The sequence below is a fragment of the Chlorocebus sabaeus genome, chromosome 9, assembly GCF_047675955.1.
Source record: "Chlorocebus sabaeus isolate Y175 chromosome 9, mChlSab1.0.hap1, whole genome shotgun sequence".
Taxonomy (NCBI): domain Eukaryota; kingdom Metazoa; phylum Chordata; class Mammalia; order Primates; family Cercopithecidae; genus Chlorocebus; species Chlorocebus sabaeus.
The window spans coordinates 70018926-70081738 of NC_132912.1; the positions used below are offsets into that span (position 1 = coordinate 70018926).

Below are 62813 nucleotides of genomic sequence, written 5' to 3' on the forward strand. Positions count from 1 at the left end.
AGAATCACTTGAACTGGGGAGGCAGAGTTTGCAGTGAGCCGAGGTTGTGCCATTGTACTCTAGCCTGGGCAACAAGAGCGAAACTATATCTCAAAAAAAAAAGGGGGGGGAATCAATAGTTTAACAAACACCAAGGTGATGCTTATCTTCAGGCAAGTCCAGACATAGTGCCATTCACTGAATTTTTTTTTTTTTTTTTTTTTTTTTTTGAGATGGAGTTTCGCTCTTGCCCAGGCTGGAGTGCAATGGCGCAATCTTGGCTCACTGCAACCTCCACCTCCTGGGTTCAAATGATATTCCTGCCTCAGCCTCCCAAGTAGCTGGGATTATAGGCATGTGCCACCATGCCCAGCTAATTTTGTATCTTTAGTAGAGACAGAGTTTCTCCATGTTGGTCAAGCTGGTCTCGAACTCCCGAACTCAGGTGATCTGCCCACCTCGGCCTCCCAAAGTGCTAGGATTACAGGTGTGAGCCACTGCGTCTGGCCTCACTGAATTATTTACTTGTTTTTAAATTTCTCTCTTTTTTTTTTTAAGAAGGTCTTGCTATGTTGACCAGACTGGTCTCAAACTCCTGGCCTCAAGCTATCCTCCAGCCTTGGCCTCCCAGTGTGTGTTGGGATTACAGGCATGAACCACCACACCTGACCTGAATGATTTACTTAACACAGATTTTTTGAGTTCCAACGACGATGATTCTATATACTGTGTGACAGCAGGATGAACAAGACAGTTCCAGCTTTAGGAAACTAACAGACTGTCCAGGGCTCGTGTGGTGGACAGCCCAGGTCTCCTGAATCTTAGGTGAGGCCCCCAGCTAGGTGGTACAGCCTCTTCCCCTAAGACAGAGGACGAAGGCTTGGAGCTCCTAGTTGAGCCTGCTGGACATTTCTCCATTTTCTAACACCTGCTCAGGTCGCAGCCTATGGTTCTTTTGTTGTTGTGTTGTTGTTGTTTTGTTTTTTGAGACAGGGTCTCACTCTGTCACCCAGGCTAGAGTCCAGTGGCCCGATCTTGGCTACTGCAACCTTCGCCTCCCAGGCTCAAACAGTCCTCCCACCTCAGCCTCCAGAGGCGCTGGGACTACAGGCGCACATCACCATGCCTGGCTAATTTTTATATTTTTGGGTAGAGACAGGGTTTTGCCATGTTGACCAGGATGGTCTTGAACTCCTGGGCTCAGGCAATCTGCCAGTCTCAGCTTCCCAAAGTGCTGAAATTACAGGTGTGAGCCACTGTCCCTGGCCAGCAGCCTACAGTTCTTTGGAGCTAGAGGCATCCTGTGAAAGAAGCCAGGTGTATAGAGCACTTAGCTCTGTGCCTGGCACTTAGTAAGTGTTCAGTAAGTGTTGGCCAGCAGCTAACGTGCTTGTCAAGGCTAGGTAGGTGGGGGGAGCTGGGAAGAGAAAGAGCCCTCAGGTGTAAAGGAAAATGGATGGGGCCTGACACTGGAGCGGGGATTTACATTTCTTTAAAGGTCATTCCAGCCCTGACTTGACTTTGCACCTGGAAGGGAGGAGGCCAGACAAGGATCACTCTTGTGCAAATAAGGAAAGCAGGGCCCAGAGATCAAAGTGAGTGGCCCTGAGCCGACACCCAGGTCTTCTGTGGCCCTGCCACACCAGGCAGGGACTGGGGGATGTGGGCAACAAGGGTAACACCTTTCCTCCTGAAATTACTGGGGTGATGTCTGCCTGTAGGGAAGAGCCTGATGAACCAGGATCATCCCGTTGGCTCCTTCGGGCTCCAGCTTCTGAACACTCCCTTTTCAGACGAAGAAGTCATCGTCCTAGTCCCTCCTGCCTCTGTCTTCCCCAGGAGAGCACTTCAGTATTTTGTAGGGCCAGGGTTGCTCCCGGAGGCCATCTAGACAGTGGCCAGGGAGGCTGCCCCTCCCAGATTGGACCAAAGTCTGCCTGAGGGCCGCGAGGATCCCTTGGCTTCCTCCTTCTTGCTTCCTGCTTCTTGAGGAGCCAGTGGTCCATTTGCAGCGTGAGTGGAGAGGATGGGGCAGGGATCCCAGGTGAGGCCGAGTAAGGAAGTTGCAGTTCTGACCTGGGAGTCTGCCGGGACAAGCCTGCTCTGTCTCAGCATCAAGGCCTTTGGTACCTAGAGGAGCAGGGTGCCAGGGTGTCCAGACCAGGCAAACCAGGAGCCCTAGATCCCGTCCCTGGAACTAGGTCCTCTGCCAGCTTTGCGGGCCTCCCCCGCACCAGGATCAGGTCTCGCCCATCCCCAGCAGGAGGTCTCTCTGCCCCCCACCCTCCGGACGGGGGTTATATGATCTTAAAAACTTTCCCGGAGGGAGGAAAGGTGGGGGCGGGGCAGCTGCTGAGGCCCAGGATATAAGGGCTGGAGGTGCTGCTTTCAGGCCTGGCCAGCCCACCATGCACGCCCACTGCCTGCCCTTCCTCCTGCACGCCTGGTGGGCCCTGCTCCAGGCGGGTGATGCGACAGTGGCCACTGCGCACCTGCGTACGCGGGGGCAGCCCTCGTCGCCGTCCCCTCTGGCGTACATGCTGAGCCTCTACCGCAACCCGCTGCCGCGGGCGGACATCATCCGCAGCCTGCAGGCACAAGGTAGGCTATGCCGCTTGCCGCGCTCCGCTGGGCAGCCCGGGGCGCCTCCGCCGCTTCCAGCCGGCGGACTCGGGAAGTGCTCTGGTTTGGGGGCTGCGGCTCCGAGCCGGGTATGCAGCCGCCTGGGCGTCCCGAGCCCAGGGCCTGGCTCTGCCTGTGTCTCCGCGTCAGCAGGCTCCGGGTGCAGCGTCGGTGGCCGGGGGCGTATCCACGGCCCAGTCGGGTAGGGATTCTAGCGTTCAGGGTGTGTCCTCGACGGGGACCATAGTCTCTGAGTTTTGATTTGGGATTGCGCGGAGTGCAGTGCAGAAGGGTGGGAGGCGCTGATCGCTGCCGTCTTCTGAAGCTGCTTATCCCGGCGCCTGGGTCTGCGCATCTGTAGGATAGGTGTAATAAATAGCACCTCGTCTATCAGACTGCGGAATGAGAGAGACGACAATGCGCGCGAAACGCTCAGCGCAGTACCCGGCACGGCACAGTAAATGGTCCTTGGTATTACTGAAATGGTTCTGTCTTGACGAATTTTTTTTCTTTCTGCGAGTGAGGGTGAAGGGGTCCCGGGGTGTGGCGTCGGGAGTATCGGCAGCTGAGCTGGTAACATCGGGGATTCGGGCTCACGGTCCGGAGATGGGCTGTCCCGAAGTCGCGAACTGTGGCAGCCTTGGGTCCTCCAGCCGCGCCGGGGAGGTGTCAAGTGTCTCAGTTAACCCCGGGTTCGGGGCCATGATTTGCAGGGGAGTGGGTGTCAAGGACGGCAGGGATCTGAGGGTATCGCCCTCGAGGACCTGGCAGCGCTTTCTGGGCACCTAGCGCGGCGAGCGGGTGGGTGCTGCGGGAAGGGAGCCCCTTCCCCGCCTCAATCCACATCCCGCCACCTGGGCAGTCGCGGCCGCCCGCGCCTCCCTCCGCCTGGGGGGGCCAGACGGCTCTCCCCGGGGCTGGGGCGCAATCCACATCGGCTAATCTGATCCGGCCTGCCGCCTGCCCGCCCCTTGTGACCTGGTGCCGGGGGCTCCTCGCTCCCGCGTCTGGGGTCAGCCAGCCAGTGACCCTCTCCGGAAGGGTCATCTGGGGACCAGCCAGACCAGGGGACACCCTCGGGGGCGGGGCAATGAGAAATTTGCTGGATTGCTCGGCCCCTCCACCGAAAAGCGGCCGGGGATGGGAGGGGTCGAAGAAGGGAGGGAGCGCTTTGCCAGTTCACTCCCTTCTGGAAAGTTCGAGATGTGTGCGGTGATGGACAGGCATCTGGAAAACTGGGTTCTAGGCCTCAAATCCTGCTTCCTGATTCTCTGTTGTCCCTGGCGCGTCTTGGGTTCTCTTTCTGCCTTCCCTTCTGTAAATTAGGAGACTGCTCTCTTTCAGCTAAACACTGTTTTTTGTTTTTTGTTTTTTCTTCGAGACGGAGTCTCCCTCTGTTGCCCAGGCTGGGGTGCAGTGACACGATTTCGGCTCACTGCAACCTCCGCCTCCCAGGTTCAAGCAATTCTCCTGCCTCAGCCTCCCGAGTAACTGAGACTACAGGCGCGCACCACCGCGCCCAGCTATTTTTTTAAAAATATTTTTAGTACAGACAGGGTTTCACCATACTGACCAGGTTGGTCTCGAATTCCTGGCCTCGTGATCCGCTTGCCTCGGCCTCTCAAAGTGTTGGAATGGCAAGAGTGAGCCACCGCACCGGGCCTGAACACTGCTTTTGAGTGTACAGCGGCATGCGGCACATTTACGTTGGGAATCGGCCTCATTTTCTAAGAGCAGTGGGAAGAGCCCTCCTGGAGGGAGACTGGAGGAGAAGGGATGTCCTAGCCCCACTTCTTCCATCTTGGGTTTATTTCGAATAAGCTGCACCGCAGTTGCATGAAAGGGATGTTGGAGTCCAATTGGGTTTACATCTGTATCTGTTGCTATTTAACCTTCACCTTGGACCTTCAGTTTTCTCATCTGCAAATGGTGAGATGAGAGGAACAGTGAGGAGATTTAGAGAATGCCTGTGAAACACTTGGCACACGGGAAGCCACTGGTGGTAACGACCCTTATAATTTATGAAAATGTAGAGTGGGCACTCAGTGTCAGGCCCTCACAGCCCTGCCTCACGGCCCGGTCTGGGGACGGTGGTGTCCCTAACAGGAAGATAACCCAAGGGTGTGAGCCCAGCCACTTTCTTCTTCAGAACGGGAGGTGGGGCCGGGTGCAGTGGCTCACTTTGGGAGGCCAAGGCGGTCGGATCATGAAGTCAAGAGATCAAGACCATCCCGCCCAACATGATGAAACCCCGTCTCTACTAAAAGTACAAAAATTAGCTGGGCATGGTGGTGCACACCTGTAGTCCCAGCTACTCGGGAGGGTGAGGCAGCAGAATCGCTTGTACCCAAGAGGTGGAGGCCGCAGTGTGCCGAGATTGCACCACTGCATTCCAGCCTGGCCACAGAGTGAGACTCCTCTCAAAAAAAAAAAAAAAAGAAAAAAGAAAAAAGAAAGAACTGGAGGTGGGCCAGGAGGACATCAGGGGCATCTGTGTGGCTAAGTCTGCATTCAGCATATGAATGGGTTTTTGGGTGTCCATGAACCCCTTCCTCATACCCACCTTAAAATCACATTTGTTGTATTTGGATGTGTTTGGTTTTTTCTGAGAACATTCCTACCTTGCGTCAGGCACCAGTGACACCCACAATGTTAGAACTCTTATTCTAAGATGAACCAGAGAACTTATCAGCCCTGTCCCAGGGCACCCTGGCAGCAGTGGGAGAAGGCAGGAAGGGTGGTGGAGTCACAGACTTCTTTCAGCAGGAAGGAGCGGTCTCTTCCCTACCCAGCCTTGCCCACTGTCCATCCTGTTCACAGGGGACTTTGCACTTCTGTCCAGGTCCCTTGTGGCCTGTCCAGACACCTTCGTTTCTAACTCTTGGACCTGGGAAATAATGAGGCAGCTGATGATGGCCAGTGTTTATTGAACTTTGGTTGTGCTGGGCAAAGCACATAACATGAATTATCTCAGTTAATCCTAATACCCCTGTGAGGTGGCTACTCTTACCATCTCCCTTTTAAGAGAGGGAAACTGAGGCTCAGAGAAGGAAAGTAGCCTGACCAATGTCAAACAGCAAGTGACAGAATTTGAGCCATCATGGGGGGACTCAGGGGCCCCTGCTCTTAACCATTAAGCAGGAGTGCCTTCTTCTAAAAGAGGTTTTTTTGTTTTTTTTTTTGAGACAGTTTTTGCTTTTTGTTGCCCAGGCTGGAGTGCAATGGCGCAATGTCAGTTCACTGCAATGTCCACTTCCTGGGTTCAAGGGATTCTCCTGCCTCAGCTTCTCAAGTAGCTGGGATTACAGGCATGCACCACCATGCCTGGCTAATTTTGTATTTTTTTTAGTAGAGACAGGGTTTCACCATGTTGATCAGGCTGGTCTCGAACTCCTGACCTCAAGTGATCTACTCGCCTCAGCCTCCCAAAGTGCTGATTATAGGCGTGAGCCGCCGCAACTGGCCAAGATAAAGTGTTTTTAAACTCACTGCCCCAAGCCTCCAGGTACAGGTGGCAGCAGTGGGTACTGAGTAATGTTAGCCTCCTCCCCACACTTCTGGGGAAAGCTGCTAGTCAGGGGTGGGTTATTGCCTCCTACAGGTGCTAATGAGGAGGGAAGTGGAAATTAAGTGAAAAAGAGCTGCTGGAGATGGGGTGGGAGAAGCTGCCATGAGGCTTGAGATTGGGAGTGGCCCCTTTACAATACAAGCTGGATTTCCCAGAGAAATTCACTTCCTGTCTGACCAAAGATCCTCTAGGAGACAGTCAATGAACAAACTGTTATGCAGCCAGGCTAGAACTACATTAGAGATCATAACTACCTCCAGAGTCTATTCACAAAGAGTTATAAACGCCCTGTCTTATTTCTAATGAATAACCCCTGACTTTTATTTAGCAATAAACCTTCAAACCTCTTTATTTCTCTGGGTCCTTGTGATAATCAGAGAGGGTGGTGCAGCATTTTTCCCATTGCAAAGAAGAGGAAACTGAGCCTGAAGAAAGTTCATCACTTTTTTTTTTTTTTTTGAGACAGAGTTTCCGTGATGTTGCCCAGGCTGGAGTTCAGTGGCGCGATCCCGGCTCACCGCAACCTCCACCTCCTGGGTTCAAGCAATTCTCCTGCCTCAGCCTTCCCGGGTAGCTGGGATTACAGGTGTGAGCCACCACACCTGGCTAATTTTGTATTTTTAGTAGAGACGGAGTTTCTCCATGTTGGTCAGTCTGGTTTCAAACTCCCGACCTCAGGTGATCCACCCGCCTTGGTCTCCCAAAGTGCTGGGATTACAGGCGTGAGCCACCGCGCCCGGCATCACTATTAAGTGACCTGAAAATCCACAAATCTGTGCTATTCCCAGACATCAGGGAAAATCAATCCAGGACCAGAATAAATGGAGTGTGCTCCCCTACTCCTTGTCATCCAGTTTGGGTTTGGTTGTTTTGGGTGAGTGGAACAGGGCTGGGTGTGTGTGTCTTCCGGGTGATGATCTCTGAGGTAGGTCCAGTCTGAGCATCTAACAGTTTATTCATCTATTGTCTCATAGAGCATCTTTGGTCAGAGAGAAAGTGAATTTCTTTGGGAAATAATCCACTTTGCATTGTAATGGGGCAACTCCCACTTTCAGCCTTCTGGAAGCTTCTGGGTGCATGCGATTGCTGTGTGCCCTAGGTGTGTGAATGACCTGGGAAAGGAATGGGCGAGCATCCTGTAGGTGAGTAGTCATGCCTAAAAAGCCTTTAGAAACCTATTTGTAAGGTTGCCAAAAACTCTTTGGAACCGGGGAGTGGGCAGAGGGTGACCAGTCTTTGGCTCCTTTTTTTTTGAGATGGAGTCTCGCTCTGTCGCCCAGGCTGCAGTGCAGTGGCGCAATTTCAGCTCACTGTAAGTTCCGCCTCCTGGGTTCACGCCATTCTCCCTCCTCAGCCTCCCAAGTAGCTGGGACTACAGGTGCCTGCCACCACACCCGGCTAATTTTTTGTATTTTCAGTAGAGACGGGGTTTCATCGTTCACAAAACAGTCTCGATCTCCTGACCTTGTGATCCGCCTGCCTCGGACTCCCAAAGTGCTGGGACTATAGGCGTGAGCCACTGAGCCCGGCCCAGTCTTTGGCTTCTGTTGCCTGTGCCTCCCTGAGAGCTCTGAGCTTTTCTATGATATTCACATTTAACTCAATGTGTCTGTAAAACAGGCCACTCTGTTTTGTCTTGTTTTTTTGTGTTTTGTTTTGTTTTTTTTGAGACAGAGTTTCACTCTTGTTGCTCGGGCTGGAGTGCAATGGCACTGTCTCGGCTCACTGCAACTTCTGCCTCCCGGGTTCAAATGATTCTCCTACCTCAGCCTCTCGAGTAGCTGGGATTACCGGTGCAAACCACCACACCGATCTAATTTTGGATTTTTAATAGAGATGGGGTTTCTCCATGTTGGTCAGACTTTATGTACCAGAGGAGAGAGGGGAGGGGGAGATGCAACTCATCACATTTTTACTGACTGTGCTCTGGCTTTGCAAGTTATCTTGGAAGGGGGACTGGAAGAACAGTGATTCGGAGTCCGGGCTTGGCAGTTGGGCAAATCCAGGTTTACTCTTGGCTCTGCCACTTTCCAAGAATGACACCTTGGTCAGGTCTTTTAACTACTGTGAGCCTCCGTTTTCCTCATCTGTAAAAGGGACTCAAAAATCTTACCAATTCACAGGGTTGGGGTGAGAATTCAAAGGTAATTCTATATAAGGTAAGGCCTCCAGCAAGAGCTATGGTGGTTGTGACACGGACTGAGGCTGGGGGAGGCCCTCACTCACCCTGCTTCCTTCCTGGTTTTCTTCTACCCAGATGTGGAGGTGAACGGGCAGAACTGGACCTTTGCTTTTGACTTCTCCTTCCTGAGCCAACAAGAGGATCTGGCATGGGCTGAGCTCCGGCTGCAGCTGTCCAGCCCTGTGGACCTCCCCACTGAGGGCTCACTTGCCATTGAGATTTTCCACCAGCCAAAGCCTGACACAGAGCAGGCTTCAGCCAGCTGCTTTGAGCGGTTTCAGATGGACCTGTTCACTGTCACTTTGTCCCAGGTCACCTTTTCCTTGGGCAACATGGTCTTGGAGGTGACCAGGCCACTCTCCAAGTGGCTGAAGCGCCCTGGGACCCTGGAGAAGCAGATGTCCAGGGTAGCTGGAGAGTGCTGGCAGCAGCCCCCCACACCGCCTGCCACCGATGTGCTCCTTATGCTCTACTCCAACCTCTCGCAGGAGCAGAGACGGCTGGGTGGGTCCACCTTGCTGTGGGAAGCTGAGAGCTCCTGGCGGGCCCAGGAGGGACAGCTGTCCTGGGAGTGGGGCAAGAGGCACCGTCGACATCACTTGCCAGACAGAAGTCAACTGTGTCGGAAAGTCAAGTTCCAGGTGGACTTCAACCTGATTGGATGGGGCTCCTGGATCATCTACCCCAAGCAGTACAACGCCTATCGCTGCGAGGGCGAGTGTCCTAATCCTGTCGGGGAGGAGTTTCATCCAACCAACCATGCATACATCCAGGTGGGATGCCAGGCATGAGGGGAAGAGAAGGCAGTAAGCCAGCCTTGGGGGACAGGGCTCTAGCTTAGCTATTAAATGACTGTGTTCCTGCATTCACAGCTATTCAAGCATCTCCAATATGCCAGGTCCTGTGCTAGGTGCCAGGGATGTAGAGATGACTGAGTGTAACATCCTTATAAAGCCTGTATGGGGTCATGCGTCATTAGGTAGCCTTGAACACATTGTTTCCCTGGGACTTTATCCTTGTCTTTCATAAAATTAGGGGGTGGGGGTAGACCAGAGGGTCTCAGCACTTCCCTAGCCCTGACATTCTAGGAAAGGAAGAATCTGGACTTTGGGGATAGGCAGGCCTGCATTTGACTCCTTATTAGCTGTGTGATACTGATTAGGTTGCTTATTCTCTCAAGCTTCAGTTTTTCCACCTGTAAGATGAGGAGGGCAATGCCATATTTCATAGGGATGCTGTAGGGTTAATGAGATGACATGCATATGACATGTAAAGTAGTTGGTAGGTAACAGGCATGTTTGGCTGCATTATGGGGCCATGGTTGGAATCACACTGTTTCAGCTACAGTATTTTGGTTGAGAATTGACTACTCATTCTACAGAAGTAGACAAGGCCGGCCAGGTGCGGTGGCACATGCCTGTAATCCCAGCACTTTGGGAGGCCGAGGTGGGTGGATCACCTGAGGTTAGGAGTTTGAGACCAGACTGACCAGCATGGTGACACAAAATACAAAAATCAGCCAGGTATTGTGGCACGTGCCTGTAATCCCAGCTACTCGGGAGGCTGAAGCAGGAGAATCGCTTGAACCTAGGAGGCGGAGGTTGCAGTGAGCCGAGATCATGCCATTGCACTCCAGCCTGGGCAACAAGAGCAAAATTCTGTCTCAAAAACAAGAAAAAGAAGTAGACAAGGCCAGAGGCTGCCACTTGGTGCCACTAGTCAGCCTAAGGTCTAGCAGGTGGTAGAGGAAGAACGCGGCTGGTGAGTTAGGAAAGAGAATAAGATGAAGAGAACAGAAAATAGAACCTAATATGGTAGATCTGATGTTATAGGTGGCCCTGCCCTGCTGTCAAAGGTCATATGGGACCAAAATGTTTTCATTTTACTCCATGAAGTCTGGAATGAGAATCTCCTGGACTTGCAGTATGTCCTCCATGCCAAGCCTCAGGCGGGGTTCAGGGTCTCTAGAGAGCGTGAGCACATGGGCTAAGGTCATGCAAGGAGTCACCGGGGGCGCTAGAGCTTCCAAGGACCTGTTCTGAGCCTCACCCAGGCCCGCTGATTTTCATCGCCCACCTGCAGCACCACAAAGACTCAGACAGTCCCAATTGCCAACTCTGACACTCTGATCTAAAAAGATGTTACTAGACCACAGGGACAGGGCCTGGTTCCAAAATGCCAAGGTCTTGTTACCTTTCCTCCTATTGACTCTCTCTGTCCTTCTCTGGCTGACAGCAAATCCCATAAGAATTTCCACATGACTAACTATTCTGCTTCATATTTCTATAACTAAACCATGAGTTTCTTGGAATATTTTAAAAATTGGTATTCACAGCTGGGCATGGCGGCTCACTCCTGTAATTCCAACATTTTGGGAGGCTGAGGTGGGTGGATCGCTTGAGCGCAGGAAGTCAAGACCAGCCTGGGCAACATGCCGAAACCCTATTTCTACAAAAAATACAAAAATTAGCCAGGCCTGGTGGCATGCACCTGTAGTCCCAGCTACTCAAGAGGCTGAGGTGGGAGGATCACCTGAGCCCAGGAGGTTGAGGATGCAGTGAGCTGTGATTACACCACTGCACTCCCAGCCTGGGCAACAGAGCAAGACCATCTCAAAAAAGAAAAAAAAAAAAAAGTATTTGCTTTAGATTAGAATAATAGGAGAACATAAAAATTAGCTACTACTAAAAAGAAAAATTAGCTACTACTCTACGCAGATACATGTGATTTCTTGAATCTGTTTAAAGGCTGTTTTCACAAAACAAGCACAGAGCTAAAGTTAGTTTAGATTTTAGAGTTGATGATATATTGGCAAGCTAATTCCTTCATGAAAATAATTTTCTTCTATTTTTGCACTCAGGAAATGACTTTAACTCCATAACTTTTTTACTCTTTACCCAGAAATACTACTATTCTGACCTGCCCATCAGGATGTGAATTGACATTCCTTTCCTTTCCTTTACAGAGTCTGCTGAAACGTTACCAGCCCCACCGAGTCCCTTCTACTTGCTGCGCCCCAGTGAAGACCAAGCCGCTGAGCATGCTGTATGTGGACAATGGCAGAGTGCTCCTAGATCACCATAAAGACATGATCGTGGAAGAATGTGGGTGCCTCTGATGACATCCTGGAGGGAGACTGGATTTACCTGCACTCTGGAAGACCGGGAAGCCCCTGGAAGACATGATAACCATCTAATCCAGTAAGGAGAAAGAGAGAGGGGCAAAGTTGCTCTGCCCACCGGAACTGAAGAGGAAGGGCTGCCTACTCTGTAAATGAAGGGGCTCAGTGGAGTCTGGCCAAGCACAGAGGCTGCTGTCAGGAAGAGGGAGGAAGAAGCCCGTGCAGGGGGCTTGCTGGATGTTCTCTTTACTGAAAACACAGTGGCGAGGAAAAGCACAAATGCGTTGAGTTCTCTACTGGATTTTTAAAAAACCTGTGAACCGCCTGAAACTGTATGTGAAAGTTGAGACATATGTGCATGTATTCTGGAGGTGGGATGAGGTCACCTATAGGTTTCATGTATTCTCCAAAGTAGTCTGTGTGTGACCTGTGCCCCTCCCCAAAGATTAAGGATCGCTGTACAGATTAAAAAGAGTCCGTCACTCTCATTGCCTCAGGCTGGGTTGGGGGAGCCCCACAGCTTTCTGGCTGGCCAGTGGCAATCTACTGGCCTTGTCCAGAGGCTCACTGGAGTGGGTTTCTGCTAATGAGCTGTACAACAATAAAGCCATTGTCTAGTTCTCCTGGGCCAGCTGGTGCCTGTGAAGGTAGAGGCAGGAACTCATCCAAGAGGACTGGCCATGTTGGGTTACAGAAGCTGGAGCTTTCAGACATCCCCATGTCAGTCTGCTTAGGCAGATACAACCTGAATCTATTAAAGTTGGTGACAATTCACCTCAGTCTCTCAACGTGTGCTATTAATGAGGCCTCTGAGCTTCCTATCCAGCAGTGGTGAAGGCCTTGCCCTGGGTGGCAAGATACTTGCTCTATGGTCACAGCTCAGCCACTGGAAGCTATGTGACCTCAGGTGAGCAATTCATTGTCCAGACTCCACTTGTAAAAGGAATGCTGGTGTGGGCCAGGCACGGTGGCTCACGCCTGCAATCCCAGCACTTTGTGAGGCTGAGGCGGGCGGATCACGAGGTAAGGAGATCGAGACCATCCCGGCTAACACGGTGAAACCCTGTCTCTACTAAAAATACAAAAAAATGAGCTGGGTGTGGTGGCGGAGAGGGTGCCTATAGTCCCAGCTATTCCGGAGACTGAGGCAGGAGAATGCCGTGAACCCGGGAGGCGGAGCTTGCAGTGAGCTGAGATCGCACCACCGCACTCCAGCCTGGGCGACAGAGCGAGACTCCGTCTCAAAAAAAAAAAGAAAAAAAAGAAAAAGGAACACTGGCGAATCCTAACGCATTCATATTAAATGTCTGTCGTCAGGCTCAGAAGAGCCATCAGCTTTAAGCTGTAGACTGAATAGGAAAGGCTGCCTTATCCCTATCTCCCTCTAAAGCTTATAAAGCCTGCTAAACCCAGTCCCTGCCATATGCCCTTAATATAACCTTTATCAGCTCTTTTGTTACTCAGGGTTCTAAGACGGACTTAATTTCAGGTTCCACATGGGCAGCACAGTAAAAGGAGCCTGAATGAGGCAGCTCTACCCACCAAAACCCCTGACCACAGTTATCTTCTGGGTAAAAAGACCTCAGAGGCAACAATTCTGGCTGGGTGCAGTGGCTCACGCCTATAATTCCAGCACTTTGGGAGGCAGAGGTGGAAAGACCGCTTGAGTCCAGTAGTTCAAGACCAGCCTGGGTAACATAGTGAGAACCTGTCTCTGTTTAAACAAAACAAACAAAAGAAGCAATTCTGCTCTTAACAGCTTGATCTCATTGAACATTGCCAAAACAGAGGCACTTTTTTTGTAGTTTCATGGAGCAAAGGGGCCACTTGATTGGGAATGTGAGCCCACAGTATATCTACCAGATCCTGCTTTCCCAAGAAGCCTACCCACTTACGCTATAGCCTTAAGAAAATGATTCCAATCATTTGTGAACCCTGTTGAGCTCAGACGAACTCAACTGAGGCTTTGGTTGAGTCAATACCATAGTCGTGGCCCAGAAAGGGGCTAGAGCCAGGCCTGGGCTTGAGAAACCTCAGTGCCTTGATTCCACAACAAAGCTGATCCAGCTGTTCACTGCCTGGACTAGAAATAGACTGCCCAGACCCAACAATTCAGAATCACAACAGGATTCTGCATCTGACCATGTACAGAACAGCCGAGCAGGGGCAAACTTGTGAGGTCAGCTTGTCTGATCCCCATTCCTAAACGAGACCCCAGTGAGACCTCAGGGCCTGACCACACAGCTAGGGGTGGCAGGGCCAAGAGCTGAGCTCTGGTCTCTTGAGCCCTAGGGGCACTTACTGCTTAACAGCAACTAGAGGTTTGTGCTCACCTATCTTGGGATCCAAGCCTTAGCCTTTAGAACCAAAAATTTGAACCCAATTATACTACTGAACTAGTTCTTAGAAGTGAAAATCACCCCAGGACTTTCTTACATGGCTGGTGCCAGAGAGCGAAAGGTCGAGCTATTTGTAGCTACAGCTTGTGGGAGTGTTTACAGTCAGCGGCTCTATTGACTCCAAGAACAAACCCTTGACGACAGGGCATTGCCTCATGTCAAACAAAAGTAGTGCACAAAGTAGTGAAACTCTGTGTTTTGCTGACCCCTGCTGAAAGCCCCGTGTTTGCTACGTCAGCAGCAGAGTCATTCTGTTGCCTGGACAAAGTAAATGGGGCAAAGCCTACCTACTGGAGCCTAGGGAATAGCTCCATGCTCTAGGCCATGTGCTTGCTGAAGGCTCTGTAAGTCACAGGAAATACTACTTAGGAGAATTGTGTCCTGTCTGAACCTGGGATGTTTTCTGTTGTTTTGAGATAGGATCTCACTGTCACCTAGACTGGAGTGCAGTGGCACAATCATGGCTCACTGCAGTCTTGCCATCCTGGACTCAAGCAATCCTCCTACCTCAGCCTCCCAAGTAGGTGGGACTGCAAGCATGCACCATCATACTCAACTAATTTTTTAGATTTTTTTTGTACAGACAGGGTCTCGCCATGTTGCCAAGGCTGGTCTCCAACTTCTGGGCTCAAGCTATGGTCCTGTCTTGGCCTCCCAACGTGTTGAGATTACAGATGTGAGCCACTGCACCTGGCCTGAACCTAGGGTTTTAAGAGTATTCAAGAGTTATTTTAACTTGCTCTCAAGCAGTGCCAAGTCAGTTGCGAGAAAAATTGGACACATTACACTCCTTGGCTGGGCAAGTGGGTGGGCCTGGCAGTATGTAAGCATGGAGAAACTAGAAACATTGTAAGAAACAGAAGCATGGGATCCATAGAGATGTGGGGAGTGGCTGTGACCTTGGGATAGCACCCCTAACCTGGGGTTTGTCTCCATCTTTAAAAGTCTTTTTGGGCCAGCGCAGTGGCTCACGCCTGTAATCCCAGCACTTTGGGAGGCTGAGGCGGGCGGATCATGAGGTCTGGAGTTTGAGACCAGCCTGACCAACATGGTGAAACCCCATCTCTACTAAAAATACAAAAATTAGCCGGGTGTGGTAGCACATGCCTGTAATCCCAGCTACTCAGGAGGTTGAGGCAGGAGAATCACTTGAAACCGGGAAGCAGGGGTTACAGTGAGCCGAGGTCACACCACTGCACTCCAGCCTGAGCGACACACACAGCAAGATTCAGTCTCAAAAAAAAAAAAAAAAAAAAAAAGTCTTCCCTTTCATTAGCAGTAAGATCCTTATCTATCCTAATTGCCTTTAGGGCACAGTAAAGGATGTAGGAAAGGGCTTTTAAGGTTTTGGTCCCATCTTCCCTTAGATTCTTTAGTTCTTCTACAGGTTCTATGAGTAGGTGGTAGCTGCAGTGCTCAAACCTGTTCCACTCCTAAACTTACACACTTGGAGGGAAGGGGAGAGGGGGCTGAATAATCTTTGGGTGTCCGTGTCAACCAGGTTGTGCTTGAGTCCCTTAACTGCTGTTTACTGAACTGAGTGTACTAGGCACTGGGCTCTTTATGACATCAACTGGGCCTCACAACCACCTGGAAAAGTTACTTTTTTTTTTTTTTTGAGACAGAGTCTTGCTCTTGTCGCCTGGGCTGGAATGCAGTGGCGCGATCTCAGCTCACTGCAAGCTCCACCTCCCAGGTTAACGCCATTCTCCTGCCTCAGCCTCCTGAGTAGCTGGGACTACAGGCACCCGCCACCATGCCCGGCTAATTTTTTTGTATTTTTAGTAGACACGGTGTTTCACTGTGTTAGCCAGGATGGTCTCGATCTCCTGACCTCGTGATCCGCCTGCCTTGGCCTCCCAAAGTGCTGAGATTACAGGCGTGAGCCATAGCGCCCGGCCAAACAGTTATTTCTTAACCTTAGTTTAGAGAAAACTGAGGCTTGCAGAGTAGGAATTCTGCTGGGTAATTCAGCTACTAAGCAGCACAGCTGGAACTGAAGCTGCCTGATTCCAAAGCCTGTGCCCCAAACCTCTACACAGTTCCAATGGGAAAGCTTCCTCCAGTCCAGTTTTATTCTGTGGACCTCTGTTCACATCAAAGAATTCTTGTTCTCCGGACTAATACATGAGACCTGCTAGATTAGTAACAGGAGGGAATCTGACGCTCATGCAGCACAGCTTGGTTTGAGATACCAGGCATGATGGACGTCTAACCAGTGCTCCCGGGGGCACAGGCAGCCCCTCTTCTGAGAAAGGAAGTTGTTTGGGCTTCCTCAGGGCTGGTACTTAAGAGAAGGACATGCTTGGGTGCCATCAGCCAGCATATACATGTTTGCCTCCAAGCTCCTGAGCACAGGACCCAGGTCATGCTCCCTGAGAGTCCCACCATCTCCTCTGCATACACAGGTCCACATGGACAAAGTGCATGCTCTGCAAGTGTGGAGAACTAACAGATAAACAGCCAACTACCTCTGCCCATATTCCCCCCCGCCGCCCCCGCTTAAACTCCTGAAATGTGAAATAACCTTAGCAGGATTTCACCTGATATTTTTTAAAAATTAAAACACCAAGTTGATATTCAAGATCTTTATTGATTTAACTATAACAGCAACCATTGATGAGAATTTAATTTTTTCCCTAATTTCCAAACATCTGCTGGTTTGGAAGGATAGTTAGAATACAAAAACAACTGATCATGGAATCACACAGGACTGCCTCAAGGACTGCGTGGTACCCTCTGCTATCCATCCACACACAGTGAAATGGATGGGAGGGATGAGGGGACAACACATCATGGGAGACAAAGGGAAGACCAAGGAAAGTGCTGGCAGTCTCTGCTTTTCCATTCAGAATGGATGGAACTGGGCCATTAGTGGCACTAAGACAGGGCAGGGCTATTTTTTTTCTTAAATAAAATATTTTAAAGATGCATAAAACGGACACCTTAGCATGTGAGTGTCCTTTGGGCTCTTCAAGACACCTTCTTTAAGGTTTACCCCTGGAGTAGCAGAGGGTCTCCTCACCCAGGTGGAAAGAGATGGGCTCCATCTGCAGGTGAAGGAAAGGCACTGGCGCACGGCACTCAGCAATTCAGATACAGGCACCAGGTAGGAGCAGGATGGCTTACCCAGCAACCTGCCTCTTAGCTCCCTGCTAGTGTTCTTCCCTCCTCCCCTGGTTTCCAGTTAAAAGTACCCTTGGCCTGGGCTTTAAAAAAAAAAGATTAAGCTGGAGAGAAAGGGGATACACTTGGGCAAGAATGGATATTTTGTGCTAGATTCATGGAATTTTCTAAGTGTCCAGGTGTTTTGGTTTTAAGCACCGGCAAGAGCTCCCTTTGGAAATTTCAGTGTGGCCAAATGATTATCAAGCATCGCAGCATCTCTCTGCCAGCCTCCCACCCTTAGAAAGGTGGCAGAGTGAGAGTTTAAATACCCTGGGAAATGTGATTCATCTCAGTAATATTTCCATTGGGTATCCATGACATACAGTATGGTCTGCCAGGGCTGCAGGCAGAGAGTCATAAGCAAAGAGAATCTACAGACCCTCTGGAGAGGGACTCATAAGCCTTCTCCTAAATCTAAGCTTTGCCAAAAGGTTATCAACTTCCAGGACCAGCCTAGAGAAATAAATTTAAATTCCAGAGAGTAGGAAAGGTGATGTAAATGATTAACTGAAAAAACAAGTATCAATAACTCTTAAAGTTTTCAGTTAGAAATTTCTGTAAGTTAGCCTCAAGAAACTCCACTACTAAACTGGAAAACCATGACTAGGAACAGGAAGCAGCCCTGGTGTAGAAGCATCCTAAAGAATTGTGACCCAACTGCATCAATATCTGATTTCATCTTTTATTAAAAGCTGAGAGTTAAAGAACTGTAGGGATAACTAAGTCCACCTCAAAGTCCAGACAGAAACTGCCCTCCCAAAGAAACGTTTCTTTAAAACAAATACCACGCCTTCCCAGATATTATGGGTAGGCAAGTGACTGGGTTTTGCAGATTAATCAATAGCTGCCCATGTGCATGTAGTCCAGAAAACATGCCAAGAAGGAAGAGCTCTGAACCAGACACAGAAAGGCAGTGTGGCTTCCTCTCTAAAGGGGAATGCAAAGGGCTAAGAGCCCTGGCTTCAAGCAGCTGTTATCCTAGATGAGGAAAATGGAAATAGATTCAATCTCTTGGATACTGCTGCCAACATGCTGAGCCCTTCACCAGTTGCCTTGATTTGAAGCAGGCCCTCTATGTATACTGGCTAATGGACGGACTCCGGCAGTGAAACCCACATACTCAGCAGGCTGCATTCTAATGAGAATGAGGGAATTTAACCAATGGTGTTTGAGCTGGAAAGATAAGGTCTGAGAGTCTCAAAGAGCTGGAAACCCAAAAAAAGAGAAGACCAATCCACCTCAAAATAAGAAAGAAAAACAAAATTCATTTAAGGGTACTCTAAAGATGAGTTATTTACTTCTGGAAGAAATATCCTTTTCTTATAGCTCCCTCAATAGCAGTACTTCTTATCCAAGTATACTCTCAAGCAAGCAGGGCTACAGATAAGAAAAAGCTGGGAAGAGACAGAGCATAAATCTAAACAAGAATTTGCATATTTGGCCGGGTACAATGGCTCACACCTGTAATTCCAGCACTCTGGGAGGCTGAGGTGGGCGGATCACTTGAGGCCAGGAGTTCAAGACCAGCCTGGCAAACATGATGAAACCCCATCTCTACTAAAAATACAAAAATTAAAAATTAGCCAGGCGTGGTGGTACATGCCTGTAATCCCAGCTACTCGGAAGGCTGAGGCAGGAGAAACACTTGAACCTGGGAGGCAGAAGCTGCAGTGAGCCGAGATCACACCACTGCACTCCAGCACTCCAGCCTGGGTGACAGGGTGCAACTCTTGCCTCAGGAAAAAAAAAAAAAAAAAAAAAGAGAAGAAAGAAAAGAAAAGAAAAGAAAGAAAGAAGACTTGGTTAGGAATGAGTGCCAGAAACACATAGTAGCCATTCACTAGAATGTGTTGAACTGAAAAACTTAAGTTTGTCTTGAGGGAGAACACAAGACCAGTTCTTTAAGAACACATTGCCATCAAGAAGCCCAGGAAGAGATGGGCGGGCATGCAGGGTTAACCTGTGCACTGGATTTAGAGGAGCAATCAAGCACTGACATTTGTCATTCTTAGATGTTCCCTATTTTATTGAGTGGTTGCTTCCTGGGTGAGAGACCTGACCTGAGTCTGTTGAGACTGGAGAGACCAGGTACCAAGCACCCACTCTGGTGGGAACCTGGCTTCCTGATAACATCATCTATTTCACCTAAATGTGAACTGCTTTCTTTTCTTCAGCTCAATAGCTTAACATCTAATTCATGTTTGCTCCCTTTGCTGAACAATCCCCATTCCAAACAAGACAGGTTTAGTGGCTCAGCTGGAAGGCCCCAGTTCCTTTCATTAATTCCTAGCTACAGGCAAATAAAAGTGGTAAATGAGTCTTACGGACACCAAGTCTAGGACGTGCAAATAAGCATACTTGAGCTGTTGGTAGTTAGGCATATTATTTTCTACTACTGCTGGGAATTGCCATTTCTTACCACCCTCTCAAAACCAGCAGGTAGCTTTGGGGAGTTTGCCTTCTGTCCCAGTTTGGTTATGCACATCTTGGAGAATTGTTTTTGATAGCAATCTGTCTTTCAGCCTATCTACATTAAACCTACCTCCCTGTTGACCTACTTTCATCCTCAGTTGGGGTGTGGTGCTTTTAAGATATGTCCATAAATTATTTGCTACTGCTCCACTGGGGTAGAGGTATGTGTAATTCCTCTCTCCTTGAGTGCAGGCTGAGCTTAGTGGCTTGCTTCTAAAGACTAGGATAAGAAGTGATGGTGTGTCCTTTCCAAGACTATGTCTTAAAAGGCACTGCAGCTTTCTCCTGGCCCTGCCCCACGATCTCTGGGATCAGCTGCTCAGGGAGAAGCCAGGTGCCTTATGCAGAGACCCACATGGGAAGAAATTGAGGCATCCTGCCAACGGCCGCAAAAAGAGAACTTGGAAGTGGTTTCTCCAGCTCCAGCTGACTGCAGCCCCTGCTCACATCTTGACTGTAACTTCGTAATACCCTGGGCCAGAACCATCATGTTAAACTACTCCCAAATTCTTAACCCACAGAAACTGACACATAATGTTTACTATTTTAACATACTAAATTTAGGGTAATTTGTTACACAGCAACAGATAACTAATACAAGTGGAAGGACAAAACTCTTGGCTTGGAAGCCCAACGCCTAGAAAGTCAGCTTCTCTGTATCTGTGCCCTTGAAAATGCTGCACCTATTTAAACAGCATATGAGAACTGCTGAACTCAATAAACCACACTACAAAGAAGGCAGAACCATGACAATGCATGTCTGCTGTTGGAATTTGAAGGAAAGTCACTTCTCATTAAGATCAATTGTCCCCACAAGTATAGAAGCATGGGTTCCTCGTAAAAAGAAAACTACAAATGGAAACTAAGATGTTAAGAGCTGTCTCAGTCAAAGTGGTAACTTAAGTGTATTCCTTCCCTCTAAAAAACCCAGGACACATTCATTAAGCGTTTCATCTGTGAGGTTCCCTCCAAACATGCAGAGGCAAACCACCCAACGGACTCTGGCTTGTTCTAAAAATAATTCTATGAGGCATGACACAAAGGTATCGTCTATTGGAAGTTTATCTCATGCCCTGTAAAATTATTTTTTAAATGCCAACTTATGGAGGTCACAGACTGTCTAGTAGTGGTGGCCTCTGGGAAAGAACTGCACCAAGCCTTAGGGAAGTCCTTGCAGAGAAGGGTAAGGGATTGAACAGCTGCCGCATTATACAGCTGACACTCCCAAGAAATACTAAAAACATGCCTTCTGATTAGGGGGTCACATGCAGAAGCTCCCCAAGACGGCAAGAAAAAGGAAAATGGCATCTTGATACTACTAAAGCTCATGCTTTAAATCCATTCCCCACCAATTAGTGAGGAAGCCAAGTTTTCACACATAGCAATAAAGATCAAGAAGAGTTCACTCTTCTGCTCACTGACGGACTGACTAGCTGCTAGTTGGGTCAAATTCCACAGGATGCCAAGGCCAGTGTATGAAGAACGAAAAGCTTCATTCCCAAAGAATCAGGCTCCCCAGGGTGCAGAGAGGTCCTGAGCATGCTTCTTATGTAAATTACAGCGCAACTTAGATTTTTCCAAGAATATGTAAAATGAGACTTGGAGTTTAATTAAACAGAACAGGGATACATTAAACAAACAAACAAAAAATACTTTTCTGATTATCAATTTTTTTGAGACTCAAAGCATCCCCAAAACATTGGAGATCCAGCTTATTCCTGAGATATCAACCATCACAAAAGGTTTTCACTCTGAACTATTCACATTTTTGTAGCAGAAAACAGAACAAAGTTCTGCAGACATCCTTTCTCTCTTCTTTCTAAAATGTATTCACAAACAGGGTCTTTTCATAGTTCAAAAGAAAAACAGGTTTCTTTCTTGGCCAAATGGCTGTTACTCTCACCCTGGGATCTGATTTCTTAATAAAAAAGTTCAGGGCACCAAATCTAACCAGAAATTCCCAGGACACCAGTGGCTACTTAACTATAAGGGGATGGATGCTTTAGTCTTTCTATGAGGGTAATCATTCTCCCGGGATTATTATGCTGCTCAATAGTTCCAGGAGAGGTAGGTGGGAAGGAGGGTGAATGCAAAAGCTAAAGGGTCAGAGAAAAGAATGAGGCTTTCATGAACAACCCATAGCAAGGCAGAATGGTCCAGTTTTACAAACCACCCACTACAAACTCCAAACATGCACACTCAAAACTAGAGGGGAAAGGAAAGAGCTCCTGGGGGACTAGGGGAGACAAAAGATGGTGACATAGAACAGCAGACTCGCCTATGAACATTTCTCATCTTCCTAACACTGGAAGATGTTTAATTAAAAAGTTGCTGTTCAAAATTGTACTGAAAACATATCTAAAAATAGGTCTGTAGTCATCTTAAAAATAAAAGGTCACTTCTCAGATAAGAGGAGTGACAGATATTCTCAGATACCAACACTTGAGGTATCTTTGATGTAAATTTGAAAAATGGCCTGGTAGAGAAAAAGGAAGGAAAGGAAGGAGAGAGGAAGAAAGTGAGGAAGGTAGGGAGAGAAATTCAGAATACAACAGGAAAGTCAAGAAAACTGGGAGGAACACATTTTTTAAGCCCATGCTTATCTATTCCAGCAGCCAAACAAAGCAGATCCACAAAGGAAAAAATGCAGTTCTTTTCTAAGAACATTCTGAAAATCAACTTCAAACTCAAAACATAAGAAACTGCAATCTAAGAACTACTATCACAATGCTCACTGGACTTAAAAATGACAACTGAGACCGGGTACTCAAATGGGTCAATGTTCTTCAGAGGTCATTCTTAGGCATTATCTGACAGAATACTATGATCAGGCTTTACCCACCAAGTGGAGGCTAAAGTGCCTCTATTACTTGGTATGGACCTGCTTTAGGAGCAGACAAAATCACTTCGCTTTCTTGAAGTACAAGAGGACTCTGCCAGCAACAAGATGCAAGCAGGGAAAAGTGGCAGAAGAAGAGCAAAACTGGTTACCAAGGGCTCTCTTCTGATGTACAGAGTTTAAAATATCTGCACAAATGCACTAAGTAAAAGAACAGGAAGATGAACTATAATACCAAAGACAGAAGACATTCCTCCCAGAGGAAAGAAAGAAAGTGGACCTCAAAACAGTGTCACAGGGTAATGCTACCAGAGTTGCACAAGCTGTGCTCTGTCTCGAGGGACAAATACCTCAAGGTAAAAGGGAAAGCAGCTCTCTTTTTTATCATTTCCCCCTGCTGGTTGTAAAGATCCCAAGCCCAGACTCTTGCAACACTGAACCATAGGTGGGATAGAGGGAGGAGAGACAGAGGGTAAGGAACATGAATGGTGTTAGGCCCACCAAGCCTCTGTATCTCTTCCCAGACAGGCAGTTGTTGGTAGGCTGAGATTCGACGTGGGACAAAATTACAGGGTAGGAGGGTGGCTCTCAATAAAAAAACAACAAGGAAAGTCAGAGTTGAACTGTTGTCCTCTAAGGGCTGCTTAGCTCTACAGAAACACAGCCTTCAATCTAACCTGTTTAACTGGGAAGGGGAACAGGAGACAGGGAGAAGAAATGGTCAGATGAAGCTCATCTTCCCATCATTTGGCACCCAGAGGAAGAGGGGGAGGTGGAGACTGTAATGGGGACTGCTGGTATTGCCTCTTCTGTCTTTTCAGTGTTGATCCTATTGGCCAAATCAGGTGCACACAAGTATCAGTGTTGCTTTTCTTCTAATCCTTGCAGGGGAGTCAGATGTCCATCTCGAACTGAGCATCATCCCCTAGTTAGGACAAATAAAATGAAGAGCTTAGCACATACACAAAAAAGCACAACAGTTTTAACTGTCATTCCCTCTATCTGAGAGACAAAATATAATTCAAACTGTCCCACTCTCTGCTGCCTTGAAACAATTACTCTGCTTTGCTTTGGCTGGTCTTAATCTGAAAAAGAAGAATGGCAGTTCCACTGTCCATGGGAGGAAGCTTTGGGGAAAAGGACACAAGTGAAAACATCCCCAGTGTCTCTTTGTCTTCAGGTTGAATAAACAGCAGCTCCTGGGGAGCTCTTTGCTGTCTCTCAGGGGAGCACATTCTTCTGGAGGCTTTGGACTTTGGCCCTGCTCCAAACGGACACTTTGTCCATTAAAAAACTCATCTGAAATATCACAAAGCAGAATGCTGGCCCACATCTAGGGGTCACTAAGTGCAGTCCCTGAGGAATATTTCAGGAGTTGGCCACTCCTACCTCACCATTCTGCTTCTACAGAGATAAAGAATAAAATAATGTGTTGGAGGAGGGGTAATTTAGGTAAATCTTAAAGGCAGTTCCGGAAAATAGAGGAAATAAACCATATTGCTTTTCCTCATACTATGAAAAAGAAATTCATATATGAAACAAGGTCTATTTGCCTGAGGGTGATGGAAATGGGGGCTAGGAAAATTGTTTTGTTTTCTTTCTTTCCTTTTATTTATTTATTTGAGATGGAGTCTCGCTCTGTCACCCAGGCTGGAGTGCAGTGGTGCCATCTCGGCTCACTGCAAGCTCCGCCTCCCGGGTTCACGCCATTCTCCTGCCTCAGCCTCCCGAGTAGCTGAGAATACAGGCGCCTGCCACCATGCCTGGCTAATTTTTTGTATTTTTTAGTAGAGATGGGGTTTCACCATGTTAGCCAGGATGGTCTCGATCTCCTGACCTTGTGATCTGCCCACCTTGGCCTCTCAGACTGCTGGGATTACAGGCATGAGCCACCGCGCCCAGCCTGAAATTGTTTTGTTTTCTGTGTTATTCTTAGTCCAATGAAGCCTAGGCCAGGTAGTCCTTAAGGCATGGTTCGAGAAGTCACTTTTGGAGTTTATCATACTGATTCTGGATTCTTTTCTCCCACCAACTACATCAGATTTATGATTTAGAACTCAGGGTTTTCAGAGCATTTCAAGAAACCTTTGGGGGAGGAGGAAAACCTTACAGACATATAACTGAACATTAGCTATAACTGAAGAACTGGCCAGGCGCAGTGGCTCACACCTGTAATCCCAGCACTTTGGGAGGCTGAGGCGGGCGGATCACCTGAGGTCATGAGTTCAAGAACAGCCTGAGCAACATGGCAAAACCCCGTCTCTACTAAAAAATACAAAAATTAGCCAGGCGTGGTAGCAGCCGCCTGTAATCCCAGCTACTCAGGAGGCTGAGGCAGGAGAATCACCTGAACCCAGGAGGCGGACATTGCAGTGTGCTGAGATCGTGCCATTGCACTCCAGCCTGAGTGACAGAATGAGACTGTGTCTCAAAACAAAAAAACAAAAAAACAAAAAATAAAAACTGAACAATCAATAGCTTCTCAACCTATAGCAAACAGACATTCAAATTCTAAGAGCCATACTCTAGGTCCCCAACACCACCATTCTCTTACCAACTGCATGTTTCCTGTCGTGATTGTTCAAGTTGTTCAAATTGTTTACTTCTACTTTGGAGTCTTCAATTAAGGTGCCAGGGCTAGTGACTCCTGGGATATTGGGCAGATGGCAGGGTGGGGTCTGAGCCATGGGAGAATTGCGACGATCCAACAGAAACTTTCTGTCATAAATGATTCGAGTTCCTGGAAAACAGGGTTAAAAAGAGTTTGAAACAATTTAAGGGGTTATCACCATATAATACTATCCAGCAATTTAATTTAAATCCCATGTAATCCTAACTTTTAAGGATTTTACAATTGAAGTCAAAAGCATAATCTCTAACCTCCCTGCCTGTAAACAGGCTCCTCTGCCATCTGGAATGCCCTCTTTCTCTTCTGCCAGGGACACTCCTGCTGATCCTCCAAGACTCAGCTCCAACCATCACTTCCTTTATGAAGCCATCCCCACCCCTCACTTTTTTAGAAGGTTCTTCCTCTCCATCTTACACACATCACGTATTACAGGACTCCTGTTTATCCATCTGTCTCTCTTTATAGACTTTTGAGTTTCTTATGTCAGGTCTATGTCTTATTTATATGTGACCGAGGTCCTAATATTAACATCTTTAAGAAAAAAAAGTTTTAAATTTATGATACTAGGGAAAAAAATTTTTTTAAATGAAAGAATAAACAAGTATGAGAAAACATAAACAGTCCCTTTTAAAGGCTTTCCAAAGAAGGACTGAGACTGACATTCTTCTCACAGCTCTTGTCAAAGCTGAAACTGGCAGTCCCTCTCTATTCTACAAAACAATCTGCTTACCAGTAAGTACTACCTGAATGTTTTAAAAACAATAGTTCTGAAGAATACACTTTAACTGATAAACAATTATGCTGCTTAAAAATGGTCAATAGGTACATTAAAAGGTGCTCGACATCACTAATCATCAAGGTAATGCAAATCAAAACCATGATGAGGTATCATTTCACATCTCTTAGAATCAAAAAGACAAGAGAGCCTGGGCATGGTGGCTCATGCCTGTAATCCCAACACTTTGGGAGTCCAAGGCAGGAGGACTGCTTGAGCCCAGGAGTCTGAGTCCAGTCTGGGCAACACAGGGAGACCCTGTCTCCAAAAAAATTATTTAAAAAAAGAGCCAAGTGAGGTGTTGTTGGTCTAAAGTCCGTACTACATGGAGGCTGAGCCAGAATAGCCTGCGTCCAGGAGTTCGAGGCTACAGTGAGCTATGACTGCATCACTGCACTCCAGCCTGGGCAACAGAGCAAGATCCTGCCTCAAAACTTAAATCAAATATAATTTTAGGACAAGGAAAGTAGAAACTTACCTTCATCCTCTTTGCTTTGAAAAACAAAAACTAGAGTAGCACTCAAAAAGGCATCTAGATATTATGAGGAACGAGGTATTCTGGGTAGCACAAAACTTAGTTCAACTTTCAAAGAGTGAACAACTTCAATTATCTTGAATGGAAATACTTCTAATACAGATTTTAAATCCCTTTATGGCCTTCAACAGAAAACGATTCAACCCTCTTAATGAATCACAGTCATTATTATGAAAATTGTTTATTATACCATATTATGACCTAAGAAGTCTCAAGCCCTATCAAGCTAATGCTCTGTAAAGCTGAAAATCACTATACAGAGTTCAGGTGGTCAAGGCTGTGCTGGTGCACCCTTCCCCCACAGTGTCCTTGTCTCTTGTCAGACTAAGAGCTGCCTTTTTTCCAGGCTACTACTATGACTCAGTCAGCTCAGGCTGCCGTAACAAAATACCACAGACTGCACAACTTAAACAACAGAAATTGTCTCATAGTTCTGGAGGCTAGAAGTCCAACACTAAGGTGCCAGCATGGATGGTTTCTGGTGAGGGCTCTTTTCCTGGCTTGTAGGTAGCTGCCTTCTCATTGTGTCCCTTACATGGAGGTGAGGGGGCCACAGCTCTGTGGTGTTCCATCTTATAAGGGCACTAATCCCATCATGAGGGTCCCACCTTTATGACCTCAACTCAACCTAATTAACTCCCAAAGGCACCACCTCCTAATACCATCATGTTGGGAATTAAGGTTTCAACATAAGAATTTGTGGGAGACACAATTCAATCTGTATAGCACACCATTAACACCCTTTTTAACTTGGTGTTTCTAGTCTGCTGTGTTTGGAAATCAGCAACTTGCTTATTAGCATGCTATGTAAAATAAGGGCAAATAGGCTGAAAGGGGATCTGATGGCCTTCCAATGAACAAAGGGAAGGAGCTTTATCGATGGACTTTGCCTATCTGTTTGAGTTACCCCATTTTTGTTCATGGTTAGATTTCAGAAGGGTGAGGTTTCACTGTCAGATGAGTCAACCTGCAAATTGGAACAAGATTATTCTTACTTCTGTAGTACATCAGGCCTGGAAATTGTGGAGATGATGTGGTGAAAAAGCACAGCACAGAAGCAAGCTTTCTAAATTACATATCAGCAATAACACATACATTAAAGAATTGTAATTAAACCAACTAGGATATAGGTAGTAGAGATTCTGCCTAAATGTGTGAGATAGAAGAGAAACTCTGAAGAACCTCTATGATCTTAAAGAGCCGATAAGATACGGTATTTTACAAGTTTACTGAAATAGCATTCACTTACAATTCATCCACTTGCAGTGTATAACTCAGTAGTTTTAGTTGATACGCAGAACTGTACAATCATCACCATAATCAATTTTAGAACCTTTTCATTACCCCATAACCTCCCCTCAACCCCTTAGATGCCACCTAATCTCCCCACACCCTCTGGCCCTAGGCAACCACTAATTTACTTTCTGTCTCTATATGTTTTTTTTTTTACCTATTCTGGTCATTTCATATAAATGGAATCGTACAATATATGGTCTTTTGTGACTGCTTCTTTCACTTTCATAATGTCTTCAAAGTTCGTTTATGTTGTAGCATTTATCAGTACTTCATTTCTTTTTCATTACCAAATATTTCATTGTATGTATATATCACACTTTATCAATTTATCAGTTGATGGACTGGTAAGTCGATAAAAACAACAGTCCATCAACTGATAAATGGGTTGTTCCCACTTTTTGTCTGTTATAACATTCACGTACAAGTTTTTGTGTGAACACATTTCCTTTCTCTTGGGTATATACTAACTAAAAAAGTGGAATTAGCCAGGCATGATGGCTCACACCTGTAATCTCAGCACTTTGGGAAGCCAAGGTGTATGGATCACTTGAGCTCAGGAGTTCAAGACCAGCCTGGACAACATGGCAAAATCCTGTCTCTTAAAAACATACAAAAATTAGCAAGGCGTGGTGATGCATGCCTGTAGTCCAGCTGCTGGGGAGGCTGAGGTGGGAGGATGACTTAAGCCCAGGAGATGGAGGCTGCAGTGAGCCATGATTGCACCACTGCGCTCAGCCTAGCTCACAGAGTGAGACCCTGTCTCAAACAAATAAACAAAAGAAAGGTAGAACTACTGGGTCATATGGTAACTCTACCTTTAACCATTTGAAGAATTGCCGTTTTCTTCTTTCGGTTTTTTTGGGGGGACAGTCTTGCTCTGTCACCAGGCTGGAGTGCAACTGTGCAATCTCGGCTCACAGCAACCTCCGCCTCCTGGGCTCCTGGGTTTAAGCGATTCTCCTGCCTCAGCCTCCCAAGTACCTGGGATTACAGGCGCATGCTACCACGACCGGCTAATTTTTGTATTTTAGTAGAGACGGGGTTGCACCATGTTGGCTAGGATGGTCTCGATCTCTTGACCTCGTGATCTGCCCGGCTCAGCCTCCCAAACTGTTGGGATTACAGGCGTGAGCCACTGTGCCCAGCCAGAACTGCCTGTTTTTCAAAGTGGTTGTACCATTTTACATTCCCATCAGCAGTGTGTGAGAGTTCTAATTTTTATATACTGTAGCCAACATTAGCAGATACGAAGTGGTTTCTCACTGTGGTTTGATCTTAATTTGTGTTTCCCTGATGGCTAATTATGTTGAATATGCTGTTTTCATGTACTTACAGGCCATTCCACCATATATCTTCTTTTGAAGAAACTGTCTATTCAGAACCTTTATTACTAAATTATGATAAGTTATTTATTTTGGATATAAATCTCTTATATGATTGCAAATCTTTTCTCCTATTCTGTGGGTTATCTTTTTTCTTCATGACGTTCTTTGATGCACAAAAGTTCTTAATTTTCATGATATCCAACGTATGTTTTTTTTTTTTTCTTTTGTTTGTGCTTTTGGAGTTGTATCTTAGGCCACGGCCTAATCCAAGGTCATACAGATTTGCCTCTGTCTTCTTCTAAAGGTTGTACATTAATAGCTTTTGCTCTGACATTTAGGTCTTTGAGCCATCTGGTCCACCTTCAGTTTTCCTGTGTGCATATCCAGTTGTATCAGCACTATCTGTTAAAAACTCTTCTTTTTCCATGGAATTGTCTTGGCACCCTTGTTGAAGATCAATGGGCCATTACTGTGAGGGTTTATTTCTGGACTCTCAATTTTATTCCATTGATCTATATGTCTATCCATACGCTAGTACCACACTGTCTTGATGTGTAGTAAGTTTTGAAACCACGAAGTGTAAGTCTTCCAACTTAGTTTTTCTTTTTCAAGATTATTCTGGTCATTTTAGGTCCCTTAAAGTTCCATATGAATTTTGTCAGCTTGTCAAAGAAGCCAGCTGAGATTATGATAGGGACGGTGCTGAATGTGAAGGTCAATTTGTGGAGTACTACCATCTTAACAATATTAAGTCTTCTGATCCATGACCACCAAATGTCTTGCCACTTATTTGGGTCGTCTTTAATTTCTTTCAACAGTATTTTGTAGTTTCCAGAGTAAAAGTTGTATGCTTTGTGACTAAATTTATTCCTATCAGATTGTTTTCATGCTATTGTAAGTGGAATTGCTTTTTCTTTTCTTCCTTTCCTTTCTCTTTCTCTTTCTTTCTCTTTCTCTCGTTCTTTCTTTCAAGAAAGGGTCTTGCTCTGTCGTCCAGGCTAGAGGGCAGAAGTGCAATCTTGGCTCACTGCAACCTATACCTCCTGGGCCCAAGCGGTCCTCCTGCCTCAGCCTCCCTAGCAGTTGGGACTACAGGCACACATCACCCAAAAAAAAAAATTTTTTTTTTTTGGTATTTTTTTGTAGAGACAGGGTTTCACCATGTTGCCCAGGCTGGTCTCGAAATACTGGGCTCAAGCCATCCGCCCACCTCAGCCTTCCAAAATGATGGGATAACAGGCGCAAGCCTGGCCAGTTTTTTGTTTTTTGAGACAGAGTCTCCCTCTGTCACCCACGCTGGAGTGCAGGGCGTGATCTTAGTTCACTGCAACCTCCATCTTCTGGGTTCAAGTGATTCTTCTGCCTCAGCCTCCCGAGTAGTTGGGATTACAGGCATGTGCTACCACGCCCAGCTAATTTTTGTATTTTTAGTAGAGATGAGGTTTCACCATGTTGGCCAGGCTGGTCTCAAACTCCTGACCTCAAGTGATCTGCCCGCCTCGGCCTCCCAAAGTGCTAGGATTACAGGCCTGAGCCACTGTGCCGGGCCCAGAACTGGTTTTTCTATATGGCTCTTTTATCTTGCAACCTTGGCAAACTCACCTATGATTTCTAATAGTTTTTTAATGCATTCCTAAGATATGTTTGATTTTGAATGCTAACACAGTAAATAATTCAGACAACAAGACACACTGAAAAAGTAGCGTCTTAATGCTGTAAATGTTCTCAAATATAGCCAGGGAAAATATGACTATGAAAGTATAGTATTTATAAGTTTTTGAATTTTAGTACTCTCTGCAAGCTAAAAAAAATTTAATTGTAGTGGATATAAAGCAAAAATAGGGAATCAGCTTGTTAATCACTAATGATTTTAGGGTGTAATTCAAAAGAAACTGACCTTTTAAAAAACCAAAATTATTCAAAGAAAAAAACTAAGATTCAATCATGGATAAAATGGCAGGAAAAAACCCTTTATTTCCTTTATTGAATATTATGTTTACTACAAACTTACATCAATTCCAAGACAATCTACTAAAAAATCTAAAATATTTAAGGTCTTTTATACATATGCATGCACAGATGTACATTTTCTGAAGCAAGGAATTCCTAGCAATTCACATTTCACCCAAACTCCCTCCAACACTATGTCAGCTCAATTTAATGTCAACCAGTGCAGCCGTAAGTAACTAGAAACAAGCTAACCTTAAGCTACTGAAGAAGGAAAACAGACTACACAAGAAATCCATAGCTCATATAACACAATATTAAAATGGGGTATGATTGTGATCAATTGATGGAGTGTTACAAAAACTAAAAAACAATTTTCCATTCCTTTTCTATGAAAATAATCATGCTCTTTAGTCTTATATTGGAAAGTTGTGAAAAAAAAAAATCACAATATTGTATATGCTGTTTGATTTTCAACGTTTACAATCAAACTATAATAAAAGTATAGAAGAATTACAGTTAAGGAAGAGTATGTAAATGTTACAAACTCTAATTTTTTTTTTTTTTCTTGAGAGTCAGGGTCTTGCTCTATCACCCAGGCTTGAGTGCAGTGGCATGATCACAGCTTACTGCAACCTTGACCTCTTGGGCTCATGTGATCCTCCCACCTTAGCCTCCCAAGTAACTGGAACTATAGTCCAACTAATTTTATATTTTGTGGACATAGGGTCTCACTGTGTTGCCCTGACTGGTCTCAAACTCCTGGGCTCAAGCAATTCTCCTGCCTTGGCCCCACAGTGTTGGGATTATAGGTGTAAGCCACCATGCCTGCAAACAAACCCTGATATTATAAAGATAATGAGGTTACATATCAGCAAAGTAAAGGCAGGAAGACAGGTGAATGGTGTACTTTTATATAGTGGAGAGCTACAGTTGACAGGTTGAGATACATATTATTCAGAGTTTTAAATATAACTACTAGAAGAGCCAAAAATGATAATACAATTTACAGAAATTAGTAAATGGAGAAAGGATGAGAAACGAGACAGAAAGTAATAAAAGTATCTTAGAGTCCTCATCTTTCATAACGGGGAGTTAACAGTATTGTCTAATGTTAAAAAAAAATCAAGAAATCACAGTATACATATATTATTTACAGTAACAATAGTAGCCAGCAAAAGTACTGTAAACAGAAACTGTTGAAAGTGGCAGTCTATTGGCATTTTATGCTCTTTTACACTGTTTAAGTTTCATTTTTCTGTTTTGTTTCAAAAATGTACATATTTTTCTTAGTCTTCCTGTTTGGATTTCAGAATAGGAAGCTTTAGATCTAGGTTAACATTAGCTATTTATAAATTTTTCATCCCTTAGTGACCAGATATTAGGATAAATCTAATACTTTCATCCAGGACTTTCTAGATACTAACATTACTAGGGAAATATGAGAGTAAAACTGAGTCCCTTTGACAGAGGGGGGGAAAACCCTATCTACCTTTGAATCTAAACACCAGTGATTCTCAAACTGCAGAAAACAAGAAGGTCAATGAATAAAGCCCAAAGTTATGCTTGCCAAGATGGCTAGTATAGAAACAAGGTCATTCAAGCGTAAGGGCCTCTTTCAATGTCAAGTACTTTAAATGATAAATAATCCATGCATTAAGCTATATACTTAAGAAACTATGTAAGCTGAAATAAAATCACACACAGAAAATTCATTATAACATGGTTAACTTTTTTTTTTTTTTTTGAGACGGAGTCTCGCTCTGTCCCCCAGGCTGGAGTGCAGTGGTCGGATCTCAGCTCACTGCAAACTCCGCCTCCTGGGTTTACGCCATTCTCCTGCCTCAGCCTCCTGAGTAGCTGGGACTACAGGCGCCCGCCACCTCGCCCGGCTAGTTTTTTTTTCATTTTTTTTTTTTTAGTAGAGATGGGGTTTCACCATGTTAGCCAGGATGGTCTCCATCTCCTGACCTCGCGATCCGCCCGTCTCGGCCTCCCAAAGTGCTGGGATTACAGACTTGAGCCACTGCGCCCAGCAACATGGCTAACTTACAAGGTAGTTGTTAACTATATTTTTACAGAGACGACCCCCTAATCATAAAATTCTGTTTAACTAAGTCTGCTTCCAGAATTAGAATTAAGCATTTACTCATGCAAATAGATGGCCTGGAGAACGAAACATTAAGTAACTTGCCCACAGGCCCTCCAGAAAGGCTTAGACTTACATCCTCATAAAATAGAGTTCCAAGCAGGAAAGAAGAATATGAAGTCAAACAGGGCTTTCCTCCTGGGACTTTCTCTGTCAAAGGGGAAAATTTCAGAAGCCACCAGCAGACTTCCTTTATATCTCATTTGGCCAGAACTGGTTCAGATGCCCACCAGACCAAACACTGGGGAAACTATGACTGGCTTAGAGCTGTCACGGTGCATATCCCGGGGCTTAGCACCTTGCCATTTAAAAAAATGAAGGAATCTGGCAGCAAGCAAGAAGAGGGAATGGCTATTGAGCAGGAAACCAACAATGTCAGCCAATCTGCATTCAATATTTACCTAAATTTAGTAAATATTACATACATATTAGTTTAACCAAAAAGGGTAAGAAAGGTAAATTAAGAGGATAGGGGACAGAAGTATATACATTGCGAGAAGGGTGTATATAGCAACTAAATCCTCATCTGCCATAGCAGAAAACGAACTGTTAATATCCCGAACTAAGAAATAGGCTGGGTGTGGGGCCTCGCACCTATAATGGCAGGACTTTGGGAGGCTGAGGTGAGAGGATCACCTGAGCCCAGAAGTTCAAGACCAGCTTGGGAAACATGGTGACAAATCATTTCTACAAAAATTTCAAAAATTAGCTTTGCTTGGTGGCACTCCTGTGATCCCAGGAGGCTGAGCCCAGGTCAAGGCTGCAGTGCACATTAGCTAAATGAATTTAAAATGGTTTCTCTGGGAGTGGAAATGGAGATAAAGGAATGGGATGTTGGAATGTTGCTTTTTGTTGTATGGTCAATAAGACTATATGACTTTTAAAACTTTGTTGCTTTCATAGGTATAAAAAAAATGTAAAAAAAAAAAAAGCAACATGGCGAGGAAAAAAAGCATGAACACTGATGAATGTTCATTTACAAAAGGACAATTACCACACGGTTCCACTTAACTGAGGTTCCTAGAGTAGTCAAATTCATGAAGACACAAAGTAGGATGATTAGTTGCTGGGGGCTGCGGTGGTAGTGCTTAATGGGAAGTTATTGTTTAATCCGTATGAGGTTTCAGTTTAGGAAGATGAAAAAAGTTCTGAAGATAGATGGTGGTGATGGATGCAAAATACGATGAATATATTTAATCCCACTGAGCTGCGCAATTAAAAAGGACTAAAATGGAAATTTTTGTTATGTATGTTTAAAAAATCAAGAGATAGTATAAAAAATCATTATAAGGAACTAAGAAAAAAGATGCTTACAAAATATCTTATAAATACATACATATAGACCAACACTGCTAGGGCTGCAGGGACCATGAGGAGGAAGGTATCCTTCAAGCCCAGAAAAAGCATTTGGCATGTAACTTCAATTTTCTACTAGGAATTCTTGACAATTCTCCAGCTGTGCCTCATGTTAAGGGCCCACCAAAGGATCAGAAACAGATACAAGATGAACAAGCAGCAAGTGCTTCTAATGCACTCAGAAAAGAAGTCTAAGCCTGTCTCTCTCTCCCCCACCCCCATAAGAAGGGAAAATAAGAAAGGAAAACACAGAAAGGACTTAACAAAGCGTTTTCTCTGCTTTTTATTCTTTCAACTTAGGTGGAAACAAGGTCTATGTTTTATTGACTGAGTTATAGAACATTCATGAATGAACTTCAGTTTTAAACATCTGTTCTTCATGGAGACTCTGGATGAAGAGACAGACTCCTGAAAAGCTCTATGGCAAATAACCCAGAGAAAATTAAAAGCTGCCTAACTCGGGGGCCGGGCGCGGTGGCTCACGCCTGTAATCCCAGCACTTTGGGAGGCCGAGGCGGGCGGATCACAAGGTCAGGAGATCGAGACCACGGTGAAACCCCGTCTCTACTAAAAATAGAAAAAATTAGCCGGGCGCGGTGGCGGGCGCCTGTAGTCCCAGCTACTCGGGAGGCTGAGGCAGGAGAATGGCGTGAACCCGGGAGGCGGAGCTTGCAGTGAGCCGGGATCCCGCCACTGCACTCCAGCTTGGGGGACAGAGGGAGACTCCGTCTCAAAAAAAAAAAAAAAAAAAAGGCTGCCTAACTCTGTATTCTCCAGGGAGACGGGTGGTGGCCAAACCACATTCAGTGTGCACAACCATCAAATCCTTGAAATGCTAATAAACCAACAGAGACAATTTTTATCTTAGCAGGGCTGGGCATGGTGGTTCAATCCCAGCACTTTGGGAGGCCAATGTGGGAGGATCACTTGAGGTCAGGAGTTCAAAACCAGCCTGGCCCCACCTCTACTAAAAACACAAAAATCAGTCAGGCATGGTGGTTGGTGCCTGTAATCCCAGCTACCCGGGAGGCTGAGGCAGGAGAACTGCTTGAACCCGGGAGGTGGAGGCTGCAGTGAGCTGAGATGGTGCCACCGCACTCCAGGCCTGGGTGATGGAGAGACTATCTAAAAAAAATAAAAAATAAAAAATAAAAAAAATTAGCCAGGCGCGGTGGCTCAAGCCTGTAATCCCAGCACTTTGGGAGGCCGAGACGGGCGGATCACGAGGTCAGGAGATCAAGACCATCCTGGCTAACACGGTGAAACCCCGTCTCTACTAAAAATACAAAAAACTAGCCGGGCAAGGTGGCGGGCGCCTGTAGTCCCAGCTACTCGGGAGGCTGAGGCAGGAGAATGGCGTGAACCCGGGAGGCGTAGCTTGCAGTGAGCTGAGATCCGGCCACTGCACTCCAGCCGGGGCGACAGAGCCAGACTCCGTCTCAAAAAAAATAAATAAATAAAAATAAAAATAAAAAAAATAAAGAAAGATCATTGCTAATGGTATGTGGAAAACATTCAGATTCAAACCTGGCTTTCATTCCAACTATTTGCTTACCTCCCAAATTCATTTTCACTCCTCTTGGGTACCTCTTATTTAAAAACAATGGATATTTAGGTCAGGACCGGTGGATCATGCCTGTAATTCCAGCACTTTGGGAGGTCGAGACAGGTGGATCACCTTAAGTCAGGAGTTCGAGACCAGCCTGGACAACATGATGAAACCCCGTATCCACTAAAAATACAAAAAACTAGTCAGGTGTGATGGTGCACACCTATAGTCCCAGCTACTCAAGAGGCTAAGGCAGGAGAATCACTTGAACCCTGGAGGTGGAGGTTGCAGTGAGCTGAGATCATGCCACTACACTCTAGCCTGGGTGACAGAGTGAGGCTCTGTCTCAAAAACAAACAAACAAACAAATAAATAAAATAATGGATATCTATCAACGTCTTCCATTTTTACTTATAGTAAGGAACTTGAAATAATCCTATTGGATATCCTGGTCTAGGTTACTATTTTTATCTGCTGCCAATTCATAAAAGTTCTAGGAACTTATCAGACCAGAGAATAGTTCCATTTCAACTTAGAAGCAGCCCAACACCTAACACAAACATAAACAGTCTTTGATAATGAGACGAGCTCCTCTCTGAGGCACTAATGATTAATCATGACATCTTAAAATGAAGAATTCCAAGCCTTTCATGCTTTCTGGTAAGTGCTTCTTAGAACCTAAGCTGCAATGGTCTATCTTCACCAGTAAATAGCACTTCTGCTATAAACAACAGACCATTTCTTAAAAAATTAAAATTGAATTTGGTATTACCCAAACCAAAACATCACAAGAAAAATACAAGCTAATATCCCTCATGCAAAATTTAACAAAATATTAACAACCCAAATTCTGATTTTTTTTTTTTTTTTTTTTAACATGGAGTCTTGCTCTGTCACCTAGGCTGAAATGCAGTGGCATGATCTCGGCTCACCGCAACCCCTGCCTCACAGGTTCAAGTGATTCTCCCGCCTCAGCCTCCCAGGTAGCTGGGACTACAGGCATGCGCCACCATGCCTGGCTAATTTTTTGTATTTTAGTAGAGACGGGGTTTCACCATGTTGGTCAGGCTGGTCTCGAACTCCTGACCTCAGGTGATCTGTCCACCTCAGCCTCCCAAAGTGCTGGGATTACAGGTGTGAGCCACCATGCCCAGCTCCAAATTCAGCAATATGTGAAAAGGACCACAAATCTCACCATGACCAAGTGAGATTTATCCAAGGAATCCAAGACTGATTCGACATCTCAAAATCAATTAATCTATCATGTCAATAGAATGAATATCGAAAGTCACATGACCATCTCAATAGAGGGAAAAAAGGCACCTGACAAAATCCAACAACATTTCATGATAAAAACAAACTAGGAGTAGAAGGAAACTTTCTCAACCTGATAAAGGACATCTATGGAAACACAGCTAACATCTTAATAGTGAAATGGTGAAAGACCGAATGTTTTTCCCCCTCTTAGGGAACAGCAACAAGGCAAGGATGTCCATTCTTGATGACTCACCACATCTATTCAATACTTAAGGTTCTAGCTAAGGCAATTAGGCAAGAAATATAAATCAAAAGCATCCAGATTGATAAAAAAAATATAAAATGACCTCTAGTCACAGATAACATGATCTTGTATACAGAAAATCCCAAGGAATACACAAGCACTGAATTGTATTTTCCAGTTTATCCTTGTTTATCCTTTTTAAAGTTTTTACTTTTTATAACTACTCAATAAAATGAACAGTTTCTGTTTGTCAAAGCATTTGTCCTAGAGAGCTGAATGATTATTTATTTAGATGTAAACACTCAAAGATTTCTGAGCTTTTGGCTTCAAGCTGTGGCCTGAGAACCAGCTACATACTGCGTGGACAGCTACTGGGTGTTAAAGAGAGCCCACAGGGTTTTCTTTCATGGATTTCAGATCTTTTGAGCCCACAGGCCGGGCACGGTGGCTCACACCAGAAATCCCAACACTTTGGGAGGCCAAGGTGCGTGGATAACCTGAGGTCAGGAGTTTGAGACCAGCCTGGCCAACATGGTGAAACCTTGTCTCTACTGAAAATACAAAAATTAGTCAGGTGTGGTGGTGCATGTCTGTAATCCCAGTTACTCGGGAGGCTGAGGCATGAGAATTGCTTGAACCTGGGAGGCGGAGATTGCAGTCAGCCAAAATCATGCCACTGCACTCCAGCCTTGGCTACAGAGTGAGATTCTGTCTCAAAAAAATTAAAAAAATAAATAAATGTCAAAATCCTTTTAAAAGGCCAAGCACGGTGGCTCATGCCTGTAATCCCAGCACTTTTGAGAAGCCAAGACAGGTGGATCACTCGAAGTCCGAAGTTCAAGACCAGCCTGGCCAACACGGTAAAACCCCATCTTTACAAAAAATACAAAAATTAGCCAGGCGTGGTGGCAGTCACCTGTAATCCCAGCTACTCAGGAGGCTGAGGCAGGAGAATCACTTGAACTCGGGAGGCGGAGGTTGCGGTGAGCCGAGATGGCGCCATTGCACTCCAGCCTGGGCAACAAGAGTGAAACTGTCTCAGAGAACGAAAAAAGAAAAAAAGAAAAAAAAAAAAAAAAGCAATTATCTTCACCCCCAATACCCTTTATTTTGGGATAGTTCACAACAAGTGGATTATTTTCCCTTCTTCCTGCTTTCTCCTTTTTTCCAAACCCATCCAACAGCCTTTATGAAATTCTGTCCCAGTGAACCAATCACATCAACTATCCAAGAGGCAGAAAGGAAGAGCTACAGCCCAGATAAAATTTCAGACCATCACAGTTAGTTCCCCTCTGTTGCCCCTGTTATGGTAACAGCATACTTTTCCATGGCTGATGAGAATGCTGTGCTGGAAAAGAAAGGCAAAGAGAAAGGGTAAAAGACGTGTCTACGTTTCTGCTCATTCCCCAGAGCAAAACAACTCTTCTAAAAGGGCGCAGTTCAGCACCTTGAAAGGAAATAAGGTAGCAGAAAGAATCATATTAGCTAGCATTCTGGAGGTAGAAAAGTCTCTTTAAAAATGTTTGCAAACTTCCTTTCCTAGTAAGATAAGCATCTCAAAACAGTGGAGGAAAAAAATGGAATAGTGATCAGGATACTAAATTTGAGGGACCCATGGACAATAATTAGCTGTTTAATACTAACAAGTTACTTAACTTCTCTGGGTCCCAGTTTCTCTCAAGAATAAAATGAAAGCATTAGGTTTCTTCCAGGTCACTAGTGTTATTAAAAGTGGATCCGACTATAGTAACTTTACCTTCTTTTGAGGGCAGGAGTAGCTTCTCAATGGAAGAACCAAATATCATCCACTCCTCCACAGGCGGATAGAAAAAAAATAAAATAAAATCCAAGAGCTTTTTTTTTTGGCCTGAAATTTGCCCAACACAAAATCCCTTCTTCCTTTGTAATGAGAAAGGGTACTCTTCTAGCAATATGAGAAATCCAAGAGGTTACAGCAAGTGTGTTTTCACCCACTTCTGATTTCCCAAACCACAGGAAGGCAATTTTGAGAAACCTCAAGGGTAAGCTGTATCTCCTCTGATCCCCAAAGAATAAAGGATTCTTCAAGGAGGGAGAAACTCTAAATTTGCTAGGCTGTGAATGTCCTTGCTCAGTCTGATCATTTAGGGCATTCGATCCATCAACTGTTGTTACGCTGGAATGCTCTGACGTGTACGTGACCCTCCAGAAGGTTTCCAGAAGTTTGAGGCAGGAAATGTTAATCCCCTCCCTTACCACTAAACAGAGATTTCCAATACAAATCTACCACTCATTTTTCTAAATGTTTCCAAGTCTGAAATATATGTTAGCACTTGACTCTACCCTTTCAGAACTAAAAATCTTATCTGTCTGCCCCTACCCCCAAATCAAGAATTTAAACCTGTTCAGACCAAGGACTGTATTTCCTACTTTTGTCTGTTGTCCCGTTTTGTGCAAACCACTGCCCTGGGTGCACAAAATTTACTAATGATACCTAACCACATTAATCCAGGCGTCTGGGGGTGGCCAGATAACAAACTATTGCACTCTGATTGAGGGAAATAAAATTACATGGTGACAGGAAGATGAATGTAGCATTAGAGATACACAAACCATCAGAGGGGGAAGTTAAATCAGTAAGTAAAGAACACCTAAACAGCATTCATTGCTGTAATAGTGATTAAATCCAACTGCAACAGTACCATGTCCTTATAAAGATATTAGATAAGCCCTCATGTTAAAAATCCAAAGATTACGGCTGGGCACGGTGGCTCAGGCCTGTAATCCCAGCACTTTGGGAGGCCGAGGCGGGCGGATCCTGAGGTCAGGAGATTGAGACCATCCTGGCTAACACGGTGAAACTCTATCTCTACTAAAAATATAAAAAATTATCCAGGCGTGGTGGTGGGCACCTGTAGTCCCAACTACTTGGGAGGCTGAGGCAGGAGAATGGTGTGAACCTGGGAGGTGGAACTTGCAGTGGGCCGAGATCACGCCACTGCACTCCAGCCTGGGCAACAGAGTGAGACTCCGTCTCCAAAAAACAAAAAACAAACAAACAAAAAAATCCAAAGATTACGATGGGCTCTCCCAATAAATACAGGCTCAACATTAAAGAAGAGCCAAGATGACAAGTATTTAAATCCAAAACAAAAAAACTGTGTGTAGAAACAATTTGGGGGGAAGTTAAGTGATATTTGAGAAAACAGTGATTGAGTGTTAGAAGGAGGGGTAACGAATCAGTATTTCTGGCAGAATCCTTGCAAGCACTTTAAGAATTAATCCAGGCTATGAGACAGGCTTCTATCTTTGAAGCAACGCTTAAAGACTATGCCCGTATTTTTAAAAGCATGGTAGCTTGACTATTTGACATAAGCCAAAAACGCATCTAGGTGGCTTTTCCCTCAGGGGATTAATATATAGCTGAAAGTTTAGTTCCTTTCCCAAATAAACTATAGCTGAGTGCAGTTGTTACTATGAAGTGTTCTGAACTGCTGAAGCGCAGGCATTTACTGAGCAATACCACAAAGAATTCTGGAAGAAGTTATCAATCCCTTTCCATCACCTCACAAAACAGTATCTATTTCTTTCTTTCTTTCTTTTTTTTTTTTTTTTTGAGATGGAGTCTCGCTCTGTGGCCCAGGCTGGAATGCAGTGGCCGGATCTTGGCTCACTGCAAGCTCCACCTCCCGGGTTCACGCCATTCTCCTGCCTCAGCCTCCCAAGTAGCTGGGACTACAGGCGCCTGCCACCTCACCTGGCTAGTTTTTTGTATTTTTTTAGTAGAGATGGGGTTTCATCGTGTTAGCCAGGATGGTCTCGATCTCCTGACCTCGTGATCCACCTGTCTGAGGCTCCCAAAGTGCTGGGATTACAGGCTTGAGCCACCGCGCCCGGGAGTATCTATTTCTTAAAAGCTATCAGTTCAAGTTCAAGATAACTCTTATATGGAGCAGATTCTGGTCTGCCAAAATTTTTCAGGATTAAAAAGCAAGATCTTGGCCAGGTGCAATGGCTCACGCCTGTAATCCCAGCACTCTGGGAGGCTGAGGGGGCGAAGAACTTGAGCCCACGAGTTCAATACCAGCCTGGGCAACATGGAGAAACCCAGGCTCTACCAAAAATACAAAAAAATTAGCCAGCCATGGTGGCACGTGCCTGTGGTCCCAGCTACTCAGGAGGCTGAGGTGGGAGGGTCGCTTGAGCCCAGGAAGTGGAGAACGCAGTAAGCCGAGGTCCTGCCACTGTACTCCAGACTGGGTGACAGAGCGAGACCCTGTCCCATGCTCAAACACAGGACTTGGTCTTGAACTGATCATATCGGGGGTAGATTTCTTCCATGAGTTAAGCCACCTAAGAACTCGACTATTCTGCAAAGTTAACATTTCCTTAAACCCAGCTCTCCATACATATTAATGAACTTCTGCCTGGGTCATTTAAAAAGCCTTTCAAGGCAGCCCCCCCACCTAGAGCGGCCTGGCTGAATTTCTCTGTAAAGCTCTCTCCTAGATTTTTATCCCTTGGTGTTGGCAAGAAGGTCTTACTCCACAGGCCTTGCTATTGTGCAACTGATCTAAGGATGGTCCAGGCCTAACTGCACCGGATTGGTTGCAGTACGGCTTCTGAGCCCTGCCCACAGGAATAAGGCTAGCAATCCTCTAGACGGCAGGAGCTGCGAAGTCCCCACCCTCTAGCAAGAGGCCACCCCAGCACCAAAAGAAGACAAAAAGTTCTGAAGTTAAAAAGGAGGCCCCGTTCCCTTCAATAAGGCTCCTCAAAATCGCTTTCCAGGCTCCTCCCTCTGGAGGACAGCCCAGTTACGGCACAGACAACCTTTGAGCTCTCTTCCCGTGACCAAGCTTCACCTCTACCCCAGTGTTACTTATTTGTAAACAGTTCTTGGTCATGCTTTGAAAAGCAATGCCAGGGAACCACCCTCTCACTGGACTGCCTCTCTCTAGCCCCTTTCACAGCATCAAGCAACCACCCCACCCAACTGGGGTGTCCTTGACAAAGGTCCTTCAATCCATTTAAAAGGCGTCGCCGCCGAAAGACAGCTGCCAGCGCCCTACCACCCCCACCTACTTTCCCTTAGCTATTACTTGAGCTTTATTTTATCACTCTATCCTCCCGGCCTGGGGACTCCCCTCACCCGTGGGGCCTCGTCCAGCAAAGTAAACAATGCTGTCAAAGCGGGATAACGCTGGGTGAGGCTTCCACACTAGGCATTCCAGCCTCCTCCCGGTGTTCTAAAAGCAGCAAAACAAACCATCGCAGGATCCCAGGGCCGAATTCCTCTCCCAAAGTTCTTTTTTAAAAAGGCCCGGAGCCAGCTTCAAAATCACGCATTAATTTGCACAATCTGCAAGAGACAGGCAATGCAGAATGTAATGCAAGGCCAAGTGGAGCCAAATCCGCCCGGGAAGGAGGCAGAGAGGGGAGAGAAAACTGGGTCGAGTGCGTAAGCCTGCCACGAAGCGGAAACAAGAGCTCTTTTTCGCGACAGGACAGCCACATTCCCGAGTGGGGCGCGCGCGGACTCGAGCTGCGAGCAAGAGAGAACACGAAGTAAAGGATCCCGAACAATCGGGCGAGCCCAAGGGCAGCGTCCCCGGGGCTTCGGTGGAGCTGGGGGCGGGGGCGAAGCGGCCGGGCACCGAGACGCCGAGGAGTTAAGAGGACCGCGGCGGGACACCGGGCGCGGCGGACGGCTGGCCGGCGCTCACCTCCCGGTGTGGTGGAGAAGAGCGTCCCCCCGGGCGTGGTGCAATAGTCATGAGGTAGCTGCGCGGCATCGCTGATGGCCACGGTGCGGGTGGGGATGGCGCGGCTCTGGCTGGGCTGGTGGCCGCTGCCGGCTGACGAGGACATGGCTGTGGGCGCGGGCTCTCGGCTTTGTCCGGCGGGCAGGCGGCGGCGGCGGGGCCGGGGCTGCTTCGGCTCCTCAGGCGGACGGAAAAGCGCGCTCTGCGCACTCCTCGCTCGTTTCCTCTCGTTCTCTCGTCCCGCTCCGCTCCCGCCGCCGCCCTCTCAGCCGCCGCCGCCGCCGCCGCCCGATCCTCCGGCCTCCGCCAGCAGCCTCAGCAGCAGCAGCAGCGGCAGCAGCGGCGACGACGACGACCGGAAGCGGGCGAAGGCGGGAGCCAGACGGAGTTGGGGAAGCGGGTTGGCCGGAGGTGACGTCGACGCGGGGCGGGGCGAGGCGGTGAGGGGCGTGGCTGCAGTTGTTGAAGGGGGTGGGGCCGAGGGGCGGAGCTGAGGATGAGAGTGGCTTAACCCCAGCGGGCGGGAGAGGAGCCAGAGGGAACCTGAGCTAAGTGTTTGTGAGTCCGGTGAAGGCAGACAAGGATAATTGTCTTCGTCTTATTGTTCGTCTTTGTCGGTTAACACCACTTTACTTGAGCAGACTTGAGTTTCTCATGCATTCCTATGCATTACAAATGTAATTTTACTTTTAATTGTTCATTATTAATTCAGGCACTGCATCCACGATGTACTGTATTTTAAAATCAAACAGAGCAGAAAGGTTTATGGTGCCACTTTCTCCCAGTTTCCGAACTCCCCTCAACCGCTGTACCAGTTAATTGTGTATCCTTTCAAAGACCATCCCTGTATACACACATAAAGCAAGATCTAAACATTAGGAAACGGAAGAAACCAAGAGGCACCCACGCCACAACAATGAGTATTATTGTATTAGAGATAAATTGAGGCATAGGAGAGGGCTTAGATCACGAGGTACCTGAAAAATCTAGATCTGGAACTCTATTATAATTTCCTCGAGGGGTTCTCAAACTTTGGGTCTCCGTACCTCTATATTCTTGAAAATTATTGAGGATTTCCAAGAGCTTTTGTTTGTGTGGATTATATGTATTGATAATTATTGTATTAGAAATTAAAACTGAGTCCCTGCTGATCAGTAGTGGGATTGTGCCTGTGAATAGCCACTGCACTCCAGCCTGGGCACAGAGTGAGGAGGCCTGTCTCTAAAAAAAAAAAGAAAAGAAAAGAAATTAAAACTGAGAATGTTTTAAATGTTTATTAATTCATAAAATAATAATCTATTACATGTTGACATTATATATTTTTTAATTATCTAAAATAAATAGTAAGAACAGTGGTATTATTTTATATTTTTGCAAATGCTTTAATATCTGGCTTAATAGAAGACAGCTGTATTCTCATATCTGTTTCTGTGTTCAAGCTGTTGTAATGTGTTGATTCAAGTATATGAAGAAAACCCAGCCTCACACAGGTATGTAGTTAGAAAAGAAGATTGTCTCAGATCCCTGAGTGGCTCTGCAGATCACACTTTGAGAACTGCTGCACTAGGGCAGCACTGCTTCTACCCACAACATGCCCAAGGTGGGACTGGGAAGAGACTCATGGGTACCGCCAACATAGCTACCATCATTCCCATTTTGCAAATGAGAAAAATAAGGATAAGAGAGGTTGAGTGGAAAACAGCTATTGCTTCACTGCTCAGAGGGTCAAACAGGTGCTTGGCAAGAACATAGACAAAAGAACTTACACAGCCCAGGGCAGGCCAGGGCATTACATGGTACTGATTTTGTGGTGAGTATCCCAAGAATCCAGAAAAAAAAGTCCCCTGCCTATCCTGCCATCTGGAAGCTGCCAGAGTTGCAGAGGACTGAGTTTAACCTTGAAAAACACTGAGACTTTGGACATGCCAACAGAGACACTTCTAGTGGAAGGAAAGGAGAAGATACTAGTTTACATTTGTGTAGAGCTTACAGTGTGTGGTTTATAAAGTGCATGAGTCCAGTAGGGGCACAGTAACTCACACCTATAATCTCAGCAATTTGGGAAGCTCAGGCAAGAGGATGGCATGAAGCCAGGAGTTCAAGACCAGCCTGGATAGCAAAGCAAGACCTCCTCTCACATTTCTGCAAAAATAAAAATAAATAAAAAATTATCCAGACATGGTGGTGTGCACCTATAGTTCCAGCCTACTCAGGAGGCTAAGGCAGGAGGATCTCTTTAGCCCAGGAGTTCAAGGCTGTAGTGAGCTATGATTGCGCCACTGCACTCCAGCCTAACAGAGTAAAACCCTGTCTCTAAAAAAATTAGTTAATTAATTAAAAAATAAAGTGCATCACTCTTTGAATTGTCTTTATTTACAAATTCTGGGGGTGTTCTGGGGACAGTGAGGAGAGACCCTTCTGGCCAGAGCAAAGGGTGAAGATGGTACAAAAAAGTTAAGCTGGGTGTGGTGACACACGCCTGTAATCCCAGCACTTTGGGAGGCCGAGGTAGGCAGATCACCTGAGGTCAGGAGTTCAAGACCAGCCTGGCCAACATGGTGAAACCCCATCTCTACAAAAATACCAAAAAAAAAAAAAAAAATTTGCCGGACGTGGTAGCATGCGCTTGTAGTCCTAGCTACTTGGGAAGCTGAGGCTGGAGAATTCCTTGAACCCTTGAGGCAGAGATTGCAGTGAGCCGAGATCGCGCCACTGCACTCCAGCCTGGGTAACAGAGCGAGACTCCATCTCAAAAAAAAAAAAAAAAAAAAAAAAAGACACAGAGGCTAGGACTAAAGATGGGATGAAATGGAATAAAGGAACTAAAGTACAATTTGGAAGTTTTGGGGACAGGTGGCTTTTTATTTATTTTGCCAGGCAGCCTGGGGGAAGTGAAGAGAGCACAGGTTTTGGAACAAAGAGACTGGATTTGAATCCCAACTCTGCCGTTTACAAGCTGTGTGACCCCAGGCAAGGTACCTATGCTCTCTGAGCCTCATCTGTAATGTGGCAATAACCATGTTACCTCATCTGGTAGCCCTGTGAGTTAGCATATAAAGTGCCTAGCAAATAATTGCCTCTTGACAAAGTCATACTGAAATTAATTGAGGTGTTATTTTTTTATTACTATTATTTTTTGAGCCAGAGTCTTGCTCTGTTGCCCAGGTTGGAGTGCAATGACGTGATCTTCGGCTGACTGCAACCTCCACCTCCTGGGTTCAAGCAATTCTCCTGCCTCAGCCTCTCAAGTAACTGGGATTACAGGTGCCTACCATTATGCCTGGCTAATTTTTGTATTTTTAGTAGAGACAGGGTTTCACCGTGTTGGCCAGGCTAGTCTCTTGGCCAGGCTGGTCTCAAACTCCTGACCTCATGATCTGCCCACCTTGGCCTGCCAAAGTGCTGAGATTATAGGTGTGAGCCACCATGCCCGGCTGAGGTTTTAATTTTATTTATTTATTTATTTATTTATTTAGAGACAGAGTCTCGTTCTGTCGCCCAGACTGGAGTGCAATGGCATGATCTCGGCTCACTGCAACCTCCGCCTCCACAGTTCAAGTGATTCTCCTGCCTCAGCCTCCCGAGTAGCTGGGATTACTGGCACATGCCACCACACCCAGTTAATTTTTTGTATTTTTAGTAGAGATGAGGTTTCACCATGTTGAAACTCCTGAACTCAAGTGATCCTCCTGCCTCGGTAATTGAGGTTTTAGATTTTCCCGTTAGGACCTCTGGTGTCTCCTGCACCTTTTCCTCAATTAAAAGTCAACAGTCAGGCCAGGCACAATGGCTGATGCCTGTAATCCCAGCACTTTGGGAAGCTGAGGTGGATCACTTGAGCTTAAGCACTCAAGAGTTCGAGACCAGCCTGGCCAGTATGGTGAAACCCCATCTCTACCAAAAATACAAAAATTAGACAGGCATCATGGTGCACATTGGGTCCCAGCTACTACTTGGGAGGCTGAGGCAGGAGGATCACTTGACCAGGGAGGCGGAGGTTGCAGTGCCACTGCACTCCAGCCTAGGAGACAGAGCGAGACTGTCTCAAAAAACAAAAACAAAAACAAAAAAAGTCTATAACTGTCTAGTTTCAGAAGTAGCAGCACAAAATTGCCTTTGTGCTCTTTTGAAATAAAATGTGTGTGTCCATGTGCATGTGTGTGAGTGTGGTTGTGTATCTGTGGATTTCTTCACCTCTAGAAAACCCTAAAAAACCTCACTCAAGGCCGGCGTGGTGGTTCACGCCTGTAATCCCAGCACTTTGGGAGGCCGAGGCGGGTGGATCACGAGGTCAGGAGATCGAGACCATCCTGGCTAACATGGTGAAACCCCGTCTCTACTAAAAATACAAAAAAATTAGCCAGGCGTGGTGGCAGGCGCCTGTAGTCCCAGCTACTCAGGAGGCTGAGGCAGGAGAATGGCGTGAATTCGGGAGGCGGAGCATGCAGTGAGCCGAGATAGCCCTGCTGCACTCCTGCCTGGGCGACAGAGCGAGACTCCATCTCAAAAAAAAAAAAAAAACTCACTCAACTAATTTTTTCACACTTTCTAAAAACTTGCTTTTTTTTTTTTTTTTTTTTTTTGGTAATAGATTTATTGAGATATACTTATCTACTATAAAAGTCAACCTTTTTTTCTTTTTTTGAGTTGTCTCCAAGCTGGAGTGCAGTGACCCAACCTCGGCTCACGGCAACCTCCACCTCCCGGGTTCAAGTGATTCTCCAGCCTCAGCCTCCTAGTAGCTGGGTCTACAGGCGTGTGCCACCATGCCCAGTTAATTTTTGTATTTTTCATAGAGACGGGATTTCACCATCTTGGCCAGGATGGTCTCAATCTCTTGATCTCGTGATCTGCCCGCCTCGGCCTCCCAAAGTGCTGGGATTACAGGCATGAGCCACCGTGCCCAGTCAAAAGTCAGCCTTTTTAAAATGTGCAATTCAGTGGTTTTTAGTACGTTTACAAAGTTGTTTATCCATCACCATTATCTAATTCCAGAACATTTTTATTGCCCCCAAAAGATAGCCCAGGCACATAGTAGTTGCATTTTCACCAAAATGTCTTGAACTTGATGGAGCTTATGCTGAGGAATTTTATTTATTTATTTATTTATTTATTTATTTATTTATTTATTTATACGTTTTGAGGCAGGCTCTTGGTCTGTCACCCAAGCTGAGGATCATATCTTACTGCAGCTTGGAACTCCTGGGCTCAAGCAATCCTCCCCGCTCAGCTTCCTAATGTGCTAGGATTACAGGTGCAAGCCACTGCACCCAGTCAAGTTTATATTTTTTTCTTATTATCGATTGATTTTTTGAGACAGGGTCTTGCTCTGTTTTCCAGGATGGAGTGCAGTGGCATGATCACGGCTCACTGCAGCCTCAACTTCCCGGTCTCAAGTAATCCTCCTGCCTTGGCCTTCAGAGTAGATGGGACCACAGGCATGTGCCCTGCCCATTTAAAACTTTTTTTGGGATCTCACCCTGTTGTCTAGGCTGGTCTCAAATTATCCTCTCAAGTGATCCTCTCACCACCTCAGCCTTCCAAAGTGCTGGAATTATAGGTGTGAGCCACCATGTCCAGCCTCAGGTGAGAATTTAAAGGATAAATCTATTTCTTCCCCATCCCCAGAGCCTACCATGGGAGACAAGGAGGCCCTCTACATGGCCTCAAATGTACAGATGGATATTATCTCTGAATGAGTTTATCTAAATAGATGGGGACTGGGGAGCTGCTGATGCAATTGTGACCCCACAGACACAGGAACCTTTAGATTCATAGCTGATGTACTTCCAGGATCAAACATGAAATATATCCCACATGTGGGCAACCCTGTCTCTGAATTTTTTAAATTAATCGATATTACTGGAGTTTGAAAGAAATGAATGCCGGACACAGTGGCTCACACCTGTAATCCCAGCACTTTGGGAGGCCGAGGTGGGTGGATCATTTGAGGTCAGGAGTTTGAGACTAGCCTGACCAACATAGTGAAACCTCGTCTCTACTAAACATACAAAATTAGCCAGGCATGGTGGCGCATGCCTGTAATCCCAGTTACTTGGGAGGCTGATGCAGGAAAATCACTTGCATCCAGGAGGTGGAGGTTGTAGTGAGCTGAGATTGTGCCATTGCACTCCAGCCTGGGCAAAGGAAGGAAACTCTGTCTCAAAAAAAAAAAAAAAGGCCAGACTCAGTGGCTCATGCCTGTAATCCTAACATTGTGGGAGGCCAAGGCAGGTGGATCACTTGAGGCCAAGAGTTCAAGACCAGCCTGGCCAACATGGTGAAACCCTGTCTCCACTAAAAATACAAAAATTAGCTGAGCATGGTGGTGCACACCTGTAATCCTAGCTACTTGGGAGGCTGAGACAGGAGGATCGCTTGAATCTGGGACGTGGAGGTTGCTGTGAGCAGAGATTATGCCACTGCACTCCAGCCTGGGCGACAGAGCCAGACTCCGTCTCAAAAAAAAAAAAAAAAAAAAAAAGCAGGAAGTGGTCCAGTGTTCCTGACCTAGGGGTATCCCTTCTGCTTCTGCAGTCATCGATTCCAATGTTCAGCCACTTTGGCTTCCCAAAACCCATTCTTTCTAATCACCTGCAATCACCTGCTGCCCCTGTTCCCTCTAGTTCTGTCTTTCCCAGGGGGAGAGGGAGGCTGGTTTCCACCCTCTGTGATGTAGCCACTCATGCTAGATCTGTATTGTTGTAAGGATAATGGCCTCTTACATTTAGATAACACTTTTCCACTTCACAAAGCACTTTAACAACAATTACCCTCATTTAAGCTGAGCCACAGCCCAGTGATGGAGGCAGCCTGCTTATTATTCTTATCTACATTTTACAGGTGAAGCTGAGGCTCAAAGAGGTTGAGTGACTTCCCTGAGGTCCTATAGTCAGGACCTGGTGGAGCTGGGACTAGAACACAAGATCCTGGTTGGTGGCCCTCTGCATTTTCTCCTGCACCTGTTGGCTTCCTGTACTCCTAAAGAATGCAAGGTGTCCCTTGGACACCCACCCTTTATCAGCACATCTGCTTAACTCATTGTGGGGTGAGCAGCATCCATCTCCTGAGCTCCATGAAATATAAGGCAGAATGTGTTGAGAAAGTGATCATAATAACAGATAGCATGTTTAAGTGTCCAGGCTGTGTCAGGTGCTGTGTTAGGCGTCTTTTAGAGATGTTATCTCTAATACCACTGCCATACACAGTAGGCATTATTATGCCTATTTTACAAATGAGTAAGCAGCCTCAGAGTAACTAGCTTGTCCAGAGTGATCTGCTGTATCTCTAGAAATTTCTCTGGCCTCTCACAGTTGTTTGAAACAGGTCACTGTGCCTAGGCTTTGACATCAGGCATACCTGCCTAGGCTTTGACATCAGGCGTACCTTGGTTTAAATGCTAGCTCTAAACACCAGCTTGCTGTATGACCATGAGCTCTGAGCTTGTTGTCCAAAAAATAGGAGGAAAAACCCTTCATTCAGAGATTGCTCTACTGAGGATTGACTATCAGGCCTAGCCAAGGCATGGCTGATGGGAAAGGCAATTAAGCACCAAACTGGATTCAGGAAGGTGCCAGGGGCATTAGGGCTAGAGAGGAGTAGCAGGCTAGCAGTGTGTCTGTCTGCCCAGTATGCTGGAGGGCTCCATGCTTTAGTTTTAGTATTTCCCTCATTTGGAGGTCTTGTCAGGTGATGCCTTTTGTGTGTAGCTGTAGACTTCAGAAAATGAGGTACAGTTGCTCGGTGTTACATAGGCCTAATAAAGTCATCTATTGAAACCGGTATCATTTTCTGCCTACTTACTACAATTCAACACCTGTCATTCATGTCTTTCTTCCTCTTGATCCTGATATTTAGTAGAAGATTCTTCATGGGTACCACTCCCTATAACCCCTGGACTTCAGGTGAAAGCAACCATCAAAGTGGGTAGGATGCTTAATGCCACACCATACCTGGTGGGATGTGCTGGTTTTCATAGCTTGAGCTCAACCAGAGAGAGCACTTTTGAAATGGAAATACACTGTCATCCAAACAGTGAATGGTGTGCCCTGCTCTGTGCCAGCCACAGCCCAAGGCAAAGAACACTGCGTACAGATGCTGGGAGCCAAGTCCTCGCCAAGTTGAGGCAAGAGATAAGAGGATCCCTCTGCCTAGGGGAACCTCTTACCTCTCTTGGGGGTGGAGCCCAGATTTTTACGATGACTGGGTAGGCACTGTTGGATTCAGGGTGGAAGATGCTGACTTGACTCTTGGGCATCTGATTCTCCATGCAGGCTTTAAACAAGCTACTTGGCTTCCATTTATCCATCAATGAATTCATTCAGAAGTATTTGTCCAGCTCCTGGTATGGCCCCAGCTTTGGACTCAGGGATGAACAAGGGCAGACCTCATGGAGTTGTCATCTAGCCATGGGATCTACCTGTCTTGGTGACAGCTCCTTGCATCTGTGTCTTCTGGCTGGGTTTGGATGGGTAATTCATCCATCCACACTGAACTAGACTCAGAAGCTGTGGGGTAGCAATAACGACCAATGTAGATTGGATTGCATCATCACTCTTTCTTCCATGGCTCCCCATAACTCTTGGGATCTTGAATAAGGCCCTGCATGGTCTGTCCTCCTCTCCCACCCTCTCTCTCACACTTACTGTGCTCTGATTCCTCAAACGGGCCATGCTTCCTCCCATTCTAAGGTCTTTGCACATGCTATTCCCTTTACCTTGTTGTTCTCTGTAGTGAACAGACTTTAAGGTTGCCCTCATGATGCCCACATCTTGGTGCTTACACCCTTAAGTGTGGGTTGGGCCTGTGATTCCAAATGGCAAAGGTGATGGGATGTCACTCCTGTGCTTATATTAAGTTATATAAGATTCCATCTTGCTAGTAGACTCACTCTAGATTCTTCTGTCATGCACACTAGCTTTAAATAAACATGAGTCCTATAGCCATGGGAAATAAACTCTGCTAAGAACCAAGAGAACTTGGAAGTGGACCCTTCCCCAATTAAGCCTCCACATGAGAACTCATCCCTGGCTCACATATTAATTGAAGCACTGTGAGGGACCCACTTCTGCAGAAACTGCAATATAATAACTGTGTTGTTTTGGGCTGGGTGCAGTGGCTCACACCTGTAATCCCAGCACTTTGGGAGGCCAAGGTGGGTGGATCAACTGAGGTCAGGAGTTTGAGACCAGCTTGGCCAACATGGTGAAACCTTGTCTCTACTAAAAAAATACAAAAAAATTAGCCTGGTGTGGTGGTGTGTGCCTGTAATCCCAGCTACTCAGGAGGTTGAGGCAGGAAAATCACTTGAACCTGGGAGGCATAGGTTGCAGTGAGCGGAGATTGTGCCATTGCACTCCAGCCTGGGAAACAAGACTGAAACTCCATCTCAAAATAAAAATAATAATAATAATTGTGTTGTTTTCACCGGGTGCTGTGGCTCACACCTATAATCCCAGCACTTTGGGAGGCCAAGGCAGGTGGATCACCTGATGTCAGGAGTTCAAGACCAGCCTGGCCAACATGGTGAAACTCCATCTCTACTAAAAATATAAAAATTTTTAAAAAATTATTTTTTAATTAAAAAAATATATAAATTAGCTGGGTGTGGTGTCAGGCGCCTGAATCCCAGCTACTCAGGAGAGTGAGACAGGAGAATTGCTTGAACCCAGGAGGCGGAGGTTAGCGTGAGCTGAGATCGTGCCATTGCACTCCAACCTGGGCAACAAGAGCAAAACTACATCTCAAAATAATAATAATAATAATAATAATAATAATAATTGTGTTGTTTTTGCTGGGCTCAGTGGCTCACACCTGTAATCTCAGCACTTTGGGAGGGTGAGGTGGGTGGATCACCTGAGGTCAGGAGTTCAAGACCAGCCTGGCCAACATGGCAAAACCCCATCTCTATTAAAAATACAAAAATTAGCCAGTGTAGTGGCAGACACCTGTAATCCTAGCTACTTGGGAGACTGAGACAGGAGAATTGCTTGAACCTGGGAGGCGGAGGTTGCAGTGAGCCAAAATCATGCCACTGCACTCCAACCTGGGCTACAGAGCAAAACTCCTTCTCAAAATAATAATAATAATAATTGTGTTATTTTAAACCATTGAGCTTGTTGTTTAAAAAAAAGGCTGAGCAAATTCATTATTATTTCTTATATGCAGCACAGGAAACTAATGTATTCTCTAATATTCACCTAGTTGACTCCTATGCACCCCTTATAATCCCATTCCCAGTCAGATTCATTTTGTTAGGGAAGCCCTCCCTACCCTCTCTGCCAAGACCCAATCTCCTTGTGATAGGCTTTCATGTCCCTGTGTGCCTCTCCTCCACAGGACCTGTCCACTTATAATTGTGTGAGGATTCAATTAATATCTGCCCCTCCACTAAAATTGTATGTTCTATGAAAGCAGCCTGTCATGTTCTCCACTTTTTCTCAGGGACTAGCACAGTGTCTGGCACATGTAAGGTGGTCAGTAAATATCTTTTGAATAAATAAATGATTTGTAGGACATTCAGAGTGAGGAGAAGTGGAGTGATAGGCAAGGGCTGGATTGCTCAGTGGTTAGAGGCTAAAATGGCACAGGGAAAAGTTTAATGATGTAGTCCTAAAAACTCACTGGTTTTGGTTTTGGTTTTTTGTTTTTTGTTTTTTGTTTTTTGTTTTTTGTTTTTTTTTGAGACAGAGTCTCCCTTTGCTGCCCAGGCTGGAGTGTAGTGGTGTGATCTCAGCTCACTGCAACCTCTGCCTTCTAGGTTCAAGCAATTCTCCAGCCTCAGCCTCCTAAGTAGTTGGGATTACAGGCACCTGCCACCATACTTGGCTAATTTTTGTATTTTTAGTAGAGACAGGGTTTCACTATGTTGGCCAGGCTGATCTCAAACTCCTGACCTCAAGTGACCTACCCCCCTTGACCTCCCAAAGTGCTGGGATTACAGGCATGAGCCACTGCGCCCAGACAAAACTCACTTTTACTGTGACATATCTGAACAACTGGAGCTAAAGCATGTTTAGGAACATCCTTGATGGAAATATGTTTCCATAAAACAGTCACACTGAGCCACCCCAGGACTTGGCTTCTCTTGGAAACTCCAGGGTCCTTCCTCCTTCTAGAAGAACATCTTGTATTCTGATCTCCAGATAACTTTCTTAACCATATCCTCCCTATGAATTCTACCTTCATGGTCAGAGAAGGGAAATGCAGGGGGAGAAGAGAGGGGTGCAGTGAGGAGGAGGGAGCTACAGCTTGGCAGTAATAAAGCCCACAAAATGCCAAACAGCTGATAGATAGAAAGGTGAGTCCATGGGGTGCTATGGATGGAATTCCCCTCGAAATTCTCATGTTGAAGCCCTGACCTTCCAAGTGATTGCCTTTGGAAATGGAGCCCATAAAAAGTTAATTATGGTTAAGTGAGGCCATGAGGTTAGAACCCTAATCCAATAGGACTGGTGCCCTTTTAAGAACAAGAAGAGAGGCCAGACGTGGTGGCTCACACCTGTAATCCCAGCACTTTGGGAGGCCAAGGCGGGCGGATCACCAGGTCAGGAGATTGAGACTATCCTGGCCAACATGGTGAAACCCCATCTCTACTAAAAATACAAAAATTAGCTGGGCATGGTGGCGTGTGCCTGTAACCCCAGCTACTCGGGAGGCTGGAGCAGGGCAATCACTTGAACCAGGGAGTCAGAGGTTGTAGTGAGCCAAGATCATGCCACTGCACTCCTAGTGAGACTCTGTCTCAAAAAAAAAAAAAAAAAAAAAAGAACTGGGAGAGAACCTGGAGCAAGCATGTGAGGACACAGCAAGAAGGTGGCCATCTACAAGCCGGGAAAAGAGCCCTCACCAGAACCATCAGCCAGCACCTTGGACTTCTCAACCTCTAGAACTGTGAGAAAGTACATTTCTATTGCCTAAACTACCCAGTCTATGGTATTTTGTTATGATAGCCTGACCTAAGATAAAGCGTTATCCAAAAGGCCCCATTTTGTGCTATAAAAATAAGGCTGAGAGGCTTCAGCATTCTTAGTCTTGTGTTCTCCAGTATCTTCAACTGGATTTTCTCTGTCCCTTCTGTTTTGTTGGCATCGGAGTTTAAATATGTCCAAGTCTCTCCAGCCTTAAACCTTTCCCAGGTCCGAAGGCCCTTCCTAGCTATGACCATGCTTTCCTCTTTCCTTCCAGCCAAGATTCCTAAAAGCATTGTCTACATTTGCCAAACACTGTCTCATTTCCATCCATTCATTCCTCACTTATGTTTTGACCTCTACTCAGTCAGAAACTGCTTTGATGTTACATCCAGTGGATATTTTGGTCCTCCTCTTACTGTTCTCTTTTTTGACCCTTTGTCCTCCCTCAGATTTCTGGACACTGGTCTCTTCTGCTTTTCCTCACTCCTTCTTGGCATCTTCTTTTTTTTTGAGATGGAGTCTGGCTCTGTTGCCCAGGCTGGAGTGCAGTGGCGCGATCTCGGCTCACTGCAAGCTTCGCCTCCCGGGTTCACACCATTCTCCTGCCTCAGCCTCCTGAGTAGCTGGGACTACAGGCGCCTGCCACCACGCCCGGCTAATTTTTTGTATTTTTAGTAGAGACGGGGTTTCACCATGTTAGCCAGGATGGTCTCCATCTCCTGACCTCGTGATCTGCCCGCCTCGGCCTCCCAAACTCCTGGGATTACAGGCGTGAGCCACCGCGCCTGGCCTTCTTTTTGTTTTTGTTTTTGTTTTGAGAGGGCTGCCCTCTATTGCCCAGACTGGAGTGCAGTTTTGTGATCTGGGCTCACTGCAGCATAGACCTCCTGGGCTTAAGCAATTCTCCTGCCTCAGCCTCCCACAAAGCTGGGATCACAGGTCCATGCTACCACATCTGGCTAATTTTTTTTTTTTTTTTTTTTTTTTTTTTTTTAACGGAGTCTTGCTCTGTTACCAGGCTGGAGTGCAGTGGTGCAATCTCAGCTCACTGCAGTCTCTACCTCCCAGGTTCAAGTGATTCTCCTGCCTCAGCCTCCTGAGTAGCTGGGATTACAGGCGCGCACCACCATACCCAGGTAACTTTTTTTTTTTTTTTTTTCTATTTTTGGTCGAGACAGGGCTTCACCACGTTGGCCAGGATGGTCTCAATCTCCTGACCTTGTGATCTGCCTGCCTCGGCCTCCCAAAGTGCTGGGATTACAGGCGTGAGCCACCATGCCTGGACACATCTGGCTAATTTTAAAAAAAATTTTTGGCTGGGCACGGTGACTCACACCTGTAATTCCAGCACTTTGGGAGGCCAAGGCGAGAGGATCACCTGAGGTCAGGAGTTCGAGACTAGCCTGGCCAACATGGTGAAACCCCATCTCTACTAAAAACTACAAAAATTAGCCAGGCATGGTAGCGGGTGCCTGTAGTCCCAGCTACTTGGGAGGCTGAGGCAGAAGAATCACTTGAACCCAGGAGGCAGAGGTTGCAGTGAGCCGAGATCATGCCGTTGCACTCCAGCCTGGGTGACAGAGTGAAACTCCATCTCAAAAAAAAAAAAGATTGTTTTGTTTTGTTTTGTTTTTGTAGAGACGAGGTCTCACTATACTGCCCAGGCTGGGCAGCGAACTCCTGGGCACAAATTGTTATCTTATAACTGTCCTGTTAATAAATAAATCCTCCTGTTTCCCCTATCAGTCTCTCTGGTCCTGTTTCCTGCAACAAAATGATCCTCCTGCCTTGGCCTCTCAAGGTGCTGGGATTACAGGCATAAACCACCATGCCCTACCCTTTCTGGTGTTTATCTCCAGTCTGCTGCCCTGCTGCCCCTCACAGAAATGTTGATGTTCCCCAGGTTTTGCCCTTGGTCTTCTTCTTTTCTCAGTCCATACTTCCCTCAGCCACACACCCACTCCTATTGCTTCAGCTTCTTCCAATGGTTCCCAAATCTGTAGCTTCAGCCTAGATTCCTTGCTGAGCCCCCAGCTCAGATATCTAACTTCCCCCAGGTGTCCCTCTAACTGGATGTCTCCTAAACAAAGCCTGCTGTCTCCCCCTGCCAGCTCCCCCCTTCCCTGCATGCCCTCTCTTGGTACATAATATCACGATCCTTTTGATCATTCCAGCCAAAAACTAAAGGTCAACCTCAATTCCTCTTTTTCCTTATTCCTCATAGCTAATCAGTTACAATGACTTGTCTTTTCTTTATCTTAAATATTTACGTGCCTCTCTCTGTTTCTGTCTTTTCTGCCTCTTAGTCCCATAGGGAGAACCTGAAAGACTGTGATGTATCTGTTGGCTCTGTATGGCTTAAAAACAAAACAAAACAGGCAAAAGGGAAAGGATCAATGGATGCACAGGGGAAATGGTTTTTTGTGCTTTATTTCGTTTTTCCTTTCTTTCTTCCTCCTTCCTTCCCTCCCTCCCTCCTTTCCTTCCTTTCCTTCCTTTCCTTCCTTTCCTTCCTTTCCTTCCTTCCTTTCTTCCTTTCTTTCTTTCTTTTGTATTTTTAGTAGAGATGGGATTTTGCCATGTTGGCCAGGCTGGTTTCTAACTCCTGACCTCAAGTGATCCACCCATCTTGGCCTGCCAAAGTCCTGGGATTACAAGCGTGAGCCACCACGCGTGGCCTTAGTCTATTCCATTTATAAGAAATGTTGGTATTAGCCACTGTGATTGGCACTAGCTGATATGGTTCCCAATGATTTCAACCTCCTGATATTCTTGCCCTGTGTAATTCAGTCCCCTTGAGTGTGGGCTGGACCTAGTGACTTGCTTCTGTTGAATAGAATATGACAAGAATATTTAACTGCCCAACAGGTTCACCTTGCCCACTGCCTAGACAGAGCTGATTTATCAAGACGGGAATTGCAATAGAGAAAGAGTAATTCACACAGAACTGGCTGTGCAGGAGACCAGAGTTTAATTATTACTCAAATTAGTCTCCCTGAGCATTGGGGGATCAGAGCATTTAAAGATAATTTGGCAAGTAGGGGCTTGGGGAAGTGGGGAGTGCTGATTGGTTAGCATGGAGATGAAATCACAGGGTGTTGAAGTGAGGTTTTCTTGCTGTCTTCTGTTCCTGGGTGTGATGGCAGAACTGGTTGAGCCAGATTGCGGGTCTGGGTGGTGTCGACTGATCCATGAGTGCAGGGGCTGGAAAATCTCTCAAGCACCGATCTTAGGTTTTACCATAGTGATGTTACCCCCAGGAGCAATTTGGGGAGGTTCAGACTCTTGGAGCCAAAGGTTACATGACCCCTAAACTGTAATTTCTAATCTTGTAGCTAATTTGTTAGTCCTGCAAAGGCAGACTGGTCAAGAAAGGAGTTTTTTTTTTTTTTTTTTTTTTTTTTTTAGACAGAGTCTTACTCTGTCACCCAGGCTGGAGTGCAGTGGTGCGATCTTGGCTCACCACAACCTCTGTCTCCTGGGTTCAAGCGATTCTCCTGCCTCAGCCTCCTGAGTAGCTGGGATTACAGGCGTGCAACACCACACCCGGCTAATTTTTGTATTTTCAGTAGAGACAGGGTTTCACCATGTTGGTCAGGCTTGTCTCGAACTATTGATCTCGTGATCCGCCTGCCTCGGCCTCCCAAAGTGCTGCGATTACAGGCGTGAGCCACCACGCCCGGCCACAAGAAGGGAGTCTTTTCGGGAAAGGGCTATTATCAATTTTGTTTCAGAGTAAAATCATGAACTGAATTCCTTCCCAAAGTTAGTTTGGCCTACGCCCAGGCATGAACAAGGACAGCTTAAGGATTAGAAGCAAGAGATAGTCGGTTAGGACTGATTTCTTTCACTGTCATAATTTCCTCAGTTATAACTTAACAAAGGCAGTTTCAAGTATAGATGTCACAACCAGAACTGGATTCGAAAAGACTGACTCTTTTTTTTTTTTTTTTTGAGATGGAGTCTTGCTCTGTTGCCCAGGCTGGAGTGTAGTAGTGTGATCTCTGCTCACTGCAACCTCTGCCTCCTGGGTTCAAGCAATTCTCATGCGTCAGCCTCCCAAGTAGCTGGGACTACAGGCACACGCCACCAACCCCAGCTAATTTTTATAATTTTAGTAGAGACAGGATTTAACCATGTTGGCCAGGCTAGTCTGAAACTCCTGACCTCGAGTGATTCACCTGCCTCAGCCTCCCAAAGTGCTGGGATTACAGGCGTGAGCCACTGGGCCCAGCACCAAGGCCCTATTTTTAAGGTTACTTTTTATCTATGGCAAATGATACTATTTTCCACTTGTGGAATGATATAAAATTTCTTTTTAAAATAAAATTCTTTTAAGTTAAAAAGTGAGTCAAAGGACAAATGTAAGTAATACTATAGTGTGTTGGTAAAGTATTTCCTTCAGAAAAAAAAAAGGTCATGATTTGTGGTGTGTGCTGATTTCTAAGGTGTTAAGTTCTCCCGCCATGCCTATTTCTAGTAATCCAGGTGATGGCACTGTACCCAGAGCTGGGAAAAGATGGGCAGAAGGAGCAAGCTCCAAGTCTGCACAAGTGAGTCCAGCTCACCACTGGGTGGGGCTCAGATATAGCAAAAATCAGCAAGGTGGTATGGCAACAACTGAAGCTTGAGAAATGCTTTTTGAGTCACCTTTGATTAGAATTGTATTTTTCCATAGCAGAGCACAACTGCCTTGAGGGCGTTGACTACTTCTTGCTAATTTTCGTAAACCTGCAGTACCTGGCAGGGTAAGAGGGTTGAGCACCTCTCAACAGGCTGAACCTTCTGGAAGAAGTACTGGGGGAACTACTCTTCTGTCTTAGGATGGCAGTGACTTGGAGTGACCTCCAGTTCCTGGCTGTTGGTAGCTCAGCTCCAGGGAGAGGTGGGGCCCCAGGTGGAGGACACAGTAAGAAACAGGATGATGTATGGGGCAAGGTCTGACTCACACCTGTGGAAGGAAGGAACTTCATGGTTTGTTTTTATTTAAAGGTTCCTTCCTCCCTTCCTCCCTTCCTTCCTTTTTTTTTTTTTTTTTTTTTTTGAGACGGATTTTGCTTTTGTCACCCAGGCTGGAGTGCAATGGCCCAATCTTGGCTCACTGCAACCTCCGCCTCCCAGGTTCAAGCAATTCCCCTGCCTCAGCCTCCCAAGTAGCTGGAATTACAGGTGTCCGCCACAGCACCTGGCTAATTTTTGTATTTTTAGTAGAGACAGGGTTTCACCAGATTGGTCAGGCTGGTCTTGAACTCCTGACCTCAGGTGATCCACCCACCTTGGCCTCCCAAAGTGCTGGGATTACAGGCATCAGCCACCGTGCCCGGCCTCTCTTCTTTTCTTTTCTTTCCTTTTTCCCTCCCTCCCTCCCTCCCTCCCTCCCTCCCTCCCTCCCTTCCTTCCTTCCCTCCCTCCCTGCTTTCTTGCTTTTTTTTTTTTTTTTTTTTTTTTGAGATGGAGTTTCACTCTTGTTGCTCAGGCTGGAGTGCAATGGCACAATCTCAGCTTACTGCAACCTCCGCCTCCTGGGTTCAAGTGATGCTCCTGCCTCAGCCTCCCTAGTAGCTGGGATTACAGGCACCCACCACAACACCCAGCTAATTTTTTGTATTTTTAGTAGAGACGGGGTTTCACTATGTTGGCCAGGCTAGTCTTGAACTCCTGACTTCAGGTGATTCACCCGCCTCAGCCTCCCAAAGTGCTGGGATTACAGGCATGAGCCACCGCACCTGGCAAAGGTGATTTTCTTTCAAGAGGTGTGAGATAAGGGCCAATATGAGGAGAATAGAATGGAAAAGGAGAGATTTACAGTTTTATATTGTATTACAGCTACCACAACAAAGTGCTACAGGCCAGGTATCTTACCAACAGAAATTCATTGTCTCACAGTCTGGAGTCTAGAAATCTGAAATCAAGGTATTCATTGGGTCCTTCTGAGAGCTGTGAGGGAAAGATCTGTTCAGGCCTTTCTCTTTAGCTTGTAGATGGCCATCTTCTCCCTGTGTCTCTTCACGTGATCTTCCCTCTATACATGTCTGCCTGTGTACCAATGACCCCTTCTTATAAGGACACCAATCATATTGGATTAGGACCCACCCTAATGACCTCAATTTTTACTTGATTCCTTCTGTAAAGACCCTATCTCCAAATGAGGCCACATTCTGAGGCACTAGGGGTTAGGACTACAACTATCTTTTTTTTTTTTTCTGGTGGGTGGGGGGCGGGTGCACAAATTAACCAGTTAGCAGGCCTAGAAGTTGTTTGATGAGAAGCAGACTCCATCAGGGTCTTCAGTCACAGGAGTTGAGATGCTGACTCTGTCAATGGGATAGTGTCCCTTTCACAAGTGCCCTGAGAATTTATCCTGCCTAGTGAAGGGCAGACCCTTCAGGGAATAGCCATAGAACAGTTTTGTCTTAGCACAAGAGTTTTCCTATCTGCAAGTAATTTGCAAGGATTTCAAACATCTCCAGAGGCTGTGGCCAAGCCCTGGCAAACATCCGAGTCTGTTCAGGGTGTGCAGCTTCTGATTCAGGTGGCCAGGCTTGGACCACCTCGATAAGGGGTCCAGGCCTCCAAAAATACTCCGGATCTCTTCAGAGGAGCCTATTTGTTTGGGGCCAGTTGAGCTGCTTCATTGAGAAGCCTCAGGGGCTTCCCTTGCACAGCCCTACCTCCCTGATTCCCTCACTTGCTGTTCTGAAACTGAAAATGGCCACGAACGGCATGAGGCTTCTAGACCCCAGCAGTGAGGGATAATATTTTGCCAATTGACTGCATTGAATGGAGTCAGTAAACATAGTGACCGAAAATCTTACCACTGTTGATAAATATTTTCTGAGTACCCACTACATGCTAGGTATTGTGAGAATACTTTTTTTTTTCTTTTTTTTAACACCTCATCTTCCTCCTGGGCTCAAGCTATCCTCCCACCTCAGCCTCCTGAGTAGCTGGGACTACAGGCCCATGCCACCACTCCCGGCTACTTTTTGTAATTTTTGTAGAGATGGGGTTTCACCATGTTGCCCAGGCTGCTCTTGAACTCCTGGGCTCAAGTGATCCTCCCGTCTCAGTCTCCCAAAGTGCTGGGATTACAGGTGTGAGCCACCGTGCCCGGCCCAAGAATACTTACTGAGTCCTGTGACAGATTACAAAATTAGCCCCAACTCTCTGCTCATCCTTGTACTCATGTTCTTTGCAATGTGACTTTGCTGCTCCTCCCATCAGGAGATGGAGTCTATTTCTTCACCCTCAAACCTGGGTTCGCCTTGCCATTTGGTTTAGTCAAAACAACTGTGGAAGTGGAGTAGTGCCAATTTCGAGCCTAGACTTTGAGGGACCTTGCACGATTCCACTCTTGCTCTTGGAGCCCTACAGTTCCATGTGAACAAATTAGGCTAGCCTGTTAGTAGATGAGAGACATGCGACCTACTTGCCTCAGTTGGCAGCTAGCTACTTCCCAGAAGCAGAGCCTTCTGACTGCCTGGCAATGAACCCAGACGCATGAGGGAGTCCAGCTGAGAACAGAAGAACTGCCCAGCTAAGCGCAGCCTAAAATACTGACCCATAAAATCATGAATTAAGTAAGTAGTTGTTGTTTTAAGCCACATCTAAGTTTTGGGGTATTTTAATATACAGGAAACATTGATGGATACAAGCACTGAACATGCATCAAGCTCTGGTATTTGCAATCAGGCAGACTCTTGGGAGTAAAGACTTGTGCACAGATGATACAATAATGGGTATAA

At 46.0% G+C, this 62813-nt stretch overlaps 2 protein-coding genes across 2 annotated transcripts; one reads left to right on the forward strand and one right to left on the reverse strand.

Annotated features, from left to right (window-relative positions):
• The first annotated feature begins 2387 nt into the window (after positions 1–2387).
• On the forward strand, positions 2388–11469 carry NODAL (nodal growth differentiation factor). The gene is made up of 3 exons (XM_007963166.3): positions 2388–2580; positions 8427–9124; positions 11317–11469. Exons 1-3 carry the CDS (start codon positions 2388–2390, stop codon positions 11467–11469), a joined length of 1044 nt encoding a protein of 347 aa, XP_007961357.1.
• A 4975-nt stretch (positions 11470–16444) lies between these two features.
• On the reverse strand, positions 16445–43546 carry EIF4EBP2 (eukaryotic translation initiation factor 4E binding protein 2). Its single transcript, XM_007963167.3, has 3 exons — positions 43118–43546; positions 24905–25090; positions 16445–23275 (listed from the first exon to the last, which is right to left on the reverse strand). The coding sequence occupies exons 1-3, from the start codon at positions 43260–43262 to the stop codon at positions 23244–23246; spliced, it is 363 nt and encodes a 120-aa protein (XP_007961358.1). The 5' UTR covers positions 43263–43546; the 3' UTR covers positions 16445–23243.
• Between the last annotated feature and the right edge of the window lie 19267 nt (positions 43547–62813).

Coding starts and splice junctions, on each gene's coding strand:
- NODAL (XM_007963166.3), top strand. CDS start 2,388: ATGCACGCCCACTGCCTGCCCTTCCTCCTGCACGCCTGGTGGGCCCTG. Junction 2,581..8,426: donor CCGCAGCCTGCAGGCACAAG/GTAGGCTATGCC, acceptor TCTTCTACCCAG/ATGTGGAGGTGAACGGGCAG. Junction 9,125..11,316: donor CCAACCATGCATACATCCAG/GTGGGATGCCAG, acceptor TTTCCTTTACAG/AGTCTGCTGAAACGTTACCA.
- EIF4EBP2 (XM_007963167.3), bottom strand. CDS start 43,262: ATGTCCTCGTCAGCCGGCAGCGGCCACCAGCCCAGCCAGAGCCGCGCC. Junction 25,091..43,117: donor CTTCTCCACCACACCGGGAG/GTGAGCGCCGGC, acceptor CCTGTTTTCCAG/GAACTCGAATCATTTATGAC. Junction 23,276..24,904: donor CGACAGGAAACATGCAGTTG/GTAAGAGAATGG, acceptor TGTCCTAACTAG/GGGATGATGCTCAGTTCGAG.